Source organism: Notechis scutatus, chromosome 7, assembly GCF_049901735.1.
Source record: "Notechis scutatus isolate UNSWTSFEM ecotype Mainland chromosome 7, rNotScu1.2, whole genome shotgun sequence".
Classification (NCBI taxonomy): domain Eukaryota; kingdom Metazoa; phylum Chordata; class Lepidosauria; order Squamata; family Elapidae; genus Notechis; species Notechis scutatus.
In genome coordinates, this window is record NC_142015.1 from 12578337 (window position 1) to 12650425 (window position 72089).

Here is a 72089-nt window from a genome sequence, read left to right on the forward strand (position 1 = left end):
ATATATCAATCTTTGATTGGTAGCTTATCATATATAAGCAATTGGTCAAGGCCAGATATAGCTTATAGTATTAATCAGCTGGCACGATTTAATAATGATCCACATCAATGTCATTGGCAAGCATTAAAGAGAATTTTAAGATATCTTAAAGGAACAATGCACCATGCATTGTATCTAGAGCCAAAAGGTGATTTGAATCTTAGTGCCTATGCAGATGCAAGTTTTGCAACTGACATAAACACTAGAAAATCAACATCTGGGATGGTTATATTATTTGGTAAGACACTAATAGGGTGGAGGTCAATCAGGCAACAGCATATTAGCTTGTCAACGATGGAAGCAGAATTTTCATGTCTGTCATTACTATGCACTGACTTAATTCTGTACAAACAGTTATTATTAGACAGGGGTATAACTGTTAAAGATTCTATTATTGTATACGAGGACAACCAGGCAGCTATACAATTAGCTACTAATATTGCTGTAAAGACTAGATCAAAGCATACTGATTTAAGATACTTAAATGTAACAGAATCTGTGAAAAATGGTCTAATTAAACTTGAGTACTGCATGACGAAAGAAAATATTGCAGACCAGTTTACAAAAGCACAAGGTGTTGTAAAATTTAAAGAGAGTTGTGACAATTATGATTTGAAAGTGTAAATGGATATATTATTGTAATATTTATTATTATTACCCAAAAGGGGAGAATGTTAGGGATAACATTGTTTTACCCTAACTGTTTTGGGTAAAGATAATAAAATGATGAATCATGGTTTGTCAGATAAAGTGTATGTGACTTTAAGCTAAAGGAATGTAATTAAGGGTGCAGCTGTAAAAGTACTATATAAGCAGCAAGGCACTCTCTGGCTCTTACTGGCTGGCTTATTGAATACTGCATTCTTGCTGGATCGGGGAGGAGAAGAAGTGTTGGATTACTTTGAAGATATTTCTCAACGGAGAGAAGATAAGTTTTGGACAGATTTATTATATGTGTACTGACACTGGCTATTCGACACGGACTTTGCAATTAGAGTATCCTCGACAAGACTTGACTGAATTTGGTATATGACTAATGGACTGTTTATAATGACTATGCTATAATTCTTAAATGGAATAAACAATAATTTTGATAGCACAAGCGTATCTGTATTTTTACTGCGTGTTAACGAGAAGGCTTATCTCACACATTTACCTGTCTTCCTATCTGACTTCGCTGCACATTCTGTTTAGTTTGTTTTCCTTAACACCCGTTGGGGAATCCAGGCTTAACAGTAGTTATCTCTACTTCTGGTCTAATTCACCAAGGAACCTAGCTCCTTTTTCAAGGAACTTAATGCAACTTGAAAAACATAACATAATACTTAACAAATGAAGTAAATAGAAAGACATGACTATGTGGAGATAGTCTCATGGACTTTGTCTAAAATCAAAACAGTAGTTAGTTATTTCCTTCTTTTCAAGTTTCCCAGTTCACAACCCTAGGATTTTCTGAGAAAAATTCCTTCCAAATTAGCCATTTGCTTTGGAAACTAAATGTGGTTCAGCCTAAAAAGCCTAAGCATCAGATTCGTGTGGGTGCCAAAATTTCACATAGCTCATAGATTATATATGATCTGTTTGACTATATGACTATAACCTGATACATAAAAGATAGAGGTACTAATATAGTTGGAAATGGGATTAATAACATTGGAAGCCAACAGAAAGAAGAAATTGTTACCAGTATTTAAAATCAAGTATCCCATAGTAGGTCTGGAGATGTTCATGGTCATGCTGTATCAGAATCAGTTTTCCTATTTTTCCAGTTTTATTTCCCTAAAGAAAAGCTTCTGTTTTTCTATTGATGCTGTATGTTACAAATTCTTTTCAGATTACTTTATTATGGCGATATCACAGACTATACTGGCATTACTGTTTTGTTGGCCTGACATGTTTCACCATTTTTTATAGCCTCTTATTGTCCTTGTCTCCCAATCTGAAACTCAGAGGGGAGAACCATCTTAAATGAAGTGTTCCAGCCCTGGAAAATATTTGTAGTTTATTTGTTGTACTCTTTCACACTAACTGATTTGGTGGTTGGAAAGGAGTTCAAGTAGGTTAGATGACAAAGTATACGTTGTGTTCCCAGCTGCCCGTCCATCATGAGGGTTTCTTTATTTTCTTGAAATTGAGCTTGATAATTTTTGTGTAGGATCCTTGAACAAAAATGAAATGAATTTATTAAGAAATAGCAAAGCAATTCTTCCCATCTTCTCACTACATGTTTTTTGTGTGTGTTTTATCAACACACTGGAACTCTCAGAAAAACAGGTTGTAGCCTTCATAGCTTTTCCAATTTCTCAGGTTTTCTAAACACTTAATATGTGCTAAAGGTCAGGAACCATATTTATCACACCTATATATACTTCAATGATCGGAGGTTATCTTCTTTCTGACAACATAGTTTGGAAGGGAAAAGGGAATCTAATTACTTTAGATTTTCGATTACCAGATTTAAAGTGAGAACTGCTTTACTTAAAGTTGCTTTGCCACTTTTTGGGGAGAAACTTTGTGTTCTAATATTTATACATCTGGAGTTGTTTCTATCTAGTAAAGTTAAAATGTAAAATGTGTCAAGGCAGCGACCTTAGAAAGCGGATCCAAAATTATAGTGACTTCATTTATGATTATGGATTATTCATTTGTACTTTATCTTCACATAAAATAAATCAGTTGCAATCATCACAATTATATTTGTTATACAGTAAATCTTTCCCTTGTTAGTCTTAGGGCCAAAGGATATAGGTTTAAGCTCTTAAGGGCTGACATAGACATGGGAAAATTGTGGTTCCCAGAGGTGGGATTAAAATTTCTTAACAACCAGTTCTGTGGATGTGGCCTAATTTGTGGGTGTGGCTTGGTGGGCATGTGGCTGGCTGGGCATGGCTTGTATGTAAATACTATAAATATTTATGTAAATATTGAATTTTTTAATAAAAGAACAACTTTTACCCAAAATCAGGCAAAGCAGGCAGGCAAATTGAGTTGCTCACAGAATCACAGATTCATTCAGAGATCTATCTTTCTGCAATCGGCTACCTGAGTCTGTCACATAAAATTTGCTTGCAAGCAAACTCACAAAATTAACTCACTACATACCATGTATGTAAATATTAATTTTTTATTAAAAAAGAGCAACTTTTACTCAAAATCAGGCAGAGCAGGTAGGCAGATTGAGTTGCACACAGAATCACAGATTCACTTAGAGATCTGTGTTTCTGCCATCTGCTATCGGAGTCTGCACTGAATAATAGAAGCTTCAGGATCAGTTCTGCTTTTAGATTAGCTAGAAAGCAAGAAATCCAACAATTTTCTGTTTTCTAGCTAATCTAAATCTCCCGGCACAGCAGAACAGCTGATGGTTGGAAAAAGAAAAGAAAAAATAGCAACTTAGCAGGCAAGTTTGATGGTGCGCATGCCAGGTAAGGAGTGAGTGGGTGGGGTGGGGCCAGCCAGTGGCGCGATTTGCCAGTTCTCCAGGAGGTAGAATCCCACCCCTGGTAAGAGTGTGTTTTGCACTTGTATGTAAAAAAACCTCAGCTGTGCCTCCTGGACAGCTGACAAGCACTGCACGTGGGTGCACAGCATTTAAAAATCATCTTCTTTCTTGCTTTTTCAACCTTGGCTGTGCTGCACAACACAGCTGAGGTTGAAAAAGCAGGAAATAAAGGATAGCCAAGAGCCTGGGTGGGCAACTGGGCCAAACAGAGCAGCAGACACCGAACCAGTTCAGTGTCTGCTGCTCTTCAGAGCTACCAGTTCTGGAGAGACCTTCAGTTAGGCTCCCTCAGTGATGGACCGAATCCGTAACCATCCGTGGTTTTGGTTTGTGCTCGCTGCTGGAGGGCCCCAATCTACCTGATTTGGGGCTGAAGCCACCCCGTAGATGTGACGGAGAAAAGGGAGAATGCCAGCTGAGTTGTGGGGAGCTGCATTCCCCCTCCTTGGTGAGGCATAAAACTCCTTTCTGAAGGTGGATGCAGCAATGGCCAAAATGGCCATCCCAAAGAGGAAGATCTGACTGGACAAGATCATGCAGGAGTAGAGAGAAGAAGAGGACAGCTTGGGTGACTGGGCTAAGCAGGATTAACATCTGAATACAAGGTAACCTGGAGCTAAAATACTTAAGAACTCTTAGGAAAAGATTTTTAAAGCTGCGGCACAGAAGAGGGAGGAAAAAAGATCTGAAAAAAGGGGGTGGAACTTGGACATACTAAAGATTGCCACCTCATGCTGAAGGAAATTAATGTGAACTTTTAAAAGACTTTTAAAGAAAATACAAAGTAAATGAAATGTTGCTACAATCAAATAGAGCCCCTGGAAAGTCAAAATGGAGTTTGGAACTTTGTAACAAAGAAAGAAGCAAGAAGAAAGTGTTCTGGAATTGTTTGATGATTTTGGAAACTTTGGAAATTAATTCTGGGAAGCAATCTTATAGAATTTAGTTGTCTAAAAGTACTGGGAAGTGTAGAAAGATGACAGAACTTTATTTGGACCTGAAAATGGTACTAAAATATGAAGGATCAATTGCAAGTGAAAGGAGAATCATTTGGCTTTGTTCTGCAATCCCTGGAAATGGCTGTCTTGGACTATGAGGATCAGCAAAAAGCTTCAGAGGAAGAAGAAGACTTGAATAAAGGAGAGGCCATCTTTAATAAAAAAATTGGGACAACGAGGTTTGAAACTCAAAAAGGGGGGAAAGGGACTTAAAAACTGGAGATTAGAGGAGGTAATCAGAAAAGGGAACAGTGTGAGAAATAAACAAAATATAAGGAAAGAGCAGAAGGGAGGATTATAGAAGGAAGCATTAAAGAGGGAGGGGGACAAAAATTGGAGTGAGAAAAAGAGTGGGGAAATAAAGGGGAAAAGAAGTTATAAAAAACAGAATAAAGAAATAAAGAAATATGGGAAACAAACAAGAATTAACGGGAATAGTTTGATTAATAGACACAGAGATAATGGTTAAAACAACAACTAAAATAGAGGATTCTGCATGGTGATAAGGGATTGTATAAATATTTTAAAAATAAATTATGTAGAAAATGGGAAAATATATGTAATTAAAATGGAAAATGAAATGGGGATTGTTACTTAATGGAATGTACGATAATATATCAAATAAAAAATGAAAAATATGTAAAATACAATTGAACTATATTAATATATATTAAGGATTTATAAAATATGAAATGAATTATGAGAAGGATAGTAAGGGAATTAATACCATTTTTTTTCTTTAGGGTGAATTTGAATTGATTAATCATTTTTTTCCATTTTATTTATTTTTTATTTCTTTTAAACTTAAAATTGTTTAGAGGTAATTTAAAGGGGAAGTACCATGCGGAATCTGACTAAAAAACGGGATTTATGTTATAATATATTAGGTGATGGAAATTATAATTGTTTAATGGGATAATTTAGAAGTAGAATATTTAATGGGATGTGAAAGGGAATCAACTATAAAATACGAAGGTGACACACTTTAATTGGCAACTATAGGGGAAACCTTGTTTCGTAATGTTAGAAATGTGGATATGGATTGAAATTGTACACAGGACAGATAAAAGTATAAATATAATTATTTTGAAAATATGAAAACCTTGAAAAGGATATGCAATAGATTTAGAAATGAATGAGAGAGTTATAAAATAAGCCTGAGGGAAGTATTTGAGGGGAAACCTGGATTTGATCTGAAAACCTGGAACCAAGCTATTCCCTAAAAAAAAGTTGTTTCATTTTTCTGTGTTTTGTGAAAACCGAAATAAAATTGTTTTTTAAAAAAGAGCTATTGGTTCTGTAGAACCGGGTCAAACTGGTAGCATCCCACCCTGATGGTTCCCATACCACATCTGGCCCTTTGGCTGTCCCTGTGTGGATTGCTTTTATTTTGAAGGTAATTGCTATTCTTTTTTTAAAATTTACATTTGTGCATGCACGCATGCCAAGGTTTATATTTATATAAAAATAATAAAATGCACTCTGGATATTGTATAGAATTCTCCCAAGTGTGCCAATTGCTAAGAAATATTCTCCATACCATTCAAGTGCTCTACATAAGAAACATCATTAATGGAAAATATTCTCATTTAATTATTGAGGCTACCAGGCTGTTTTCATTTCTTTTTAATCAATTTTATGGGCATCATAAAAATCTATCAAAGAGAGGATGACAGAATGATGAATCTGAAATGTGTCTTCCTACCTTTTACCTAGTTATTTCAGGAAATTGGAAAATATTTTTTGTTGGTCTTCTTTTATCATCTCTATAGCAAACATAAAAAATCATGAGTTACAGTTTTGCAGTCAGAGAATTCTATTCTTTGTTCTCTGACAAAGATAAGGTTAAGGTGGGTTTTAAAAATAATTAAGTTAGATGTTCCACATTGCTAGAAAATTCTGATTGAAATACATATACTGATTCAGAGGATTTTAAAGATTTGATTACATTTGAGACCAGAGCTTTTAAGTCATGGAAATGTTTTGGCACATGACACCTGCAGTGAGATTATTGTATGCACAAAAATGGAAGGGTTTGGCATTCTTCACAATGAAAAAATGGTTCATGATGAAGATGAAAGTACTTGCTGAGAAGACTAAATTATAGAAAGATTATTATAAAAAGATTATAGAATTCTAACAAAAGGAAGAAAGATTATGTTGTAACTATAGAGTAAGAAATAAATTTATAACTATATTTATAACTGCTTTAAGAAAATTGAAAACTACCTTTTATATCTTTTTCCTATCTATTTTTCTTTTTTTTCTTGCATTCTTTTCTTTCCTTTGACATTCTTTTTCTTAATTTGTATTAATTTGTATTAGTTTTTTCCTTCCAGCTTGCAAATCCTTAATAAAAATGATATATGAAAAGAGAATTCAGGCTATAGAATGGCAGGGGAGAAGTGAAAGTGATGCATCATTTCATCCATTCATTAAACTGACAACAACAGGCCTATTCATAGAGAACAAAGACTTTGTTTTCAGTTTGTGATTTTTCTTCTTCCTAATCTTTAGGACATTTCATCAAACTGGCCAACCTTGAGCAAAAGAATGATGAAGACTTGGAAAAAGGTAAAATAGCAATCTGGATGGAAATGATGCAGTGGGAATCTCATTACTTATGGCAATTAGCACACAACCCAAGGATATGTCACCACCTCATCCCCTAATATTAATAATTGGGTCCTAATAAAGGTAGCTGACCAATTTGCATTGGCCCAATTTGGTTGTCATCTTTATAAATGGCAAAGGTCAGTTTTTGCATTTTGTGTTTTCTATTTCTTTTACTAACACCCAACATGTATCATGGATGTGTATAGGCTTCCCACCTAAACCAGCATGGTGAATGCTAGTAATCCATCAAGTGAATTTTTGTAGCCACCAACATAAAGTATATTTTATTACATATATATAACTTGTTGCAAAATGTTTGGTTGGTTTTAGAACATATAACATAAAATAACATAGTTGGAAGAAACCTTGGAAGTCATTTAATCCAACCTGCTTCTCAAACAGGAGACACTGTTCCATTTCAGACAAACAGCTGTCCTGTTTCCTCTTGAAAGTCTACAGTTATGGAGGACCCACAACTTCTGAAGGCAAGTTGTCCCACTGATTAATTGTTCTGTCAGGAAATTTCTCCTTAGTTCTATGTTGCTTCTGTTCTTGATTAGTTTCCATCCATTGTTTCTTGTCTTGCCTTCTGGTGCTTTAGAAAATAGTTTGACCTTCTCATCTTTCTGGCAGCTCCTCAAATATTGGAACTATCATCTCTCCCCTACTCCTTCTTTTCACTAGACTAGACATACCCAATTCCTGAAACAATTCTTCTTCTTGATATTTCATTATATAAATATATATTAAACCCTCCCTATGGAATACTAAACCATGTACTTATCAAAACTGAGTGTAAATCTCAGAGAAAGAAAAGTATAAGAAAAAAGAGAAGGGGGCAATTTGATTACTTAACAGAGATAAAAGGCAATCCACATCTTCATTCAAATGAGCATTTGTGGTGTAATGGACATATCCAATTTTTAGAAGAACAGCCATGTGATCCATGTTATCAAGATCATGTGAAATATTAGTACTGCTTTACAAAGCCTTAGAAAGACCACACTTGAAATACTGCATCCAGTCTTGCTTACCACAATATAAAAAAATGTTGAGATTCTTCTCTGCAGAGAATAGCAACAAAGTCAATTAGGAGGCTGGAGGCTAAAACATAAGAAGAATTGTTGCAGGAATTGGGTATGTCTAGTCTAGGGAGTAGGGGAGACATGATAGTTCCAATATTTGAGGAGCTGCCAGAAAGATGAGGAGGTCAAACTATTTTCTAAAGCATCAAATTGAAATATCAATTTACTTACAGCTCTAGCTTGGTTTAATCTACATTTTTTATTGCTTAAAAGCAATTATGTAAGGTTCCTCACTGCAGCATAGTTCTCTTCCTGAAGGCAAAATCTCAATCATTTGCATTACAATCAAGTGTGTTTAATTTTGTTCCATTCAAGTCCTATTTGTATTGAAAGTTATTTGTATATTTTTCAAGATTCATAAGTATACTCCTTCATTTTTAACTGTTTTTCTTTAGATTCACCTGTTAAATAATAATTGTATGAATATCACAGGGCTTTTGTGCGTACCTCATATGAAGATTTTAATTTAACATATAATTCTAATCTGGAATGTTACTATTGCATTTTATGCATCCATGGGAATTCCTGTTTGCTATGTTTGGAACAGAATGGTCTAATGGCATTTTTAATCATAGAACTCTGTGAGCTTGCTTTAAAAGGAAAAAAAAGAGATGGCAACAATGTATTTTCTGATTATGTTCCTGCAATTTGTGCAATTTTATTTCTGAATTAACTTTTTTTTGTTTCAGAATAATAGAGTTGGAAGGGACCTTGGAGATCTTCTAGTCCAACCCCCTACTCAAGCAGGACGTCCTATATCATTTCAGTTTCCATTTAACACACAGAAGAATTAATTAATCAAGGAGACTCAGTGTGGTATAGGTATTAAAAGTATTGGACTATGAGCAAAATGTCATAGATAATATTCACCTTCAGCTCACTGGATGACCTGGACTAGTTAGTCTCCTTGAGCTGCTCTCATCTCAAAAGGTTTTTGTTGAAGAACACTAAGAGAAAACTCTGTGTATACCTCCTTGTAGTCCAGTATATACAATATAGCAAAGTAGAAGAAACTATTCATCAAAGTGACCACTTTTTGATCAAGGGAAGCGCTCTATGTCTGGGAAATACAGAAAATGGATGATGAGCCAGCATTTATCAGCAACCATTGTCATCAACATGAGTTTATAACAATCTTGAGAGATTCTAAGATGTTTGTCCTTAAACTAACACTTTAGTTCCATTAAAATCCCCTGAGGGCTACCTCACTTCTGCTAATTACATTTTTTAAATTATTAAGTGTGTTGTAATGACGAGGCAGTCGAGTTGTTTGATCATGAACAACTGAATTATGACGATGATCTTTATTGGAGTATAGTCTTGCATTTATATACATTTTTAGTTATCCTCCATCATTGGTTAACTTTGGTTACTGCTTAACTTTCGTTACTATTTAGTACAGTAATCCATGAAATTAATTATCCCTAGTTAAAGTCTAACATATGTCTACTTCCCCTCTCTAATCCTCCTTTATCCATAGATTAGTGACTTTGTTTGCCTAAGTTGTATTTGCTTGGAAACATTCTTTATCTGAGGTTTGCCATCCAAGATTGGAACATTCCTACAATTACAACTCTACATATCCTTGTTTTTTATTTTAAATGGAGGATTCAAGGATTTATAAATGTATCACAATTGAAGAGGGTTAAGAGAGGGGGAAGCAGGATGAAACAATGCGAATAAATTTGGAATACATTGAATAAAACAACAGGTTGCAATTAGTACAATAATAATAATTATAGCATAAAAGAAAAACTGTCTGAGCCAAGACCAGTCAGGGAGCCAATTGGTTAGCCACTCAAAAGGTGAATAATGAGCATGGATATCATTTTGAATGTATGATTGTAAATTGGCAAGCTCATCCTCAATAGTTTTATTCAAAGAATGAAAATGCACAGCACATCCACGGCGTCCAACTAACGTACAGAACCCTCCCTGACAGGCTAAAAGATAGTCTATGGCAAAACGCTGCTGTAAGAAATCTTGATTTAAGTCTTCTATTTCATGCTGCAAATCACGAATAATAGCAGCGGTAGCATTGATGGATTTTTCAAGTCTGCAGGTAAGACCAAGAATAGATCGTCTGTTTTCTTGAGCAATTATGCCGGGATAAGAGCCTAGAGTAAGGACTCCTGTAATGGCCCCTGCCAATGCACGGCCAAATTTAGAACCAGAAGACAATTGTTTGTCAATAATGACTTCATCATTACATGTAGGCCCCAGAGAGGAACACCGCTGTCAAGTTGATGGGAGCGTACCTATTTGAACAGGTAGAGTAAAATAACCTATAGTTGCACATTGATAATTCTGAGGATGAACATTAGTAGTATATTTATCAAAAAAGAACCACATATTAGGATCCTTAAGCTACCAACCAGTGCATATCGATCCTATATTAGATTGATCAGAGGCATTAAAATAGGAAAATTGTCAGGATACATATCAGGAGCTATATTAATTCCATGCAAAGAAGAATTAAGGGTACCTGACAACCAATAGTAGTCAGAACAATAACTATAATTCCCTAGCTTTTTTAATATGTGCTGAGCAGCATCATAATCAAACCAATTATGAAGCCAAGTGTGTTTAGCGTGACAACAGAAACACAGACTCCTTGTAAATTGACTAACTTTCAAGTAACACCAACGGACAGAATTCAATTGCATAGGGGGTGTAGAAAATAGCCAGGAGTGTGAAATAGATTGTAGTTGTGAGACAATAAATGTAGAAGACATGATTAAGTTAGGGGTAAAAGAAATTTGACCAAATGCCATTGGGGGCTCATAGTATAAAGTAATATTTGTGCCATGGGTCATAAACATGTATTGGGCATGACGAACCCACAAATTAGGATTAAGACGAACCACAGAAGTGTCATTTTGAGCAGAAACACCATTAACCATAAACAAAAAAATACAAAGTAAAATGGTAACAGAGTTAGCAGTAATAATAGCAAAAACAGCAGCAACAAGATTTTCAGGAGTCTGAGGTAATGAGGCCTGTTGCAGTTGTTGTTGAGCTTGATATGTAGTAAATTTAACCTGGCCCCAAGTGATGGGTTGCGGGCGCGTCGACCTTGGAAGATGGACTTCCATGTTCAGATGAAGATTGAAATCCGGAATCGGGTTGTGAAGGCCCTGATGCCATGCCATGATACGGACAAACACAGCATGCTGGAGCCCACACTGCTTGTCAAGTAGAAGGATCTTCCACGGCGGTGTAACCGCGACCCCAGGTGATCAGTGGTGTAGGGCCTTTCCAGGTTGGATCTGGAGCTTGGCGATACTTTACCAAAGGCCTTGCTAAAGATTCAGTAGTTTGAAAATGCAAATTAACAGGTGAGTCTGCAAGAGAATCTAAAAAGGTTAAATAATTCCAATTATATAATGCTACAGCAATGAGATTTTGAATCTTTCGCAGATGGTAAGGGCCAGACTCAGTTTGTAATTGTTTCTGAAGCAATGCCTTAAAAGTATGATGAGCTCACTCAACCATAGCTTGACCCTGAGAGTTGTAAGGAATTCCGTGCACTAAAGTAATATTCCATTTCTGACAAAAGGTTTGAAATTCCTTACTAATATAAGCGAGGCAATTGTCAGTTTTAAACTGAGAAGGCTGACCCATTACAGCAAAAGAGGATAGGCAATGAGAAATAACATCTGAAGTACGTCATGTTTTGAAGCAGTAACCCAAAGGAAGTGTGAATGAGTGTCAATAGATGTATGAAGATAACAGTATGGCTTAAAGGTTGAAAATTGAGTTACATCCATTTGCCAAATTTGATTAGTTTGGGTTCCTCGTGGTTTGACACCCACTGGAAAGGGAACTGCCAGTTGCTGACAAGCTGAACAAGCACGGACAATGTCCCGGGCTTGAGATAATGAAATTTTAAATTGCTTTGCAAGCGATTTGGCATTTTGATGAAAATAAGAATGACTAGCAACAGGATAAGCAAACAAAGATGCAACATCCTTTAAGGATTCATCTGCCTTCCGATTTCCTTCAGTCAAGGCATTAGTAAAGGGAGTATGACTTCGAATGTGTTCTACATACAAAGAATACAAGCAAGTTTCCAAACTATTCTTTAAAGATAAAAACAAGGATAACAAATTCTTATCCAAAGAGAGAGCACAATAAGAAAAGAGAAGAGATTGCATAGCTAAATACACATATTGAGTATCAACGATCAAGTTAATAGGTTGGTCATTGAACAATCGTAAAGTCAAAATCACAGCAGCCAGCTCAGCATGTTGAGCTGAAGTCTGCGTGGCAGTAAATTTAGAATACCATTGTTGTTGAATCTGCCAGACAACCACACCCCTTGTAGGTGATCCATCCGTAAAGACTGTAAGAGCTTTAGAAATAGGATTTCGCACAAAAATGGAAGAAAAGGCCGGATTTAAAGTAGTAGTAACCACTATTCTAGGATCCTTGGGTAAAGAATACAACAAGTTTCCCACATATTGAGAAAAGGCTATCTGATATGATTCTGAAATCATCATCAAATGCTCATGTTCAACTTTTGTACGAGTGAAACCTATGCTAATGAGATCCTGTCCTGTAAGATGTAAGGCTCATTTATGACCTTTAATAATCAAATCCTCTAATGCTGATTGATAAGGATAAATGTTTCTAGGTGGAGTAGCTGACAAATTAATCCATTCATGAATGTTGACCACTTGCGGGGACGCATTAGAATAAAGACATCCTGTGGGTAAGGGTGTAGTGGGAAGAATAGCTAAGCAAAGTCCTATTGTTAAGGATGTTATCCTGTCCACATATCGATGCTTAAACTTATTCAATATTTCTTGAAGGCATGTTCTTTGAGGATCAGTTAATACAACTAGATCTCCTGGTGATTGTGCTCCCTTCAAAGACTGAAATAAGGGCAACATATCACCAATTGTAATGTAGAAGAATGGGCGTGCCCAATTAATAATGCCAAGTAATTTTTGCCATTGTACTAATGTATATGATTTTTGTACTTGTAATTCAGGAAGAATTGGAATGAAGAAATTGTGCAACATTCTATGTCCTAAGTAGGTATAAGGTTCTACCTTTTGAATTTTGTCCTTGTTGTGCCACAATATCCGTTAACTCTTTTAACAATTTAGATTCATCAAAATCCGGGGCTACTATCAATATATCATCCATATAATGATAGACTAAATAGGAAGGAAATTTATTCCGAAAGGGTTGAAGGGCATTATCCATGAAATATTGACAAAGTGTAGGGGAATTAAGCATTCCCTGAGGCAACACTCGCCAATGATATCATTTTGTGGGCATGCTATTATTAAAAACTGGGACAGTAAATGCAAATTTTTCTTTGTCTTGAGGCTGCAAAGGTATAGTAAAAAAGCAATCTTTAAGATCAACTACCAATAATTTATAAAAATTAGGAATTAAGTTAGGATTTGGTAGACCACTTTGTAAAGGACCCATTTTTCTTTTTTATAACAAAAACAGGAGTATTCCAAGGACTAGTAGAAGGTTCTATATGACCAGCAGCCAATTGTTCTTGAACCAATTGTTGTAAAGCAGTGAGTTTTTCCCTTGATAATGGCCATTGTTCCACCCAAACCAGCATAAAACAGAGCCATTTAAGAGGAAGAGCCATCATCAAGAATCAAATGGGCATTAAGAAGAGAAAGGATATCACAGCCCCAAATATTAGTATGAATATCTAGAATGTATGGTTGTAGGAAAAAGGACTTACCAGCAGATGTTGTAACATTAATTTCTTGAACACTCTGCCAAGCAGCTGTAGAACCTCCTATTCCCCACAATGAAGAAACTGTCATTTTTGGCCACTGTACTGGCCACTGTAAAGAGGAGATGACAGTAACATCGGCTCCAGTATCCAATAACACTTGAAATGGTTGTTTGTTAAGGAAGATCCCCATGATTACCTATACCAAGAGATGGAATTTCATATGGAAGAAGAAGCAATTGAGCAACAGAAGAATTACAAGGAAGAACTTGAGGAAGATTCACCCAAATCTGAATCATGAGGATACCAGTGTAATCTGAACCTATTACCCCAGGCACAACAAAATAGCCCTTTTTGTGTGCAGAAGAACGAGGCAAAATTAAGCCAACTAATCCCGAAGGAAGAGGACCTTGAAATTGAAATGGAACTATTTTAACTTCCATGGGAAATTTAAACTCAATTTCCTCTTGAGTGATTAAATTGATCCCAGCGCTACCGGCTGTGGCTGGGGAGGAGTGAGAGAGACTGCTGGAGGAGTCTGAGTGATGGGAAAGGCACGCTTTGGATTCTGGGTGGGTGCCACACCTATTGGCAAGTTTCCCGACCAAAACTGACATTGATTGGCCCAATGAAATCCCTTTTTGCAAATAGGGCACTTCTTAGAAGGACGATTCTGAGGCATAGAAGGTGTAGAACGACAGTCCTTTCTGAAAGTGGCCAGGCTTCTTACACTTAAAACAGTTACCAATTGGTCACTGTCCTTTCTGAATAGCAGCTGCTAACATATGCATTTTATAAGTTTGTGATCCAATATCCTGGCAGACTCGCAGCATATCTGCCAGAGTGTAATGAGCAGTAGCCTTTAACGGCTGTAAAGCTCTTTTACAATCTGCATTAGCATTTTCAATAGCTAACTGGCAAAGAAGTTCACCAGCAACTTCCTGATGATCAAACTGCTGTCTAATTGCTTTGGACAGAGGCTCAACAAAGTCAGCATAAGGCTCATTGGCATTCTGTCGAATGTTTGAAAAATTTGCTCAAGGTTCTGCAGCTTGGGGTACCTTAAGAAAAGCATGAAAGGCACATTCAGAAACAATAGTTAACGTAGCTGGAGGAAGAACAACTTGAGTAGGAATTGTACCAAACGGTCCAGAACCAAATAGCTGCTCAACTGTATATGCTCCTCCTCCTCCTAAAGCAGCAGCTTGAGCATGTCTCATATATTTACACTCCCAAACCACATATTGCATGGATGTTAAAATCATGCGAAATATTTGCTTCCAATCTTCAGGGATCATTGTATAACCATTTTTTATTCCTTCTACAAGTCCTCTTGTAAAATTACCACTAATCCCATAGTCTGTAACTGCCTTTTTAAATTCTCTTAAGATCTGATAAGGCAGACCCTCCCATTCTGCTACTTGCAGTCCAAGCTGTGGCCCCTGACCAGGACGATATTGTACTGGACAAACAGACAGTAATTCTTCAAGTTCTGTTCCTGAGACAGAGGCATCCCTTTTACAAGTCTCTACCATTTTCTGAAAAGAAGACTGAACAATAGAGTCAGGAGGCTTTTGCCCTGTATCTGCAGGAGCTGAGGGAATTGAAGACATATATTCAGGTGAAGAAGGGGGACAAATGACAGCATTAGTATAACGTGAAGGTGGAGGTGTTAAAAGAGAAAGTACATTGTGACCAAATGTTTCAATTGCATGCCTACATAAATGCCACACATGCACAACTTCTATTTTTGCTCGAGGTTCAGTATGCAATGTTTTCCCAATACGTTCCCAATCAGTTAATTTTAAAGACCCCTTTTCTGGGTACCATAGGCACTGAGCTGCAATCTCCTGGACCAGCCTTAAGAGATTTCTCTGTGGTACCTCAGTATTATTTTTCTTCAACAAATAGCCTAATTCATCTACATGCTTCCTTTGTTCCTCAGAAAGCGAAGACCCCATACTTACAGAAACCAAAAGGTTGAAGAAACCATGAAGGGTTGAAGGTGCACCAAATCCTTGCCGGACGAAGTAAGAGGGTCCCTGTTCAGTTGCCACTTGTTGTACAAATGATGAGGCAGTAGAGTTGTTTGATCATGAACAACTGAATTATGATGATGATCTTTATTGGAGTATAGTCTTGCAGGTTTATATACATTTTTAGTTATCCTCCATCATTGATTCAATGCAATGTTTTCCCAATACGTTCCCAATCAGTTAATTTTAAAGACCCCTTTTCTGGGTACCATAGGCACTGAGCTGCAATCTCCTGGACCAGCCTTAAGAGATTTCTCTGTGGTGCCTCAGTATTATTTTTCTTCAACAAATAGCCTAATTCATCTACATGCTTCCTTTGTTCCTCAGAAAGCGAAGACCCCATACTTACAGAAACCAAAAGGTTGAAGAAACCACGAAGGGTTGAAGGTGCACCAAATCCTTGCCGGACGAAGTAAGAGGGTCCCTGTTCAGGTGCCACTTGTTGTAATGATGAGGCAGTAGAGTTGTTTGATCATGAACAACTGAATTATGATGATGATCTTTATTGGAGTATAGTCTTGCATTTATATACATTTTTAGTTATCCTCCATCATTGATTAACTTTGGTTACTTCTTAACTTTCGTTACTGTTTAGTACAGTAATCCATACAATTAATTATCTCTAGTTAAAGTCTAACATATGTCTACTTCCCCTCTCTAATCCTCCTTTATCCATAGATTAGTGACTTTGTTTGCCTGAGTTGTATTTGCTTGGAAACATTCTTTATCTGAGGTTTGCCACCCGAGATTGGAACATTCCTGCAATTACAACTCCACATAAGTGCAATTGTATATATTTAAAAAACCAAGCAAAGACAGGTTATGTTCAGTCTACTAGGTCCTGATAGAAACTGTGGTGCTGCAGTGGTTAGAATGCAGTATTGCAGGCTACTTCTGCTGATTGCCAGGAGTTTGATTCTGACCGACTCAAGGTTGATTCAGCCTTCCATCCTTCTGAGGTTGGTAAATGAGGTCCCAGATTGTTAGGAACAATATGCTGACTCTGCAAACCACTTAGAGAGTGTTGTAAAGCACTAGGAAGCAGTTTATAAGTGCAATTGTCTTGCTATTTGTTTGGCCATGATGTATTGAATAAACACCATTCTCAGACATTCTAAAACAACTATAATTTCTGGGTGAGCTCAACACAGACAGCTAGAACCAAGTAACATTCTCAGCCTGTGTTAATCAGGAGTTGGTTGGACAACAAATGAATGGATCATCTTCCAAGGATGATTTTTCTTTGAATCTTTGCAGAAAATCCACTACATACAGAAAGTTTTTTCAAGGAACTGACTCCTGCAGATAAAGGGTCTTTGAGCTAAAGGGGATTTCCAATAATGTCCCTTAGATATTTAGTATATTAACAACAATACAGAGAAGCAGCAGCAATAAAATCTTATAGGATGTAATGAAAGTAACCTTCAAACACTGAACTAAACTTCAAATTAAGCTTAATACTTTGGTTCACTAGAGTCCCTGGAACATGTAAATTAAAAGCCCACTGATTAAAATCCATCTTCTCCAGTCTCACTGGAATTAACTGTACTTTCATTTTGCTTACCAGGATGTATTTATCTTTAAACACCGCATTCAAGTTTGAGCTAGATATTTGTTGTGTTCTGCTAACAACCTTTAGAAAGCAGACTGATTAAGCAAAGATGTTTTTGCTTGTTGGTTTAACAACACAAATTATGTTATCTGACTCAAAAGTGAAGTGTTATTTTGTTCCCAGTGTCAGTTTTCAAAGGGCTATTATCTCTACCATTTAACACTGATGACATTGCCACATTTTGTTTCTTCTGCACTCAGATCTAACTAAAATACCTATTGACAACCCTAGGGAATTGTCAACAAGATGAACCTTAGTGCATTCATTACTGGAAAGTTAAAGTTATAGTGCTGTAGGTTTTTTTTTATAAAGCCAAGCTTTATACATGATAAATTTTCAAGCAAAGATAAAACACAAACTGCTACTAATACCTGGACATCTTCATTGCACAGTTTGGCAAGTAGAAATCTATCAAGTTGATAAATGATTTTTTTTGTTAATTTGGAGACGAAAGGACTATTTCAAAGCATTTTGCTACCAAACACAAAGTACATGATGGTTTTCTCTCCCATCCCCTGCTCAGAAGAATTGATAGCTAAATTTTACTTTGAGACCAGATCTTGAAGCAATAAGATACACAACTGCCAGCACATGAATAGTGTTCAATCAGTCCATAAATACATATCTCAAAAGTAGAATACCAGGATGTGGAGAAGAAAGACAAAAGCTTGGTCCACAGAGATATGTAGAGGATTACAGTAGTATAATCAACAGATGATAAATAAGAGAAGTTCAAAGAAATGTTGTATCTAGTTCCAGTTTTGACTTCCTTTGTTGCCTTTTCAAGTCCCTGTAGCTTTTTGTCCATCTGGGGATTATTAATGTTTGCTTTCTTAGCTTTGAAGTTTGCTTTCAATCCAACCTTTCTTCTCCTATTTGAAAGAAGTGGTACTAGCTAGGTTTCAGTGACTGTGGTTCAGGACTGGAGTCAAACATGAAGCATACATATGGTATGGAGGGAACTGGACTGCATCAAATTCTAACAACTCCAGATGTAATACTACAGAGGAATCTGGGTTCAAAACAATCCTGACATTGAGTATGATGTTTTGATCTTAAAAAAAAGCAAACTGCCACTAGATGGGAGCAAAAAGATAGACAAAGGTATAACTGCTTGTAATATCGAATAGTCAGTGGTATTCTGCTGGTTTATGATTGTACTTTTCAGAGTTTCCCAAGATTCCTGTGTGCTGCTTTTTTCTTTGATTATTGTGTTTCCTTCTATGTGTGACATGCCTCCATTTGTCTTCCTCCAAGGTTTTATCAGCAGGGTCAAATCCTCTGGGAGTTATTTGTTCATTATTTGGTTCAATTTGGGCATGGCTTTCTTATGTAGGTTGAAGTTTGGCTAGAGTTGCCTGTAGATCCCTCACTTTTTCCTTTAGTAGTTCATTTAATACATGTGTAATTTGGGTGTTCTTTGGGCATAAGCACATACATGGAACATATATTGCATACCACAATAGTATCAGTTACCTGTTCCATGAGTTTGTTTCTTTTTTCTGATTCTTTTAAGGGTGTAGAGTTTTATATCTTTTTTTCTGCCTTTTTGTTTTTATACCTTGTTATTTATTTTACTTACTTACTATTATGTTAGTTTTTTTAATCCCTTTCTTCACTATATTTTTTAAAAAGTTTTTGAGCTCCAGTTCTCCCCATCTTATTATTTAAGATTTGGCTTATTTATTTGATTGATCTTTGTTAATCCTATTCTTCCTTGATTTCCAACTTTTCACTCTAGTCCTTATTATTTGCCTATTTGTCCTTTATTTTCTGTCCTGTATTTATTTTTATTCTCTACCGGGGTCTTCCCTTCCTGCCTATTGGAACCTCAGGCTTGGTTCATTGCCTTCACTTCCCTCGTTTGCTTCCTGCCACTTGTTGTTTTCTCTGACAGCTCCCTTCTGTCCTTTGGTGCTCCAATCTTTTCAGACTTGTCCCTGCTCTGGTCAGCTCTCTTGTGCAGCTTTCTGGTCAGTTCAGCTGTGCTATCCAGTCTGCTCCACTCAGTTCCACTATCTCTTTCCCAGTTGCTCTTTGTAGTGTACTTAGGCTCTAGCTCACATGCTGCCCTGGTCTGCTGCTGCTGGCTCTCTCTCTTCCCTTCTGCTTTTTGCTCTGGAGCCATGTGGCTCCCGTTTGCTGTCTGTCGCACTGGGAATGCCACTTTCACCAGCAAACAGGACTACCTGAATGGTCACCAGCAAGCTCGTCTCTCTTCTATTCCCTTCCTTCCTGCTGCATTCTCTCACTGGCTCAATGATCCACAGCAAGTTTGCCTCTTCTCCTTTCTCCTCTTCCCTGTTTTTCTCTCTCACCAGCTCACCTCTTTGTTCTCTGTCAGTCGCTCTGCTGCCCTCAGTCAGCTGGCCTCTCTGCTTCATGGCTGTTTTTCCTCCCTGCTTTGCAGCTGGCCCCACTCACTCACCACCTCACCTCGTTATTCTCCACCAGTTGGCTTTGCTTGCCTGCAGTTGGTTTGCCTCTCTGCTCACCTCACTTCGATGGGCAAATAATTTATTGTTCATCTCATTGAAATAGATGGCCAAAAGATATGACATCTCCTCTCCAACAGTTAGCCCAATGAAAGCATATATTATCTTTTTAATAAGAAGGTCTTGTCTACTTAAAGGTTGACTTCTTTCAATAGCCCTAAGGAGACCATTGATCAGAGCAATAAAAGCCAACACCAGAAAATAGCCTATTACAATTACAGTTATGAATATGAGGCACAAATTAGAATTTGTTTTGCAATTGCTGTTTCTGCTTTATTCAATGCATATTTATAAACCTAATAAATATAATTTCAAAACTTCTACATATTGCAATACCGAGTGGCTCTTGTTGAGGTAATTCCCTGTTAGGAGAATGAGCGCATACAGGGAGACGTATCTGAGAGTAGTGTTTGAATAATACACACAGCACACAGATACACTGTACAGTAAATGTAGGTTTTTACTTCCAGAAAGGTTTAAGCAAAGTTCAAAACAATCAGTCCAAAGTCATTCACAAGTAAATCAGTCAGTTTTCAATCCAGGGATAATCCAAATATCAAATTCCAGTATCATAAACAGTTCAGTATCAGACTTACATTAAATCCAGTAATATCAGTCCATTAGAAGAAATGGAGGAACGGCAATACTTCCAACAGAAGGAAACAGAGAGACTCACTCAGACACACTCTCTTCTGAGACTAAGACTAAACAACTCAGTTTTCTGGCTCCATCTTATGGCCATTTGAGAAACCACACCTAATTACAGTTTTGCATTTTCTTAAAGATACAGTTTTAAAATGTTTATCCTGGTTTATATATTTCTAACCCAAATACCTGTTAGGTGACTTTTTTCCTAACATTCTCCCCTTTTGGGTAAGACAATATATACAACCTTACATTCTAAGTCCATAATCTTCACAGTTAGCTTTATGCTTTATAGAGCCTTGGGCCTTTGTAAAATGATCTGCTATATAGTTTTCTGACTCACAGTATTCTAGCTTAATACTTAATACTTTGCGCACATTGTCTCACATTTAAATATCTTAAATCTCTGTGTTTAGTTCTTGTTTTAACAGCAATATTTGAAGCCATCTGTATTGCTGATTGGTTATCTTCATAAACAACAATAGGATCTTTTACATTAATTCCCATATCAATCAATAATTGTTTATACAAAACTAAATCTGTACATAATAAAGACAAACATGAGAATTCAGCCTCCATTGTTGACAAACTTAGATGTTTCTGTTTAATAGATCTCCATCCAATCAATGCTTTCCCCAATAATACTACAATACCCGATTGTTGTAATTCCGGCATCTGCTACAGGTTTTTTGAATGACAGCTCCAGCGAGGAGGACTTATATGAATCAGCAAGTTCTAACGATGAGGAGGAGATGAATGCATTTGATTTGCAAGATCGGCTTGAACCTTCAAACTCCTCCACCCTTCAATTAGGTGGTCAGCCGGGAACGGGTGATAATGAGGAACAAATGTTATCTTCAGGTGAAGAAGATGATAATTTGGATGATTGCTGGGTAGATGTCAGGACAAGACGTCTCCTGACAAGGAGGAACCAACGAGGTTACAGTAGGAGAGCAGACCAGCAATTAGACTAATTAGTTACTCTATAAAGGGAGAGATATGACTTTGCACTTTGTCCGGAACAAAGTGTCTATTTGCAAGAGAGAACTGAAGAGCACAGTTTGGAGGATTTTGATCTGAAATATCTTGTTGGGATTTGGATTTAATTCGTTGGAACTTCTACTTATTGGAATTATTTTGTGAAGGACTTTGATCTGAAGAATCTTGTTGAGTCTTGGATTTAGTTCGTTGGAACTTTTACTTATTGGAGCTATCTGTGAAAATTCCTGTTTGCTGCCTTTCTTTACAAGGACTGTTGCTTTCAGCCTTATCTGTTTACTTTAAAAGGTGGGACATAACATTTTCCTGTTTGCTGCCTTTCTTTACAAGGACTGCTGCTTTCAGCCTTAACTGTTTATTTTAGAAGGTGGGACATAACATTTTTGTTCCGGACCTAACAGACCATCTTTGCAACGATGGATTCAACTCAAATGCAACAATTAGTGGAGCAGCAACAGATGCAAATAAATCAATTACTCCAGAGCAACGTATCCCTTCAAAATCAGGTAACACAATTATTATCGTTCGTTGCCAATTCTCAAACTGTTTCAGCTGCAGCTGGAGTTCCCCCTGCACCCCCTGTGAGAAAAATTCCAATAGCTATGCCAGATAAATTTTCTGGGCAAACGGACATGTTTTCAACATTTTTGGGTCAGTGCCAATTGTATTTTTCTGTGAGGCCGGAGGATTTTCCAACCGATCGAGTTAAAATTGGCTTTATTATTAGTTTGTTAACCGGGCAGGCTGCCAAATGGGCTACTCCCTTATTAGTACAAGATAGTCCATTACTGGACGATTTCCAGGGTTTATTCAACAGATGAACGTTATGTTTGAGAATCCAATTAAATCTCAAACTGTGGACAGAAAATTGAGGGATATTATTCAAGGTAAACACTCATTGCAAGAATACGTTGCAGAATTTCGCTTGTTGTGTATGGACTCCACCTGGAATGAACCAGCTCACATGGCAGCATTCCAAGAGGGTTTGTCCGACATTATCAAGGATGAACTAATTCATGCAGAGCGTGCTTCAACTTTGGACACATTGATTACTCAATGCTTACGTATTGAAGCTCGCCTACAACATCGTGGGTGTAAACGGACCGTTGCAGAGCCACCTGTGTTTCCTCGTTCACGCACCCCGTCTATGAGGGTTTTCCAATCCAGAATTCCAGCAGAGGAGCCGATGGAGATAGGCGCACTCCGCCCTCGTTTAACAGTTCAGGAACGATCGAGAAGATTTCAGGAAGGTTTGTGCCTTTATTGCGGGGGTTCGGGACATTTTGCAAATTCCTGCACTCGGAAGGGGACTCGTGGACCTGTATCAAAACCCATTGCTGGTCCGTCGGGAAACGGGGTAGGCCCGACCTCAGGAAACCCTAGGTCGGGCACAGTATTCACTTTCATCTCAAATTGCTGAAGTTAATTCTGGCCCTCCTCGACATTTACTTTTGGACACTCGCATATTCTTGCAATCTCGGAAGGAGGGAATCCCTGCCGTGGCACTGGTGGATTCAGGGGCTACGACTAGCTTTATGGATTATGATTTCAGTAAAACATTTCAAAGTTCCTTTAGTGCCTGTGAATCCCCCATGCAGGTGGAAACCGTAGATGGGCGCGAACTCAAGTCGGGACCTATTCGCTTTGCCACCCAACCACTGCGTATGCGTATTGGGGATCACGAGGAGGCGATAAGTTTTATATCACTTCGAACCTCCATCTTCCTTTGGTGCTCGGAGTATCCTGGCTGCGTCTACACGATCCGTTGGTGGCTTGGGCGCAGAACGCTGTTTCTTTTCCAAGCTTGCAATGTGTGGACCACCTGAGACATGTCTGTGCAGGCCAACATATTGTCGCTTCTGCTGCCTCGATTCCTTCAGAGCTGTCGGATTTCCCGATGTTTTCAGTGAACAGGAGGCAGATCAATTACCACCACATCGTGTTTATGACTGTCCCGTGGATTTGATACCGGACGCTCCATTACCAAAGGGGAGGTTGTATTCTTTGTCTGAGCCTGAACTAGTTGCACTTCGAGAATTTTTGAATAAAAATCTAGCTCGGGATTTATTCGACCTTCGTCATCCCCTCTTTCAGCACCCGTTCTCTTTGTCAAGAAGAAGTCGGAGAACTTCGTCTTTGTTGTGACTATAGACGTTTAAATGCTATCACTGTGAGAAATAGCTATCCTTTACCGCTCATCTCCGAATTGTTGGAGCGGTTACGGGAAGCTACAATTTTCACGAAACTTGACTTACGTGGAGCTTACAATTTGGTTCGGATGCGTAAGGGAGACGAGTGGAAGACGGCTTTTGGCACTCGTTATGGTCATTTCAGTACACCGTTATGCCATTTGGTTTGACCAATGCTCCTGCTGTATTTCAACATTTAATGAACGATATCTTTCGAGACATGTTGGATAAGTTTGTTGTCATATATTTGGACGACATTTTGATTTATTCAAAATCTAAAGAGCAACATCTTCAGCAGGTGCGTCAAGTGCTTCAGCGTCTTCGGGAACATAAACTTTATGCTAAATTAGAAAAATGTTTCTTTTTCAGTCGTCTATCGAATTCTTGGGACACATTATTTCTCCTGTGGGCATTGCTATGGACCCCAAAAAGGTTGAGGCGTTGTGTAGTTGGGAAGCTCCTCGTCGGGTTAAAGATGTGCAACGACTTTTAGGATTTGCCAACTATTATCGGACTTTCATTCCAGGTTTTGCGAAGATAATGGATCCCATAACCCAGCTTCTTTGTAAGAAGGTTCCATTTGTGTGGGGGCCTCCACAACAACAGGCTTTTGACACTTTGAAAAAAGCATTTATAACTGAACCCATATTGAAGCATCCTGATCCGGATCGCCCATTTGTGGTCGAGACAGATGCTTCTAATGTCGCTATCGGAGCAGTGCTGTTACAAGCTTCGGAGGATGGGCGCTTTTTGTTTCCTTGCGCTTATTATTCTAGGAAGCTTACAGCTCGGAACGCAACTATACCATTTGGGAAAAAGAGTTGTTAGCTATTAAGGTTGCTTTTGAGACTTGGAGACATCATTTGGAGGAGCTCGACACAAGGTGGAGGTTCGGACAGATCATAGGAACCTGGAACATTTGACCACGGCTAGGAAATTGAATCAAAGGCAGATTCGTTGGTCGTTATTTTTTGCCAGATTTAATTTCTCGGTTACTTACGTTCCAAGTGGTCAGAACCGGAGGGCGGATGCATTATCTCGGAAACCGAGTATACTTATGCGAAGATCCTCTTCCTTTACGGACAGTGTTACCACCGGAATCTCTAGCCGTACTGCAGGAACCGGTAGATTTACGGGCCCAACTACGAGAGGCGCAACGTTTGGATGTGTGGACGCAGCAGAGACGGGAGGACATTGGCCCAACTTCTCCATGGTCTTTTGAAGACGATCTGCTTCGATATCGGGTTTATTATATGTGCCTACCAGACCGTTGAGGGCTCTCATCATGACACAATGTCATGATAACCCAGCCGCTGGTCATTTTGGATTACACAAGACCTTGCATTTGGTCACTCGGACTTTTTGGTGGCCTCGAGTTCGTCATGATGTGTCTTCTTACGTCGCTTCTTGCGTTCAATGTAGGCAAGCGAAAGCAGCATCCGGTGCACCTCCTGGACTTTTGCAACCCTTGCCGACTCCAAGTAGACCATGGGGAGCGATCTCTATGGACTTTCTGACACATTTACCGTCTTCATCGGGGTTCACAACAGTGCTTGTGGTAGTGGATATGTTGACTAAAATGGCCCATTTCATTCCCTGTCGGAAATTACCATCGTCCCGCACTCTACGGCTCAGTTATTTTTGCAACATATCTTCCGTCTACATGGACTGCCTGATAGAGTGGTTTCTGATCGTGGGGTCCAGTTTACGGCAGAATTTTGGAAACAGTTAATGGCGGCTTTGCAAGTGAAAGTATGTTTAGCGTCAGCGCACCATCCGGAAACTGATGGCGGGACGGAGAAGGTGATTGGGATTCTTACTCAATATTTGAGATGTTTTGTTAATTTGCGACAAAACGATTGGGTGAAATACCTCCCGTTAGCAGAATTCGCGTTTAACAACTCTCGCAGCATACCTCCACCCGTGTCACGCCATTTTTTGCAAATATGGGTTATCATCGCGTTTCTTCCCATTAACTATGATGGATTCCCCGGTTCCTGAGACCCGAGAGTTTTTGGAAGAACTACACGCAGTTCGCCGTCTACTGATACAACAATTGAACAAGGCAAAAGAAGATTATAAGCGGTTTGCAGATCGGTCCGTCGAGATACACCTCCGTTAGTTGTGGGTGATAAAGTGTGGCTATCTACAAAACATCTGAAGGTCGATCGCCCTATTAGAAAACTTGATCATCGGTTTATTGGTCCGTTCCCGATTGAGGCAGTTATTAATCCCGTGGCATACCGCCTCACTTTGCCACGATCCATGCGTATTCACCCGTCTTTCATCGATCTCTTTTGATTCCTGATTCTTCTGTTTGTCGATTACGTGATTCTGCTGAACCGGGTCCGTTATCATTGCCTTCTGAGGAGCCTGCTGTTGACGATACGGTGGTCGACGCCCTTGATTCCCGTTGGCTCAAAGGTCGCTTCCAGTATTTGGTCAGGAGGAGGGTAGATGACTCGGAGGTTTGTTCCTGGACGGATGCGTCTACACTTCATGCTTCGGATCTGCTTGAGACTTTCATGCACGCTTCCCTTGAAACCGCATCCGGATCGCCAGACCCGGGGAAGGGCCCTGCGGTGAGGGATAGTGTTGTGATTCCGGCATCTGCTACAGGTTTTTTGAATGACAGCTCCAGCGAGGAGGACTTATATGAATCAGCAAGTTCTAACGATGAGGAGGAGATGAATGCATTTGATTTGCAAGATCGGCTTGAACCTTCAAACTCCTCCACCCTTCAATTAGGTGGTCAGCCGGGAACGGGTGATAATGAGGAACAAATGTTATCTTCAGGTGAAGAAGATGATAATTTGGATGATTGCTGGGTAGATGTCAGGACAAGACGCCTCCTGACAAGGAGGAACCAACGAGGTTACAGTAGGAGAGCAGACCAGCAATTAGACTAATTAGTTACTCTATAAAGGGAGAGATATGACTTTGCACTTTGTCTGGAACAAAGTGTCTATTTGCAAGAGAGAACTGAAGAGCACAGTTTGGAGGATTTTGATCTGAAATATCTTGTTGGGATTTGGATTTAATTCGTTGGAACTTCTACTTATTGGAATTATTTTGTGAAGGACTTTGATCTGAAGAATCTTGTTGAGTCTTGGATTTAGTTCGTTGGAACTTTTACTTATTGGAGCTATCTGTGAAAATTCCTGTTTGCTGCCTTTCTTTACAAGGACTGTTGCTTTCAGCCTTATCTGTTTACTTTAAAAGGTGGGACATAACATTTTCCTGTTTGCTGCCTTTCTTTACAAGGACTGCTGCTTTCAGCCTTAACTGTTTATTTTAGAAGGTGGGACATAACACCCGATGTAGATTTTCGTGTATTTATGTCTGTAGCAAAACTTGCATCAGCATATGCAGTTAAACTCAGTTCATCTTTAGACTCCAAATACAATGCATAATGCATTGTTTGTTTCAGATATCTTAACACACGTTTGGCAGCTTGCCAGTGCCTTTCAGTTGGCTCAGCATTAAATCTTGCTATTTGACTAAAACTGTATGCAATATCTGGCCTTGACCAATTACTGAGATAAGATAAACTACCAATCAAAGACTGATAAATGTTCTTATCAAAAATAGGACTTTGAACATCACTATTGCTAAACTCCTGGCTCATTGGTGTTTTAGCCAGTTTACAAAGTTCCATTTTGAAACTTTTTAGTAAATGGTTAATTTTATCTGCCTGTGAGATCTTGTATCCTCCCCTAGTTCTATCTATCTTTAAACCAAGATAATGTTTGATTTCTCCTAACTGTTTTATTTTAAATTTCTTCTCTAACAGTGAGATTATTTCAGTAGCTTCTTGTTCCGTTTTGGTGATTAATGCTATGCCATCAGTAAACAATAACAATAATGAAATTATACCATTACTTTCTCTTTTAAACAAACATGGATCAGCCATGCCAGCTACAAAGCCTATCTTAGTTAATTCTTTAACTATACATTGGTTCCACTCATATCCTGATTGCTTCAAACCATAAAGACTCTTTTTCAATCTCCAGCAATCATTATTATCAGTATTATCATTTTTGGGACCTAAAGGTTTCTTTAAATATATAGTATGTTGCAATGGTGCATGCAGATATGCCATCTCTACATCCAAATGATTTACACTATATTTCTCTTTAGCTGCCCACACTAATGCCGCCCTTAATGTAGTAGCCTTCAGACTAGGTGCAAACACCTCATCATAGTCATTTGCTGTCTGATTGAACCCTTGTGCTACTAACCTGGCTTTATGGATAACAGTCCCATCTACACCTGTCTTTAGCTCATATATCCATTTACATCCTATGGCATGTTTACCTGGTGGTAATTTAACATTTTCGTATACCTCCAGTCTTTTTAATGATTCCAGTTCCTTATCCATTGCTTTCTGCCAAACAGCCTGATCCTTAGCAGCATACAGTTTTAATTCACTATAATTACTTGGAACTGTATTCACTTGGCATACAACACTAGCCTGATATCTATCAGGTGGTCGTGTTACTCAGGTTGAACGTCTTGGTAATACAGGGCTAACTGGTGGACTTTCCTGTGCCACCTGCTCCTGTTCTTCTATTTCTTCCTGTGCCTGTTCTACTACGTCCTCCTGTTCTTCCTCTTTAATGTCTATTTGTTGTTTACTGATATCATTTTTTGGGGACTATTTGGGTGTCAATAATAATATCATTGCTGGATTCCTGTTCCAGTTTATCCCACCCAACGTGCTCAAGAAATTTTGCATTAGCACTACAATAAACATGAGCTATGCCTTGATCCCAAAATCTAAATGATCTATGGTTGGCCTCGTAACCTACAAAAAATAACTTTCTTAGCTCTATGTTGCCCTTTCAGTCTTACTTGTGAGGGAATATGCACCCATGCTGGAACTCCAAATGTGTGTAGGTAACTTAAATTTGGCTTTCTGCCATGCCAATGAGTGAATGGCAATTCTCCAGTTGTTGTGTTAACTACATTGTTTAAAACATGGTTACTACACATTATGGCCTCACCCCACAGTGTTTCAGGTAAACCTGAATCAGATAACATAGTGCGAGCCATGGCTTGTAATGTTTGCCCTCTTCATTCTACAAACGAGTTATGTTGTGGTCTATAAGGTGCAGAACGTTTATGCTCCACACTGGCCAATTTCAACATAGTTTGGAATCTTTTGTTAACAAACTCAGTCCTATGATCAGTAACTAATGTAATTACTTTACTTTTCATTTTTCTCTCAGCAAACCTTAGCCAGTTAAAGAAATGTTGGAATGTTTCTGTTTTGTTTTTCATAAGATAGCAGGAACCGTATCATGAATAATGGTCCATAATACTCAAAATATAACAGGCACCTCCTAAACTTGGTTTCTTAGGACCAATTATGTCAGCAAACACAACCTCTAGAGGTTCTTTGGTCTTAAACCCATTTAGTCTGTTTGCTGGAGTAACCTTACTCTTTTCTTGACTACAAGGATTACAGTGTAAATACTTGCTACAGGGTTTCAATTTTACTCCCTCTGCCAATTCAACAGTTTGTTTGAGCATTTTGAAATTAATGTGCCCTAGACGTCTATGTAGTAAATGTATACATTCATCATGTGGCTTAACATTGTTATAAACTGAGTTAGCCATTCTCAACCAGTCATCATGTATTACATATAAATGATTCTTTAAAGTAGCAGTAACACTTTTACCCTCTTTCTCTATTATATATTTATCTCCCCTAAAGGTTACTACATAACCAATATTAACTAAAGCCCTTACTGATAACAAATTAAATTTCAGTTTAGGTACATATAACATAGTTAAATGTTCATTTATACAAGAACAATATGCAGTACCTTCACCTGGTGCTTTAATCTTCCATCCATTTGCCAATGATACATGTTGTTTACTTGTGGACATATTTACAAACCTTTGTTTATCTTTAGTAATGCACTGCAATGCTCCACTATCAACAACCCACAAAACATGGTTTACAGTTGAATTGCTAAACATAGCTAAACTACCATTATTCTTCGCCTTCTGGTGTTTGCCAGTATTCTGTTGTTTTCTTTTCTTACAAAATCTAGCTATATGTCCCTTAGCCCCACAAGAAAAACATTTCATAACAGTATAGGAAGTTGAAGACAAATTCTCTTCTTGTGGTTGTTCCTTTCTCAGTTGGTCCCTATCCAGCTGTCTTCTTGCTTCTTCTAACAACCTTCCGGTTATGTCAGTCAATGTCAGTTTATCTCTGGGCAGTACTTCCAGTGAAGATACATAGTCATCATAACTTTCATCCAGTGAGGAAAGAATGATATAAACTTGATGCAGCTCTGAAAATATCAGTTCTTTTTCATGTAGCTCTTGAAAAGTTCTTTTCATGAAGTTTAAATGAGCTAACATATCTCCACATTTCAGAAGACATGCTCTAAACAGTTTACATGTAAGATGTACGTGTGCACCTACACTGTCACAAACATAAATCTTCTTCAAATTCTCCCAACACCTAGCAGCAGACTCTTCTCCATGAATATGCACTAGCTGCTGGTCACTCAGTGTTAGTCCAATTATACAAAGAGCTCATTCGTTGTTCTGTTTAAAGTCAGCAAGCTTCTTGGAATCATCCTCATTAGCTGGATCCCAAGCATTTACATTCAGTGGGTCTTGAACTACATTCCATAAACCTTCTCTATGCAGAAGTAGACTGCATTTCATAGACCAGGAAACATGGTTTGTTCCATCCAACTGGGTTATCAGTGATAGACTTGTTGAAGTGACTTGTGACATCTTTACCAGGATAGTAACCCACAATTAAACAGTAAACAGCTGTCTGTATACAGTACTGTGCATTCACACTAACTCTCAGTTATCTGAGCCTGGTATGGCCTTGGCCCATAACCAGTGTTGAGGTAATTCCCCGTTAGGAGAATGAGCGCATACAGGGAGACATATTTGAGAGTAGAGTTTGAATAATACACACAGCACACAGATACACTATACAGTAAATGTAGGTTTTTACTTCCAGAAAGGTTTCAGCAAAGTTCAAAACAATCAGTCCAAAGTCATTCACAACTAAATCAGTCAGTTTTCAATCCAGGGATAATCCAAATATCAAATTCTAGTATCATAAACAGTTCAGTATCAGACTTACATTAAATCCAGTAATATCAGTCAATCAGAAGAAATGGAGGAACGGCAATACTTTCCAACAGAAGGAAACAGAGAGACTCACTCAGACACACTCTCTTCTGAGACTAAGACTAAACAACCCAGTTTTCTGGCTCCATCTTATGGCCGTTTGAGAAACCACACCTAATTACAGTTTTGCATTTTTTTAAAGATACAGTTTTAAAATGTTTGTCCTGGTTTATATATTTCTAACCCAAATACCTGTTAGGTGACTTATATTCCTAACAGCTATGGGTTTGGGGTTCATTGGCTCAGGGAGAATTGCCACCTTTGGTCTTAGATGGGGTGGCATTACCCCAAACAGACCTTGTGTGTAATCTATGGATTTTCCTGGACTCATGACTCCTGCTTGAAAAGCAGGTGGCAGTCGTGGCCAGGAGGACCTTTATGTAACTGCGGGTTATGCACCAGTTATGCCCCTTCCTGGACCAATGGTCCCTACTCATAGTCACTCATGCCCTAGTCACTTCTCATCTTGATTATTGTAATGCACTCTACATGGGGCTGCCCTTGAAGAATATCCGGTAGCTTCAATTAGTGCAAAATGCAGTGACCCACATGGTTTTGTGCAGACCCCGGTGTGCACATGTTTCACCTCTCCTGAGGAAGCTGCATTGGTTGCTGATTTGCTTCTAGGTACAATTCAAGGTGCTGATTGTCACCTTTACAGCCCTTCATGGCTTGGGACCAGGTTATCTGAGGGATCATCTCTTGCAGGTCACATCTACCTAACCCATCATAGAGGGAAGGCAGAAAATGTTGCGGGTCCCATCCCTGAGGGAGATACACCTGGTGGGACTCAGAAGAAAGGCCTTCTCCACGGTGACTCCCTCTCCCTGGAACATCATTCCCCTAGAGATTAGTCTAGCCCCCTCTAATATTCTTCTGGAAGGTACTGAAGACCTGGTTCTGCCAGTGGGCCTAGGGAACCCAGAGAGGGATGGAGCCCATCAAATGGCTCATGTCATGTGCTGTTGTCAGGGTAGGGGATGGGAGTTGGGGGTGATTTTTTTTTATTTTTTCCAGATTTTGTTCTATTGTACTTTATTAATTTATTTGATTCTTTTTGTTAGTTTTTATTTTTGTTGTTGTTTTGTTTTAAATATGGTTTTACATTCTGTAAGCCACCTCAAGTTGCCATGGGCGAAAAGGCAGCAATATAAATTCAATAAATAAGTAAATAAATAAATATTATGAACCAGATGCCTAGCCCCTCTCCCACGTAATCAGTGGAAGATTGGAAGACTAATGCCTGTTGGATATATCTGAGTAAGCTTTTTTCCCCCTGGCTATCATTTCTGTGGTTGTTTATACCATGATACTGGAAACAAAATCTCAATGAAAAAGGGGCCCTTTTTCCCTTTGTCATATCTGCCATATTTTAGAAGTCACTTCTTCATATATTATATATTTCTTTTCTCTTTCTTAATTATATTCTTACTTTTTTCTTTTTTTATTGCACTTTGTACTCCTCCCTATTCTGTTTTCTTTCTTTAAATTTAAGTTCTGTCACTCTGTGTCTCTCTTTGGCTCTCTTTGTCACTCTGTGTCTCTCTTTGTCTCTTTGTCTCTCTGTTTCTCTCTCTCTGTTTCTCTCTCTCTCTCTCATTCACACACACACACACACACACACACACTATAGACACACACACGCTATAGATCAAATATGCTACAATGATAGTGGAGAAAAACAAGTTTAACTATTAGTGTTATGCTCTAGAACTTCAGTACTTTGGGCTGTAGAACATTGTTACAAAATATGCTTCTACTTGCTCTATTTTTAAATAGTGTATACACCTCTGAAACAGACATGTGATCATGAACTGTTTTCATTTCTTTTTCTATCTTGAATGTAGCTTGAATTCCTATATCAACTCTATTAACATGAAAAATTAATAACAAATCTCAAATTCTGTCAACAGACTATGGTAAATGATGGAATAAGGAACATGCCTCTGGACTATGAGTCATATTCAGAGGAGGAAGAGGGATAAGGCAACCATTCCATCAATCGCTCATGGGAAACTCAAACTCAGAAGCATGGAAAAGTCAGCTGTCCCTGTTGGCTCAAGTTATGAATTAGTATTTTCCGCTCATACCACTGGGGGGTGGAATCACATATGGCTAGATGCTTGAGGACAAAAAGACAAAGTGTATATTTAGATGATGAGAAAGAATTTGGGAAATTCAAGGCTACATTTAGGAATCAGGAATGGACAGTTCCTGATGGATTTGCAAATCCAAATTGGAGAGGATCAATTTTCCAGCCTTCAGAGTTCAAAGTCTGAATTCAATCGACTTTGGTTTTTGAATTGAGTTGATAACTTGAATTAGTTCAGATCTGAGTTGCACATCTTTTATAGTTCATCTCTAATTGAAATTAAGCAGTAAAACTGCAACGGGATTTGAGGACAACAAAAAATAATAATAAAAAGTTTGGGTTCACAAGTGATTTTGAAGTTGTGCTTGGAATTATAAAAAATATGTAGCCACAATGTGGAGGAAATCCAAACAATGATCCTTTTTCTAAAAAAATATATGTAATGCACTACATTCTCATTATATTTTCATTGGGAACACGTGTATTCACATATGAATGCATGCATGCACACGCATGCATGCGCATGCACACACACACACACATACATAGAATAGAATAGAATACTTTTATTGGCCAAGTGTGACTGGACACACAAGGAATTTGTCTTGGTGTAAATACTCTCAGTATACATAAAGAAAAGATACATTCATTAAGAATCAAGAATCATAATGTACAACACTTAATGATAGTCATAGGGAACAGAACAGAACAGAACAGAATAGAATAGAATAGAATAGAATAGAATAGAATAGAATAGAATAGAATAGAATAGAATAGAATATTTTATTGGCCAAGTGTGATTGGACACACAAGGAATTTGTCTTGGTGTAAATACTCTCAGTATACATAAAGAAAAGGTACATTCATTAAGAATCAAGAATCATAACAACACTTAATAATAGTCATAGGGTACAATCAATAAATCATACTAGGAAACAGTCAATATAAATCGTAAGGATACAAGCAACAAAGTTACAGTCCTACAATCACAAGTGGGAGGGGATGGGTGATAAGGAGTGATGAGAAGATTAACAGTAATAGTAGTGTACACTGTTCTTGTGTCTAGTTGTTCTGGTGTGCAGTGCTCTATAGCATCATTTTGAGGGAAGGAGTTGAAACAGTTTATGTCCAGGATGTGAGGGGTCTGTAAATATTTTCATAGCCCTCTTTTTGACTCGTGCAGTATACAGGTCCTCAACTGAATTTAAATGAAGGTAAAAACAAATACCATCTTCACTGCAACATCTTTCCTTCAATACATTTTTTAATTTCTGCCTTTTAATTAAGCTTTGTAATAGAACTATCTGAGTTCTCCCCAGACTGATTAATCAAGAGCCTTATCAAGAAGCTGAAACACCACTGCAAAATAGTTGTAATGCCCCAAGGCAGGAGAATTATTAAATTGTGCTGCTGTATTGTAAAGGATTGACAAAAGATCAGAGTGGGACAGATACTCTTTAGAAGAGACTTCGACAAAACATATGTCTTATTAATAAAGTGACAGTATTATGCTACAGTTAGAAACAAGCCTTGACAAAACTTGACAAAATTAAAAACATGAGTAATCTTTCCCACTATTCTACTAGATTTTTTCATAGTATAGTTTTCCTCTTCACAATCAATTGGTCTTAGATCTAGAAAATAAAACTTTCTAATGTGCTGAATGCAGATTATAGTTGATTGATAGTTAATTCAATTTATTAGATTATCTCAGAGGTGGGATTCAAATTTCTTAACAACCGGTTCTGTGGGCATGGCCTAATTTGTGGGTGTGGCTACGTGGTCATGTGACTGACTGAGCGTGGCTGGGTGATCATGTGACTAGGGTGGGCATAGCTAGATGGCCATGTGACTAGGGTGGACGTAGCTAGATGGCCATGTGACTGGCAAACCAAATATAAGTGGTCCTCGCTTAAAGGCCACTTGCTTTGCAAGTGTTCTAATTTATGACTGACCTCCCCAGAGCTACTTGACCTGTTTTTGGTGTTTTGACAGACACACACACACACACACACACACACACACACACACACACACACACACACTTATGACCAGTTACAACAACCCACACAGTCTTGTGACTGAGGTTTTTGATGTTTTTTGTCAGTTTCCAACAATTCCTTCTGGTTTCCAGTTAAAAATGCCCAATGGGGAAAATGGACTTGTTCAACAACTAGTGTCTGCTTAAACAAGCTTCACTTAATGACCATGGTGTTTGCCTAACCCAGGGTCTGCAACCTTAAACATTCAAAGAGCCATTTTTCTATTTTCTTTTAAACAGGTATCTCTGTCTCTGTCTTTCTTTCTTTCTCCCTCTTTCTCATCTCTCTCTCTCATCTCCTTCTCTTTCTTCCTCATCTCTCTTTCTCTTTCTTCCTCTCTCTATTTCTCATTTCTCTTTTTCTCTCTCACCTACAACTACTAAGATTGGAAACTCTTTTTTTTAATCCTATTTCTTTGCAGTTTTTTTCACACACATTTGTGTCTATGTATCCAATATTCTTTCTTCTTTTCCGCTATGTATTCAAAATGGGCAATGATTTTATGTGTGTTTGTGTAGCATGTGTATATGTGTGTTATGTATGTGTATGGATATGGATATATATTTTACTTTTAATGTGTGCCAGTGTACTTACAGTAAAAAAATGACAATAAAAGTTATCTTATCCTATCTTCCTTCTTTCCTTCCCAACCCCATTCCTCCCCACACCCTATTTTGTGTTGGCTTCCCAGCCAAGTACTTACTAGGTCTGATCCTGTTTACCTTTCTAAAATCAGCCTACTGAAATAAATACCAAACTAAACTGCCCAATAATTTACCTACCATCACTATCTTGCACCTGATTTCAATGTAAACAGCCAATCTGCAGTATTACTAAATTTTGCTAGGCTGCATGTTACTCTCTTCCTTGATAATCTAGTCCAGAGGTCCCCAAACTTGGCAACTTTAAGACTTGTGGACTTCAACTCCCAGAATTCTCCAGCCAGCAAGTTTGGGGATCCCTGATCTAGTCTTAGCTGGACAAAAGTCTGGAGTCACTGGCAAGAGAAGCTCAGTGCAAAGAAAAGTCCTTTCTCTGAAAGTAGCTTCATTCCCTCCTCCTCATTTGTGAAGCGCACTAAGTTTAAAGGTGCTGCTCACAGCGAGAGGAATATGGGGAGATGCATGACTTTTCTCTGTACCAAGAGAGCTGCTCGCTCTCTCTCTCTCTCCACTCTTGGCATGGAAAAGAGTCAGTGGGAGCAGCAGTTGAGGTGGTTGGTCACCCGTCCTGAGGCTCACACTCACCATACTTGCAGGGGGTGGGAGATGCAGCAGCAGCAAGGTGGCAATGGTGATTCTGGCACATCGGGGCTTCCAGGATCAGTCCCCCTGCCATCCATGCAGCCACACATGTGGTGCATTGGGGCTTCCAGGCTCTGCTCTCCACAGCCACCATCAGCTGTCTTGGATTCAATCAAGGGACACCTTGCTGACACGAGCCTCTCCACATGTTCTTTGCTGCTGCTGTTTTTGAGAGAGCAAGAGTTTCCCAAAACAACAGAAACAGCTCCCAGGCAAGCAGAGGGAAGCAGGATTCAACCTGGCTTGCTTCTCTGCTTGCCCGGGAGCTGTTTCTATTGGAAGGGGGACTTGGAAGCTTTCCGCTGTGCAGTAGCAGATGAGAGGAGCAGCCGCTGACCTGGCTGGATCCTATATGAGCCTCTCCACGTGCTCCTTGGTGGAAGGCAAACGGTGGGGAAGGCGACCGGTGGTGGCAGCAAAAGGTGAGTGGGGGGGAAGTGACTGGTGGTGGCAGCAAAAGGCAAATGGGGGGGGGAGGCGAGTGGCAAAAGGCAAGTGGGGGGGAGGTAGAGCCTCACTCACCCAGGGAGATCAGTAAAGGCAGGGCCGCAGTGGAAGGCAGACAGTAATGGCTGGCCCTGGCAGGCATGCAAGAGCAGGCAGCAGGCAGCAGTGTTGCACATGTGTGTAATGTTCTGCATGCATGATAAGGACTGACGGGCAGGCAGTGGAGAAGTGGACAGAGAGGGGCCGGGCCAGCCAGAGGCCCAATTTAACGGTTCTCCAAACTACCAGGAATGGTAGCAACTGGTTCTATAGAACCAGGCTGAACTGGTAGAATCCCACCCCTGGATTATCTCCTTCCTTCCTTCCTTCCTTCCTTCCTTCCTTCCTTCCTTCATTCATTCATTCATTCATTCATTCATTCATTCATTCACAGCTACTAAAATTGGTATTTGGAATGGTTTGCTTAGTAAGATTTCATGCTAATTATTTTCATTTGTATACAAAACTTTTCCAGTCAAAAATGCAGCCAGCAAGACTGATGGTGAATTTGGAGAAGCCCATGCTCTTGAAATATGAAGATATGATGAAAGAGAAAAAATTGTTTGAAATATTACATATTTTACCTTAACTTCAAGGTTTCCCTTAAGATGCTGGAACCAGCAGAACCGGGCTATTAAATTACTGAAAAAGCAGCCAAATTCATTTGCATCATTTATATTATCCTGGTAAGGTACTGCAAAGGTACTTATTTACATCATCTTGGTAAGGTACTGCAAAACAAATCAACAATGTAGTGGTTTCGACTCGATTGTTGTTGTAAGTTGAGTGGTGAAGGCAGTGGCAAGCAAAGAAAGTGGCTGAGGAGCAGTGATCCATAATATTCAGTTAATTTTAAGAGTCTCTGACACTATAGCCAGTTAGTGTTTAAAAGATGTTATGGAAGATGAACAAGTTTCACCAGACAAGTCTGAGACGGAGCAGAAAGTGGATTTGAAAATGACAGTCTATAAAAAAGATGTTACACTGTGAATATCAAAGAATGCCTTGTATTTTCATCACTACAATTAATTAATTGAAAAATAAACACTTAAAATGGAAATACAATTAACAAACTAAGGGGGTTTGTTATTTTGTGCCAGTAGTGGCACAAAAATCTTTCCTAACCAAGACTACTTACCTGGACCAACAGTCCCTAATGGAATGCTCTCTCTATAGCAGAGAGAGAGAAGCCAGGGGAAGCCGTGTTTAATCACCTAAGCTTTTTAGACTTTGCATCTTAAAAAAAATATTGAAGCTTTTTACAGCCTTATGCAGATCTATATAGTACACAAAAAAGATATAGTACAAAATCATCTAAGAAATTAGATTAAGAATGAAATTCATAGGCACATTTACAGAGCAATACTGAATTCTTTTTCTGAAATTTATTCCTCAATTTTAAAAAACTGGAATATATGAATTAGGTTCAGTATTGGGCTCTGCTAGTATTCAACTCAAGTAGCTATTCAAGAGTATGTAGTGTCAAGGTTAGAAAAAATGGTAAAGCAACATGTACATTTAAATTTTAAAACCAGAAATATTTTTGTAGGTACCCATATAAATAAAGGGAATACAATACATATTTAATTTTACATGTGTTAACAGTAGCTAGAATTATGTTTGCACAACAGTAGAAAAACGAAGAGATCCCTATAGATGAAAATGAAAATTTAAAAATATTACAATGTGCAGAAATGGATAGATAGAGATAAGAGGTAGAAATTAGGTGAAGACAATCATTGCTATGTATGAATTAAATACAAAGAAGGTTGATAACTATAACAACATGTTGATATAATTAACAGAATTATAAATAAGCCAAATAACAAAAAGAAATTTAGTTAAAATTATTTTGTTACACTACTATTATTGTTACATGTTGATACTTGTTTGTTTTTTCTTTGCTTTTTCCTAAATGGTATATGCCCTGCCTGACAATAAAATGCTATTTATTCATAAAAACAAAACAAATACTAAAATAAATAAATACATACATAAATAAATAAAATTAAGTTTACTATTATTGTTACACGTTAATACTTCTGTTTACAACAGACATGTCAACATGTAACAATAACAGTAGTGTAACAAAAAATTATGTTTTTATTTATATTTTAGTATCTGTTTTGTTTTTATGATTAGTAAAAACAAGACAGATACTAAAAATTATTAAAATTATTTTTAATATTTTAATTATTTTTAACCCTAACCATTTCTTTAGATTCTTAACATCTTGCATACAGGTAGTCCTCGACTTATGACCAGAATTGAGCCTAAAATTTATGTTGTTAAGTGAGACATTTTAAGTGAGTTTTGCCTCATTTTATGACTTTTCTTGCCATAGTTGTTAAGTGAATCACTTCAGTTGATAAGTTAGCAACCTGGTTGTTAAGTGAATCTGGATTCCACATTGACTTTGCTTGTCAAAAGGTTGCAAAAATTGACAAGTGGACACAGCAATGGTCATAAGTATGAACTGGGTTCATAAACGTATTCAGAGCCAGCACCATATGATTATAAATCCCAATCGCAAATTAATTATCTTTCCACTGCTTCATGAATGAAAAAAAAATTTCCAAATCTTTTTTAAGGCCCAACATAAGATATTTTTCACATTTATTTTCTATGATGCATAGTTGATCGTTTCATAGCTGCAATCAATGCAGACCTCTCTTATCATGATACATCAATACCATGTATTTTTTAAAAAGCAAGATGTTAATGTTTTGTCAGAGGTTTTAAAGATTTTGTTTTTCAAAGAATTCTTGGTTATGTTTTAAATACAGGTAGTCCTTGACTTACAACAGTTCATTTAGTGACCATTCGAAGTTACAGCAACACTTAAAAAGGTGACTTATGACCATTTTTCACACTTATAACTGTTGCAGCCCCATGGTCATGTGATTTACATTTGGATGCTTGACAACTGTTTCATATTTATTATGGTTGCAGTATCCCAGGGTCATGTTACCACCTTTTGCAACCTTCTGACAAGCAAAGTCAATGGGGAAGCCAGATTCACTTAACAACCATGTTACTAATTTAACAACTACACTTAACAAATATAACGAGAAAAGTTGTAAAATGGGGCAAAACTTACTTAACAAATTTGTCACTTAGCAACTTAAATTCTGGGCTCAATTGTGGTTGTAAGTTATGGTTTACCTGTATGTTCAATGTAATTATAGATTTCTACAAATCTACGGGAAAGGTGATAATAGACACAGAATATTGTTAAAGATAGAGAGAGAGATACAAGGAAGTCAATAACATCAAACAATAGGCAACTGAAGCTCTTTACATACCCATTTTCATAAAAACAAATAAAGCTTTAGTTGTCCCACTTGATGCTGTTGCCCCCAGCCTCAACAGATAACCATTCCATTCAGCACATAGCCAATTGTGAAAATGCACGTTCTCGTGTTTGAAATCGAAGGGGAAGGCAGATAAAGATTAGTAAAGCAGCCAACTTAGTTCCCCCTCCCAATTCTCAATTATGTGAGTTTTCTAGGTCTTGATGACACATTTAATTATAAATCCACTATATAAATCATAGACAATAGCAAACAGCTTCCAGCATAAATGCTGAGCTGCTTTAAATATTCACAGCACAGGTTTGATACCGTGGAGAATTAATCAAACTGTCAGGTCCTTAGACCAAGCACTGCTGCAAATACTAGCTACTGTGCTATTGTTACTTAGCAACCATAACAGGTTAAGGCAGAAAATGCTGTTATTTTCTTATTTGTGCAAGGAAAAAAATATCTCCAATGTTGTGCATGTATGTGTGAGAGAGTAGAAGGAGAAGGGAGGAAGAGTTTCATTTTTAAAAAATGGTATCTTTTGTAGGTTGCAATGCTTCAGCTTTGTGCCATACAAAATGACTTTTCTATGGGCCTATTTGAGTAAAAATGCCAAATATGAAAGCTTAACAATATGTATGGCACAAACAGCAGCAATTAACCTGGAGCAGGTTGAAAGGTTTTCGGTCTGGAGTGTGAGACAGATTTTGTTCCTTTTATTAAAAAGAAAAAGCTCAGACGAATCCCACTGAGTAAAAATGATTAATAGTAAAGAAGGCAGGATGGTGGTTTCTGAGTTTATAGCATTTTAGCAATAAAACAGTTCCTGGGATTGGTACTATGCATCCCTTCATCCAGTTTGCTAATGAGATGATGACAATGAAAGATATCAAAGTTACATACAAAGCTGTCTTATGTCACATTCAGTTGTTGATCTTTCTAGACATCCTAAACTAGCCAGATAACAGATTCCCATAGAGAGAGGCAGAAGACTTTCTCAGGCCTCATAGTTTGTAGATATAAGAAATAGGAGCTGACAACAAAATTAATACGTGACTAATGAAGGCTGCCCAGGGTCACTTATGAGATGGATTTGACTGATTGATTGATTGATTGAGATAGATGATAGATAGATAGATGATAGATAGATAGACAGAGATAGATAGACAGATGTAGGTAGATAAGTAGGCAAGTAAGTAGATAAATAGGTAGATAGATAGGAAAATAGGTAGGTAGGTAGGTAGGTAGGTAGGTAGGTAGGTAGATAGATAGATAGATAGATAGATAGATAGATAGATAGATAGATAGATAGATAGATAGATAGATAGATAGATAGATACTCAGATTCACATTAGCTTTTCCAGAAAGATATACTCTTTCTGAGAGAATACCAGCATTTTCAGATATGGCTTCTGGCTGTCATATCAAAGGATTAATCAACTGTCAAATACCGGAAGGACACTAGATTATGGAACATCCACCTGTTCTTCAGAATTGCTTCCAGGATGAACAGAACACCCTAGATTGTTTTCTGCTGCCAGTGTGTTGGGATCAAGCCATTACATCCTTGGATTTATGACTAAGTAGTTACACCCGGCAGAATCTGGTCTAACATTAGCATGAAGAAAACATCAGAGATTTCTTGACAATAAGTTGATCACCAATTGTATCTATCAACCTTGGTTAATGTCATGTGCATCTAAAGTCACTTAGATTGGGAAAACCTATGAATATTGTTAAATAAAAAAATATGTAGCTATAGGTCAGGAGGCTGTATGGTAGAGATGATTTAATAAAGAGTAAAACTCACCCATATATTTCAATGTCTCTCTCTGTTCTCTAGTGTCTTATTTCAAATACAACTCTTTGTAAATGTCAACATAGACCAAATATCAGTTTGTGGTATAACTAAGTAAATGGCAAAGTCCTATTGCTGTGATCCCAGGTAGTGTGCTCCCTTTCATTTATTTTGTTTTAGCACTGCCATGAATTTCAAGGCAAGATTTGACAGTACACTTTTTTTTATTTCTTCACCTGCCATGTCATATAAATACCTTATTATTTATGGAGAAATAAAAAATATAATGCTTTTGGGTCCAGCCATTCTGAACTGGCCTACTTGTTACAAAGTCCAGGCAATGCTTAAACCTGAATTTAAATCATATGCTTTTTAGTGAGGGCCAACTTTATATAACCTTTTTCATGAAAATATCACCAGATTAGTGTTAGGTATTTATTAAGGCAAATTAAATGTAGATGTCAATCAAGTAAAATAAGGAAATAGATTCTATATGACACCCTGAATCACAAAGGAGGAAAAAGATAGTTACATTGACTTAAATTAATTGTCAGCAATCCAAGTAATGCACCCACTGAAAGCAGAACTCCGAGTCAGGTATATTCCTCAAAGAACAATTTATTGGATACATCATATTGGCACAACTAGTGAAAGCTGACTCTGAAGGTTCCCAAATAAGGTTTTCACCTAATTAAAAAGTTCCCCCTTCCCTCCCAGTTCACTGATCACAATGTCCAATAGTGATGCTAGCAGGTTTCCTGGTTACTTCACTCCTTCTCTTCTCAGCAATCTGTTGGAATGTCCTTGGTTCCCACAAAAAAAAACTTATCTAAAGCCAAGTTGTCTAAATTCCACCCCCCAGGGGCCCCTACGACAACTACTCACAGAAATAAAAATGTAAATGGTTGATAAAATTAAACATATATTTGTGTCAGCCTTCAAGATCTTCTACTATTGCTTTGCATCTTTTGGCTGCCATAAGTAACGGGGGAAGGAGGGGATAAAGTCTGGGAAGCGAGCTGGAGGTGTTACATTCTAGTGTTGTATAAACTGAGGAGGGGGGAGTATAAATTCTTGCTCAGGTTTCTATTTCTTGCTTAGCTTTCTTTTCTCTGCGCAGCTGCAAACCTTTATCAAAATATGCCAAGGTCAATGGACAGAGGCCTCATCACCACCTGAAGATGTCCACATGATCATATTCACAACTTTTAATTGGAAGAATCATTTGAACTATTGGGGGTGGGAACATTTCCATCACTTTGTATATGTGATTTGCACGCCTAATTCCTCAGATTGAGAATTCTATGGTTACTACCACTTCATTTTCAGTAAAAGATATCTTTTCTCTAATTTAAGGAGTCTAAGTATTTCTTTCTGGAATTTTGAATGGAGCACTACCTGACATTATTCTGAATCTCCCTCTACCAGCCCACCTGGAGAAAATATCCAGTTTCTTCCGAGGGGGTCTGAACATCATGTCATCTCCAACTAGTGACCAGGAAGACCTGGGCGCCATTGGAGGGCAAGATTCCTTACTGTTACCGGAGGTACGGGAAGCTGAATTGTTAGCAGAGCTCAATCTGGAAGAAATCCCAGCTGTGAAGCCCAGATGGTTGTTGGGAGTTGGCTGGAAGAATCCGGAGGAGGCTCCCCCCGGAGTCACCACCACCCAACGGCGTGGAAAAGAGGAGCCATGGCAAGAGAGGGAAAAGAGAGATCTTTTACTGGACCAAGCCAGGCAACTCCTCAATAAGGCGTTTGGACAACCTCACACTGCACAAAGGTATGAGGGAGAAGGGGGAGCAGCCCCAGGAAGAAGAAGCCGAGCAGCCCCCACCCCCATAAATCAACCTGAGCCAGCGCAACAGCCAGCCGCAGCCCCGGGGCCCCAGTGGGAGGTGAAATTCCTAGAAGGCGTAGAGCTCCCAAGTTGCCTCCGTTAGAAGTGAAATATGGGGGAAATCCCAAAGACCTGGGGTTTTTCCTAGCACAAGTTTGGAGCTACATGGAAGAATATGGGGAGGAATTCTCCTCAGAAGCAGCCAAAGTGAGATGTGTTACCAGGGCTCTGGAAGGAATAGCTGCAGAGTGAATGGTGACTTTGCATAATGATAACGCCCCCCAGCTGCTGAATTATAACCTGTTCATGACTGCACTGCGGGCAAGATTTGAGGACCCACTGGCGGAGCAGAAAGCCAGGATCAGGATGAAGACCATAAATCAGGGGCGGAGATCAGTGGCCGATTACACCCAAGAGTTTAGACAGCTGGCGTGTCATATCCAAGGCTGGTCCCAGGGAGCCCTGATAGAAGCGTTTAAAGATGGATTAAATGAAGACGTATACCAGAGATGCATTGCTAGAAGGGACCCCAATGACTTGCAGTTGTGGTACTTGCTGGCAGAAGAGGTGGAAATTGATCTAACCCGAAGCAGGCACCGGGGAGGCTCTGGGTGGAACAAGCCACGTCTTCAAGAGGCCTCCAAGCCCCAGAAGGGAGGGGTGGCAGCAAGACCCAAACCCACTGCTTGCTTCTGTTGTGGGAAGGAAGGTCACCGGGCTGCGGACTGCAGGGCCAAGTTGGATCCAAAGGGGGTGCCAAAAGGAGGGAGGAAGCCTGAAAACCCCCCAGCGAAGCCTTGCGAAACCGTGCTAAAGATGAGGGAGGTTGTAGAGGTCCCCCCTCCAGAAGGAGAGGAGCTGGGACCTCTGACCTCCTCTGAAGAGAGTGAATCTGACTCAGAAGACGACTTCCTGGTAAATCCAAACAAGGGCCCTATGACCATTCCAGTGAAATTGAGGGTACCCACATCTGGGGCCGAAGGGGAGATGCTAGCCTAGCTAGACTCTGGGTGCACGAGGTGTGTAATCAACACGAGAGTAGTAGAGGAAATGTGCTTAAGACTAAAACCTTTAAAAATGCCCATAGCCTTTGCCAATTGGATGGATCAGTGACGGGGGGCTGCCCTGCACGCTTCATAACAGAACCCATAGAAATGACCATGGGAGAGCATAAAGAAACCCTGTGTTTTATTGTGGGCCCTGGGATGGAGCAACCGCTAATACTGAGATTACCATCGCTCCAGAAGTGGAACCCTCATGTTAATTGGAGGAAGGGGTCGTTGTGCATACGTACCAACCAGTGACCAGAAAGGGAGGGGCGATCTCAGCCGAAGCTTCAGAATCCGGTTGAGTTAGCCTCCACAGGTACTGAGAACTTGAAGGGGGAGGAGAAAATTCCGAAGGAATATTGGGATTTAAAGGAAGTGTTCAGTGAAAAGGCCTCAGATGAGCTCCCCCCTCATCGGTCAACAGACTGTAGTATTGAAATCTTACCTGGGGTGAAGCTCCTGAAACCGAAGTTATATTCGATGACACCACGAGAATTAGAAGAGCTGAGATCGTTTATCGATAAAAATTTGGAACGTGGTTTCATCCAACCCACTAGACCCTGGGTAGCGGCCCCAGTGCTGTTCCGTGAAAAGAAAGATGGCTCCAAGCGCTTGGTGGTGGACTATAGAGATTTGAACGCGATTTCCGTGGAAAACGTGTACCCCCTTCCCCTGACGAAGGACATGCTGGCCCACCTGGCCAAGGGGAAAATTTTCAGGAAGCTGGACTTGAGAGAAGCGTACTACCGAGTTCAAATCAAGGAAGGGGATGAGTGGAAAACCGCTTTTAACTGCCCGATGGGTTGTTTCCAATTCAACGTTCTCCCATTTGGCCGACAGGGGGCCCCAGCCGTATTCATGCAGATGATCAATCAGGTGTTACATGAACATTTATACAAGGGGGGTTTGGTTTACCTTGATGACATCCTTATCTACACGGAAACTTGGGATGAACATGTGAAACTGTTGGGATGAACATGTGAAACTAGAAACTGCAAGCCGCTAAGTTGTAGGTAAACTGTCCAAATGTGAGTTCCATCAAGAGAAAATCGACTATTTGGGGTATCGCATCTCACATGAGGGCATAGAAATGGATCCAGGGAAGGTGTGTGCCGTGTTGGAATGGGGCCCCCCACGCACCAGAAAACAACTTCAAAGTTTCTTGGGATTCACCAATTTTTACCCGCAATTTATCCCAGCTTTTGCTAAGATAGCAATGCCTATCACAAATCTCTTAAAAACTAAAGGGGAGGCAAAGCCAAGGCCTAGCAAGCCGTTGGAGTGGTCCATGGAGTGCCAAGCAGCCTTTGAAAAGCTGAAATGACTGTTTGCTGCAGAACCAGTGCTAAAGCACCCAGACATGGATGCTCCTTTCGTGATCCAAGCCGATGCGAGTGATGTGGCTGTTGGAGTGGCATTACTTCAAATCAATGAGAAAGGAACTTTACAACCCTGTGCCTATACCTCCCGTAAACTATCTGAAACCGAAAGAAGGTGGGCCATCTGGGAAAAAGAAGCTTTTGCAGTTTGCTGGGCTCTATTGACTTGGAGACATTTCTTGGAAGGAGCGAAACACCCGTTTGAGGTATGGACTGATCATAAGAATTTGGAGGCCTTAAAAACGCCTCGGAAGCTGTCTCCTAAACAAGTTCGCCCAGTACTTTAAGCAATTTAACTTCTCATTGAAGTACATTCCAGGTGGGAGGAATTTCATGGTGGATGCTTTATCTAGACTGCCTCAATATAATAGTGTTTGCCAGGAAGTGATACGGCCGATTGTCTCAACCAAACAGCTAGCCGCCCCAGTAATCACTAGAGCTCAAAAGAAGAAACAAGAAGTGGATTTATCGAATGATTTCACTGCACAATTAAAAGAAGCCCTAAAACTTGATGATTGGTTTCTGGCTCATTCGAATAACTATACAGTTAGAGATGGTTTGGCCTGGATGGGAACAAAGTTGTATGTTACAGAGACACTGAGAAGCCAAATATTACAGCGAGCTCATGATTCTAAAGCAGCTGGCCATTTTGGATCCATGAAAACGTTACACCTGGTTAAGCGGCAATTCTGGTGGCCTACGTTGAAGAAGGACATTGAAACTTATGTGGCTAGCTGCTCAATTTACGCATCAGTAAAGAGACCTCCTGGTAAGCCAGCAGGGCTGTTACAAAATGTAGCTAAACCAACGGCTCCATGGAAGGAAATCTCTATGGACTTTATAGTGGAATTGCCCAAAAGCGCCGGAAACACGGTTATTTGGGTGGTAACCGATTTGTTTTCCAAGCAAGTACACTTCATACCTTGTTCCAAAATTCCATCTGCAAAAATGTTGGCCAAACTATTTATACTACATATCTATAGATTACATGGCATTCCTGAACGTATAATTTCTGACAGAGGGGTTCAATTTACCTCGAACTTTTGGAGGGAGTTCCTGAAGTTGATAGGCTCCGCCCAAGGCTTAAGCTCCGCCCACTCCCCCCAAACCAATGGGGCCTGTGAGAGGACTAACGCAGTGTTAGAACAATACCTTAGATGTTACATAAATTATCAGCAGGATAATTGGACTGACCTATTGCCATTTGCCGAAGTGGCATATAACAATTCTGTACATAGTAGTACTGGGTTTACCCCATTTAAAGTGGCGTCAGGATAAGATTTTGTACCCATACCTGAGCTTCCTCATGAAAGGCCTAACATCCAGTCATTAGACAAATGGATATCTCAACTCCAACTTAATTGGCCAGTCACTCATAAAGATTTAGATGACGCACATCAATCTCATAAGTAGTTTGCAGACAAAAAGAGAACTCCCCAGAAACCGTATCAAGTGGGCGACAAAGTTTTCTTGTCCACCAGATATCTACAAACCACTCAAAAGTCGAAGAAACTTGGTCCTAAATATGTGGGTCCTTTCACGATTGAATGAATCGTAAATCCTGTGACAGTCCAACTGAAATTACCGAAAACTCTTTGACGAATCCACCCGATCTTCCATGTTAGTTTGTTAAAACCTGAACATACTTCTGGTTTAAGACCGACCCAGACTGATCCTCCTATACCATTGCTGATCGAAGGTGAACAACATTTTGAAGTTAAAGAAATTCTGGACTCTCGCAAATGGAGAGGTCGGCTCCAATATCTTGTGGCTTGGAAACACTTCCCTTCTTCCCAAGCTGAGTAGGTCAATGAAAAAGATGTTAGACCCCCTAAGCTGATCAAAGCCTTTCGTACAAAGTATCCTGATAAACCCTAGAAATGTATCCATTTTATTTACCTGATTATTAATTAGTATCTTTTATGTTTCTTTTTCTCTTGTAGGACTAACGTTTTTTTTCTAGAAGGGCCGAATGTCAGCCTTCAAGATCTTCTACTATTGCTTTGCATCTTTTGGCTGCCATAAGTAACGGGGGGAGGAGGGGGTAAAGTCTGGGAAGTGAGCTGGAGGTGTTACATTCTAGTGTTGTATAAACTGAGGAGGGGGGAGTATAAATTCTTGCTTAGGTTTCTATTTCTCGCTTAGCTTTCTTTTCTCTGTGCAGCTGCAAACCTTTATCAAAATATGCCAAGGTCAATGGACAGAGGCCTCATCACCACCTGAAGATGTCCACATGATCATATTCACAACTTTTAATTGGAAGAATAATTTGAACTATTGGGGGTGGGAACATTTCCATCACTTTGTATATGTGGTTTGCACGCCTAATTCCTCAGATTCAGAATTCTATGGTTGCTACCACTTCATTTTCAGTAAAAGATATCTTTTCTCTAATTTAAAGAGTCTAAGTATTTCTTTCTTGAATTTTGAATGGAGCACTACCTGACATATTTGCATGTTAGTATTAATTTTAAAAAATGCAGTAAAATGTAATAAATATGTTGCTGTATTTATATGATACATGTTGAAGGGTCAGCATGTACACATTAGTATGGGGCCCCTGTGCTCGTGTCCATCAGACCCATGCATTAAGACAGCCCTGTTCCGCTCTTCGCTTTGTGGCAACCAAGAAGCCTCAAAGATGGCCTCAGCCAGGCTCACTTCAGGGTTTTCTTCAAATAAACAATTTTATGTTCATTGGCTCCAAGACCAAGGAAAATTAAATAATCCTGTCATTCACATTTAATCTTGCTTGAGCTGTGGGAAACTATTGATTCTGATTCCTGATTTAGTTTCTTCCCTTGTCAAGAGATTCCTACATTTCTACAGTATGCTAAGATGGTTAAAAGTCAACAGTCAACAATCAGTGTAATCATTAATCAGAGATGCAGAGCAACAGCAACAAAAAAGATGTACAATTTATAGATACATATTTTTGTAACATGTTCCCTACATTTACTTTAATTAAAATAATCAAGCTAAGATATATCAGCATCATAATTATTTGTTGAATTTGATAGACCCTTATGTAAAACTGTGACCTAGTTGAAATTTTATCTGAGATCAAATAAAAAAGATTAAGATCTTCACTTTTTCCTGGAATATTCACTAAAAATATTTAGCATTTCTTGCTAAATAAATAAATAAAACAACATGTAGCCCATTGTCCAAGCCAACAAGGAGATGCACCCAAAATCTATTTTCAAACAAACCTAATGGAAGAACATTAAAACAATGAAGACCTCTCTCTGGTTAAGGGTGATGAGATTTAAAATGCAATTTTTACTGTACAATTTCTCAATGACTTCAAGATTAGGATAATTAGAAATTAGATTTAAATTCTTCTGTAAATTTATTTTCTTAACCTGTTGCCTAATCATTGCTTGGTTTTATAAAAAGCAAAGATGACTTCAAATTCTGGAACACATCTAAATTAACTTATATCACTTAAGAATTATGATTAACTAATACAGGAGGACACCTCCCCCCCTCAAATCCTATATTTATTTTTCAATTGTCCTCTACCTTGCCTCTTTAAAAAAATTATAAGCTTCTCTCAATGTTGGCTAAAGTTTGATTGTTTTAGAATTATTTAAAACTTCACTTAACATTGTTTTTGAAGTATGGTTATTATTATAAAGGTGTACAGGTTACTGATTTTCTTTTTAATCTGCACAGATCATTTAATGATTCAGAAGCTCTTTGACTGTCCATCTTTTCTGTCAGTGAATGAAGCAGTTCCTCCTGAGCTCTTTTGTTAAAATTTAATTGATGTTTAGAAAGCCTAGGACAGACACCTGGAGAGATGGTGATAGAATGAGAGGCAACATAATCTGACACATCCTTCTCTCACACAAACATATTTTTGCCAAGGAAGTATCCTCCTTTAGGGGAAAAAGGGCAGAGTAATCTATTTTCTATCAGACTACATAAGAGAGCACAATAATGTTATTTGGCATAGCACTAATATAGTTCATTCATGTTCTAATCTTTCTTATTCCATAATTCTTACAAGTATTTCTCTTTATGGTCCTTTATGCCTGCTCCATTTATCCTAAAAGTCTTTGTCTCATCAAGCTCTTCAGAATCTCCTTAGGTCTGGGAACTTCCGGTTGATGTCAGAGCGGGACAACTGTGGCAAACGGGTCTCCGCAAAGCCCAGCTGATTTCTATCTGCCTGGAGGTTCTTCAGAGCCAAACATCACCCTGTAGGGGTGACAGAAGAGGAAGGGCACTCATAAATCACAAGTGGACAGTGGTCCACTTTACTTGATCCAGAATAATCTTCCTGACAGGGGGAAAAGAAGATGGCTGTTAATGACTGAACCAGAGCTCTGACAACTGGAACAAGGCAAGCACAAAAAAGTGGAAAGAAACAATGTATTGGACTGGGATAAGGATTTTCTAATTTCTACCCTGATTTTAAACTGTTTTAAGTTTATCAAAGAAGGAGACTCCAGAGAAGGAGGGAGGGAATTGTCACCTCTTTTCCCCTCTGGAAAGCGGGAAGTGAAAGTTAAGCAAAGAATTATTTATCACAATTGGAAAGAGAAGAACTGGACTGAGTATTTTAACAAGACAATTTAAGATTTAGACAGGCTGTATTTATACTGAGCTATTTTCCTTTCTAAACCTTTTGGCTATATCAAGTGAAAGTTCTGCCTTTTTACTTTTTTTCTGGATTCCAAACTTATAGTGGAAAGGAAAAAGAAAGCAAGGCTGCCATCTACTGGCTAAAGTTGGAATATACAAGAAGATATATTTTGAGTTGGTTAGCTTCAACTAAGAGGCTGATAAGACTTTGTTTTAAGAACTGCTACAGCTGCTGCTAGAAAGCAGATTAAACACTAAGCCCTGTTTTGGAATTTACTGTGGAAAAAGTAAGATTGGATAGCCACAGGGAAGAATTATTTCTGGACTTCTGTGGATTACAAACACTTTTAGCAGACGGATAGAAAAAATGAAAAGACAAATACCTATTTTGCAGATGTGAGAAGAACATTTTGGTTTAGCTTGCTACTTTTTGCCTTTTTTTCTTGTTTTTTAGGATTGACCATGTAAACTATTGGAACAATAAAAAGCAAAGACTGGGGTTACAGCGGGCCTTGTGGATTATCAATTTAATTGACTTGGACTTTGGCATTGTCATTTCTTCTTTTTTTTCCCCTTTCTCTTTGTTGAATATTGAACTATTAAAGACTGGGGATACAATGGTCCCTGTGGATTATAAATATTAAAAATATCAACTGACAGAATGTAACAAACACTTTTAAGGACAAACAACTCTCCTCTTCCCTCTTCCCTTTTCCCTTTTTTTGCTTTTTACTTTTTTCTGTTCTCCTTTTTTGTTGTTTCTTTTTCTGTTCATGGACTGATCCTGTAAACTATTGAAATAGCAAAGAGCCAAGACTGGAGTTACACTTGGCCTTATGGATTACAAATTGAATTGATTTTGATTTTGGCATTGAAATATTGAAACATTGGGACATTGAGATACTGAGATATTGAAGATTGATTATATCTGAACTGGAGGAAGCTGAAGTTGTATATGATCTTCTTTTGGTTATTTCTATTGGATGCAATGGGGTATTGAAGCATTGGAGTACCATAGGGGACAAGCTTCTGGTTAGTTGATCTTTGGTTGTTAGTAGGAATAGGGGAAATAACCATTGTTAGCCTAACATTAGTTGTTGAGATGTCAACTTTAAACCATAACTAGAATAGGGAAGAAGGCATCATCAGCTTCTCCAAGTCTATCCAATCAGAGGTCAATTGAGAGCATGTTGCAGTTGGAGAAAGCAAATACTTTTCAAAAAGAGGTATTGGTGATGTTCCAAGCATTACAGGAGTATGTGACAAAAAACCACAGTGAGATAAGAAAAGATATAGGAAAAGTGAGAAATGATATGGGGGAGATGTAGGAAAAAATTCAAAAGATAGATGAGAAACTTGATAATTTCCAGCAAATGATAACTAAAAATGAGCAAAGGATCCAGAAAATGGAGGAAAAATCAGAACAAGTAGAGAAAAAAGTTGATGACATAAGTTATACAAGCAAATAAAGAGCTAGAAAACACTGTGATAATGTTGGACATAGAAAAAGCTGCTCACTATTTGAGATTCCAGAATATAGAAGAGGAGAAGTAGGAGGACCTGCCAGAGAAAATGAAAGAACTGCAGGTGAAGATGTTAGGAATAGACAAACAGGAAATGGAAATTGATGAAATTTTTAGAATACATACAAACAATGCAAGAAGGAATAAGCTTCCAAGAGAGGTGCATGTATGATTCATTAAAAAATTGATGAGAGACAAGATACTCAACAAAGCAAGAGATGAACCACTGCAATACAAGGGGAAGCAATTGGTGATCTTGAAACAAGTTCTAAAGAGAGTAAGAGACCTTCAAAAGCAATACCACTTTCTGACTACAGTGTTGATCAAATACAATGTAAATTTCAGGTGGTTGATACCTGAAGGGATCTGGATTCTCTGGAAAAAGCAATGGAATTTTATGACTGACACTTTAATATGGAAGAGGAACAAAAATGAGAGGAGAAATAGTGCATAAAGGCCAAGAAGTCCAATGATGAAAGAGAAACAGTTACAACAAGATGAGAATGAAAAGGAGAAAATAGAGTGGGCAGAGTGAGAAGAAGCAATAGCAAACGAACCCAGAGAAATAAGAGCAACCTGGAGTATAAGACCTATATATAAGTAAAACAATGCAAGAATAAACAAAGATGCTATCAGTCAATGTAAATGGACTGAACTCCTGTATGAAAAGGAAGAAAATATTTTTAAAATTACAAAGATTAAAATTGGACATAATATCACTTCAAGAAGTACATATCAAAAAAACCATCAGTATAAACTATTGGAGAATTCTAAATTGGGGAAACTATTTTACTCGCTATCACAACAAAAGAGAGGAGGGGTTGTATTATACATTAAAGAAATAACAAATGCTAAGCCAATCTTCAAAGATGAAGAAGGGAGAATTCTGATGGTGGAAGTGACTTTAAATCAAAAACAGGTACTTTTGGTTGCCATATATGCACCAAATAATGGATAAGACGAATTCTACAAAAAACTCCACAAGAAGATACTTGAAACAGAATATGAATATATTTGTCTTATAGGAGATTTCAATGCAATAGTTGATACAAACCTGAACTATAAAATTAGCAAAATAAATAAATAACAAAAAACATTTTTAAATGACAGAAGAACTATCGATATGAGACTTGTGGAGAGAAATGAATCTAGGGAAAAATCAGTATATATTTTGTTCTAATATGCACCAATCTTGGTCCAGAAGAGATATGATATGGATGACTCCAGAACTGAGTGTAAATGTGCAAGAGATAGAAATAGAAACAAACCTATGGGCTGACCATAACCCAATCAAAATTAGCTGGAAAGGACAAAAAGAAGAGATTGAAATCAATCTGTAATAAAAGACAAAGAATTTATACAGATGATGGAAAAAGAAATGGGATTCTTTTTTTTAAAGAAAATAGAAAGAAGAGACTTCATTACAAAATGTGTGGGACACAGCAAAAATATATATTAGAGGACTAGCTGTAACTTACATAGTGAAGAAAAATAAGAAAAAGAAACAATACTAAAAACACTTTGGAAGAACATAAAAGATGAAAGAGCTATAAAAAGAACCACAAAAGGTATGCTTAAAACATCAAATGGAGATGATTAAGCATAAACTAAGCATAATAGAAAAAGATGAACTGGCACAACAAATAAAAAGAGCAAAACAAAACTTTTTTAAAAATGCTAATAAACCTGGAAGATGGCTAGCATATAAATTGAAAAAGGAGAAAAAGAAGAAATGGATAAGTAAATTAAAAGATGAGGAAGGCATACTACACTATCAAATGGAAAAGAAAAAAGACATGATACAGGAGTTTTATAAGAAGCTATACGACCATGAAAAAGTACCAGAAGAAAAAAATAATACAATACTTGGAAAAAGCTAATTTACCCAAAGTTCTGGAAATGATGAAAAATATGTTGAATGAAAGAATAACAATGGCAGAATTAGTAGAAGCAATTAAAAGACAGAAAAACAATAAAACACCAGACCCAGATGGTTTACCAGCAGAAATTCATAAAGACTTAAAAGATACACTGAGCTTGTTAATGTTAGAGATATATAATGAGGTCTTATTAGAAGCTAAGATACCAGACACATGGACAGAAGACAATGTTACTTTGATTCTAAAAGAAGACTCAGATTTAATACAAATAAAGAATTAATGGCCAATATCTGTGTTAAATACAGACTATAAAATATTTACATCAATAATTGCTGAAAGATTAAAAAGATTTTTGAATGAGTTTATACACCCTGACCAAAACGGGCTTTTACCCAAGAGGCAAATTAGAAACAATGTTAGAATAATTCTAGATACATTGGATTATTATGAAGTACATAGTGAAAAACAATTCACATTAATCTTCTTGGATGCCCAGAAAGCGTTTGATAACGTAAATTGGCAATTTATGTTGCAGCAATTAAAAGTTATGGACTTTGGTGAAAAGAGAGCTAAAATGATGGTGAATGGAGATGTGACAGAAAACTTCTATATAAAAAAGGCATGAGACAAGGCTGTCCACTATCCCCATTATTATTTATATTAACACTAGAAGTTCTGATTAGAAATATTTGGCAAGACCAAGAAATAAAAGGAATGGAGATTTTTAAAAAATACAAATTACAAGCATTTGAAGATCATTTAGCTTTTATGTTAGAAGAACCATTAGATACTGGTCCTAAACTGATAGGGAAAATTGAAGAATAGCAAGAAGTGGCAGGGTTGAAAATAAATCAAGAAAAAACCAAAATGATAGTTAAAAATTTCACAAATAAACAGAAAAAAAGAATTGACAGAGAAAATAGACCTGCAGAGAGAGTAAAGAGAGTTAAATGTCTAGGCATTCGGATAACAGCAAGATGTGCAACAATTAAAAAGGATAACTATACAAAACTAATGCAACAAATTAAGCTGGATCTAGAGAAATGGAAGAACTTACAACTATTGTTGATAGGGAGGATTGCTACTATAAAAATGAATATATTACCAAAGCTACTTTTTTATTCCAAATGATACCAATAAGAATAGAGAAAAAATATTTTGAGGAACTAAATAAAACAATTTTGAAGTATATTTAACAAGGGAAAAAAGCAAGAATAAAAGTGAAATTGTTACAGGACTCCAAAAGCAACGGGGTTTTTGGATTACCAGATTGGGAATTATACTATCAGGCATCTGTATTTACGTGAGTAAAGGAATGGATGAACTTGAAACATAGAAGATTATTACTATTGGAAGGACATAATCTTCAATTAGGATGGCACACTTTCTTATGGTATGGAAGGAGTACGATACATAGTGATTTTCTTTCTTTTCTTTTAAAAAATATTTTATTGATTACATCATTAAAATATTGGATATGGTGTGGTTGTCCTGACATCATTTTTGCCATACATACTAAAGTATATGATACATATCTTATATACATTTATACAATTAACTTATATCCATTGTATTATCCATCATATTCCATTATAATTATTTACATAATCTCAATTATCCAATCTACAAATCCTGGTTATTTTTATTCTGGGTCCCTTCTGGGTCCTTTCTGCTCCCACCTTGATAAAATTTATTCCATATCTTGTAACATTCTGTCTCACCTTTATTTTTCAATTCCAAAGTCAGTCTATCCATTTCAACACAAATCAGTATTTTCTTTATCACCTCACCTTCTTTGGGAATTTCTCTATTTGTCCATTGTGCAAAAACCATTCTTGCTGTCGTGATAATATGCACTATTAAATAGATCACCTCTTTACTATATCTCTCTTTCGTGATTCCCAATAAGAATAGTTCCAGTTTGTATTCTATTCTTTGTCCAAACATCTCATCCAACCATTGTCATATGCTCTCTTCTTTGGTGTGATACATAGTTATTTTCAAACACATTATGTGAGAAATGCTTTACTTCAGGGAAAAAATTAAATTATAAAACTACATGAAAATACCAGTCTGGCTTTCCACGATGGAAGCATTGATACATCGAAATCTTATTGCTTAGAAAAAACTGTATTTTATAAAGACATTTTAAACAAGAATGGTGAACTTAAAATTAGACAACAATTACAAAACCAAGGGGTGGATTTAGCATGGTGGGCGCACTTGCAAATACAAACAAGATATGAGAAAGATGCGAAAACATGGGGTTTCTATAAAGAACTAACAATAGTTGATAAGATATTATTACAGATGGATGAAAAACTGATTAAAATGTATATAATTATTTATTAAGTTATAAAATGGAAGAGGAACAAGTCAAAGAAACAATGATTGTATGGGCAAATTTTTTTTGGTTATACTATAGACAAATGTTGGTAGTGTAATCAAATCCCAGGTACTTATTATCATTTGTGGTGGACCTGTAGGAAAGCAAGAAAATATTGGACGAAAATACACACATGGTTGGAAAAGATGATTAAGGAACACATAGATTTGAAACCAAAAATATTTTTGTTGGGTATAATGCCAGAAGGATATGATAAAGGGACTGTATATCTAATTTTTCATGTATTGACAGCTGCAAGGATTGTATTTGCACAATATTGGAAAAATGAGAACTGTTAGGGATAACATTGTTTTACCCTAACTGTTTTGGGTAAAGATAATAAAATGATGAATCATGGTTTGTCAGATAAAGTGTATGTGACTTTAAGCTAAAGGAATGTAATTAAGGGTGCAGCTGTAAAAGTACTATATAAGCAGCAAGGCACTCTCTGGCTCTTACTGGCTGGCTTATTGAAGACTGTGTTCTTGCTGGATCGGGGAGGAGAAGAAGTGTTGAATTACTTTGAAGATATTTCTCAACGGAGAGAAGATAAGTTTTGGACAGATTTATTATATGTGTACTGACACTGGCTATTCGACACGGACTTTGCAATTAGAGTATCCTCGACAAGACTTGACTGAAATTGATATATGACTAATGGACCGTTACATTTGACTATGCTATAATTCTTAAATGGAATAAATTATAATTTTGATAGCACAAGCGTATCTGTATTTTTACTGCGTGTTAACGAGAAAACTTATCTCACACATTTACCTGTCTTCCTATCTGACTTCGCTGCACGTTCTGTTTAGTTTGTTTTCCTTAACACCCATTGGGGAATCCAGGCTTAACAAGAACACCCTATCAGATGAGAATATAATTCAGAAAATACTAGACTGTACAGAGATGGATAGATTGACATTAAAAATAAAGGACAAAGAAGACACAGAATATTACTTAACATGGAACAGATTTTATGAATGATTAGAGGTAGAAATTAGGTGAAGAAAGATTATTGTTATGTAAGAACTAAATATAAAGAGGGTTGATAATTATAAATATGTTGATATAACTAACAACTATAAAGAAGCTAATACAAAGAAATTTAGTTAAATTATTTTGTTACACTATCAGTATTGTTACTAATATAAACATTGATATTTCTATTTTTTTCCTTTCCTTTTTTGTTTATGATATGCCCTGACAATACATTGTATTCAAAATGTTTATGAATAAAAATAGAACATATACTAGAAAGAATCATTTCAGGTCTGCAGGAGAAATAAAGTAGACTTTCAGATCTCAAGATGGATGTGACTTATATATCTGAGCAATTATGTATCTGAGTGATTCATTCAAGCAAACACATTTTGCCTGCTTTTCCCTCTGCTGGTATTTTATCATTTTTCCAATTCTGCACAAATACAATCCTAGCTGCTGTTAATATATGTATAATTAAATATGTTTCTTCTTTGCTATAACATTCAGGTACCATCCCTAATAAGAATATTTCAGGTTTCAAATCTATATGTTTCTTTATCATTTTTTCCAACCATGTCTGTATTTTTGTCCAATATCTTTTAGCTTCTATGCATGTCCACCACATATGGCAATATGTTCCAGGTTCATGATGACACTTCCAGCATTTGGCTGATTTATCTTTAAACATCTTTGCCAGTTTTTGCTGGTGCAAAGTCCCATCTATAAAACATCTTATACAAATTTTCTTTATATGCTGCTATTGTTAATTTATAATTTCTTTCCCATAATTTCTGCCTTTTATCTAATTCTATAGTGTACCCCCAAAAATTTGCCCATGCTATCATTGTTTCCTTTACTTGTTCTTCTTCTAGTTTAACACCTAGCAAGTAGCAATACCATTTTTAATCAATTTATCTTCTGTTCCTGTTAGTATTTTATCCAGCTCTGTCGATTCCTTCCTCTTTGGCATCTTTTTCATATCTTAATTGCATTTGCATGTACCAATCCATATAATTCCTTGTTCGTTCAGTTCTTGTTTGTTTTTGAGCTCAACCTTTTCATTTAATATATCCTTATATCTAACAATAGTTCCCATTTTACTGATATTTGGGTGTACAAGTGCTTCCATTGTTGATAACCAGACTGGGATTTTCAGATAATGTTGTTCTCTAGTTTTTTTCCCGTGTTAACAACAAAGCATTCCTAACAAAATGTCTTCGAAAACAACCATGTATCTCACTTTCCCCATACCATAAAAATGCATACCAACCCAATTGTAAGTCATGTCCTTCCAGTGTCAACAACCTTGTATTTCTTAACAAAATCCATTCCTTCATCCAAGCTAATACCATAGCCTGGTAATATATTTCCCAATTAGGTAATCCAAACCCTCCTCTGATTCTTGCATCCTGTAACATTTTATAGTTAATTCTTGCTTTTTTCCCTTGCCTTATATATTTATTATATTTTCTCTAGTTTTATTGGAATTGTCTGAAACAGATATAACATTTTTGGTAATATATTCATCTTAATCGTTGCTATTCTTCCTATTAAGGATAATTGCATATTTGTCCATTTTTCCAACTCTGTCTTAATCTGTTGTTTTAATTTATAATAATTATCTTCCTTCATCGTTCCACATCTAGCCATCAATTGAATCCCTAGATATTTTCTTTTCTTTACTATCTGCATATCTAATCTCTCCATTAATTTTTTTCCTGTTTCTCTATCATGTTTTTTAACAATATCTTAGTTTTCCCTTTATTTATTTTCAATCCTGCTATATATTCCTGCCATATATTGATCTTATTGATCAATTTAGGTCCTGTTCTTAATGGTTCTTCTATTATAAAACCAAATCATCTGAAAATGCCTGTAATTTGAATTCTTCTTTTTTTATTTCCATTCCTTTTATTTCCCTATCTTTCCTAATTTTTCTATTCAGTACTTCCAAGAGTCATTAAGGGAGGGAGGGCTAGGTCTCTTTCAGGGGCATAGAGACTCTGGTCTCATGATGTGTTTGACCTCACCCTCGGGCTTAGATTAATTACCTCCTACATTCTCCTGGAGAAGAAGACCAAAGGGGAGGCAGAATCAGAGGAAATGAAAAATGCAGCAGCAAAAGCAATGGAGGAGAAACGCAGCAGCAACAGAATCATTGGAGGGGCGACTGTAGCAGCAGAGTCAGACAGCACAGCAGCTAAAGCACATGGAGTTGGAGAGATCTTATCTCTAAAGCTGAGTGGCGGGCTGAGTAGAGAAGACCAGACAGCCAACCAGATAACAAAATAGCATGCGGAGAGAGCTAACTAGAGGAGAAGAGAGGCTGAAAAGACCCAAGCACCAAAGGACAGAAGAGGGATGACAGAGAAAACAACAAGAGACCAGAGCAATGAACGATGCAAATGAAGACAGTTATTAAGCTTGAGGTCCCAATAGGAAGGGAGGGAAGATTCCAGCAGAGAATAAAAATAAACACAGTGTTAAATTGTGGGCGAGAGATAACGCGGGAGGCTCCAACTGCTTAGCTTCTTTATTGCATTGTTCAGAACCAAGCCGCAGCCACGGCAGCTCCTTTTACCGTGGAGTTGCTCATGGCTACAACCAGTGATGACTCTTTAAATTCCCACTCATGGTTGGGTGCCATGGGGGTGCTGGCCGGTTTTCCTGGCAACCCTTGCAGGTGGATAGCCATGCCTCTATTTCTTTATCCATCCCTGGCCACCACACATAGCTCCTTGCTAGGGATTTCATTTTAACTATCCCCGGATGCCCTACATGCAACATTTCCATGATATCATCCCTTAAACTTTTGGAAATTATTACCCGATTCCCCCACAGTATGCACCCTTTCAGTATTGATAGTTGTCTGTTCCTGAACGGTTTAGTTTCATCAGCTTTTTCCTTCTTGGGCCACCCTCTCCCTACCCAGTTCAAAACACGCGCCAGAGGCTTCCGGTTTGCAGGGCTTTGGCAGCAGGCAGGAATCCGCGATCATGCGCGGTTTCTGCCTGGGCTCGCCGCTGGAGCATCCCAAGCCAGCTGGCTTTGGGGCTAAGCCACCCCATAGAGGTGGTGAAGAGGGGGGAGATTCCAGCAGGGTCGAGGAAAGCCGCATCTTTCCTCCTCAGCTGGCTAAACTCCCTTTCCCGAAGGCGGTAAGAGCGGTGGTCAGAAATGGCCGCCTCAAAGAAGCACTCATCCGGAAAAGAAAGTGCAGGAGGAAGTTAAAGAAGTGAAAGTTTTGGCTGACTGGGATAAGAAGCAACAACTAAGGTATCCTGGAATTTAAAATTTAAAAAAGATACATCGCTCCCAAAGAAGATTTGGAAGCAGCAAATGAAAGTGAAAAGGGAAAGCTTTTTTTTCACTCTCCTTCCTTACGTTGACAGCGAACAGAGATGAACGAGAAATAGGAAAAAACCACTTTGGCATCAATAGGTAATTAAACTGGATAATTAAATGTCAAGGGGACAATAAGGATTTCTGAACACTAAAAAAAAAATTTGTTTTTGCTGTAAGTGGGAAGGGAGAGGAAAAGAATAAGAGGAGGATTTGGAAGGAGGAGGCTGCCTGGAATTCAAAAGAACCTAAAGTTAAATCTTAACAAGACCTCTAAAAGATACATTTTAACTGGAACTTTGTAATTAAATAAATAGTAACCCCAGGAAGAGAAAGTGAAAAAAGAAGAAAGTGTTAAAAGAAACAGCTTGTGTGTATTTGGATTGCTTGGTGACTTTGGGACTTTTGGAAATTATATTTGAATGATTAAAAACACTTGGGTGGTTGTTTAATTTTTTTTTACAATGGCATCACTTGTGGATGAACTGAAAATGGAATTTAAAAAATACAAAGAAGAGGAACAAGAAGGGAAGGGCTCTCTTGGCTCCGTTTTTCAATTCTTAGAAATGACGATCTGTACCTACGAGAAACTACAATAAAAGACTGCGCAACAAGAAGATTGGGACAAAGAAGAAGCCATCTTTAATGAACAAGTAACTTTACTTGGGGAAGAAAGGGGAAAGGGGGAAAAGAAAATGGAGAATTTAAGACCTAAAAAAACAACCAAAAAAGGGGAAAATAAGGTGAAAAGTGGATATAATGTTAGAAAGCAACAGAAAAGGGGAACACAGAAGAGGGAAATGGAGGTGGAGAGACAAGGGGGTAAAAAGGGCAGAGAGAAGAAGCAAGGGAGGAAGGAAGGGAAGAGAAGCTACAAAGGTGTGGAGCAAGATGTAAAGAAACAGGACTTATTCAGAGATAATGGGTAAAAATTTAATTGACAAAGTGATTCTGCAAAGATACATAAGATTGTATTAGATTATAAGATTGTATACATATTTGTATTAGAAATAATGTTAGAAAATTGGAAACAACATATGATTAAAAAGTGGGATAAAATACTCAGTGTAATTCAGTGAAACTTTTGTGAACAAAATAAATGAAATGAAATAAATGAGAGAATTGAATTAGGAAGGAATGGGAACATTTTAATGACACAATGTTTTAAAATATAAGTGAAGTGGGGGGGAAGTAACTATAGAAAGTTTATAAGTGTTCCCATAGAAGCATGATACCTATTTGAAAAGTAATGTGTAAAATGTTTAAGATTTAAATGAATATTAATATTAACAATAGAATTGAATTGGTATGGATTGTTGTTTTAATTATATTATATATTTATAATTTTTTCTCTTTTTAAAATATAGTATGTAACTTGTACTAAGCAGAATCCGAATGGAAGTTATGTATTATATTAAGTGTTATAAATTTAGGGGAAAGATATAAAGGCGTCATACTCCAATCAGTGATTACAGGAGAAATTTTGTTTAATGAGAAAAGATAATAGACAGCTGGAAACAGGACAGACAAAGAATATAAGTATAATGATCTGAATTGAGATGAAATAAATAAAATAAAATAAAGAAAGTTAAAAGAGGGGAGAAGCTATATAGAAAATGCAGAATGGTAATAAGATATGGAATGATATATAAAAATGAGCATGAATTTGAATTTGTGTCTGTACGAAGAGATGTAACCCGGGATCAAGCTGCTTTCAAAAAAGATGTTTTATGTTTTTATGTTTTATGTTTTGTTTGTCTATGTTTGTTTTTAAAAATCAATAACATTTATTTAAAAAAAAAACACGCGCCAGAGTTCTGTCTTTAGCTGTTGCTTCGCGATATCGGTTGCTGTTACCGGTGTTCATTGAAATGTCTCTATCAGGAGTGTGGTTGTCACTGGTGCCGGATCTTTGTCCTGGATGGGTAGGGGGCATCGACTCAGTGCATCGGCATGGTCAATGTCTCTTCCTGGCCTGTAGATTAATTTGTAGTCGTAGGCAGTCAGGAATTCTATCCAACATGTCATTCTGGGGGACAAGATGTTCGGTGTGACTCTGTCCCCCGCAATGATGCCCAAGAGTGGTTTGTGGTCGGTGACTAGTGTAAATTTTCTTCCGTATATGTATTCGTGGAATCGCTTGATTCTGGTGACTGTAGCTAACACTTCTTTGTCTAGTTGGCTATAATTCCGTTTCGGTTTGGATAATATCTTTGAGTAGAAGGCTATTGGGGCTTCTTTTCCATTCAGTAAGATGTGGCTGATGATCGCACCGACCCCGAATGGTGATACATCGCAAGTTAATGGTAAAGTCTCATTGTACTGGATTAGTATGTTGTCTGATGTAATTATGCTCTTTATCTCTTGGAACGCTGCTTCTTCTTTTTGCCCCCAAACCCAGGCTGCTTTCTTGTCAAGCAGTCTATGGAGTGGCTCTGCCACTGTTGCCTTCTGTGGTAAGAATATATGGTAAAAGTTAATGAGACCAAGGAAGGCTTTCAAGTCTGTTTTGCTTGTTGGCCTTGGGGGCTTCTTTGATTTTTTTAATTTTACTGTCCATGGGATGGATCCCTTCACTGTCTATTAGATAGCCCAGGAATTCTACCTTGTCGGCTGCTAGCTGGCATTTTTCCTTTTTTTTTACTTTTAGCCCCACCTCTTTGAACTGGCTTAGGACTTCCCTTAAGCATTCTTGTAATTGTTCTTTGTTCTTGGATGATATGAGGACATCGTCGAAGTAAGGCACCACCCCCTTTATCCCTTGCAATAATTGTTCCATGAGGTTCTGGAATAGCCCCAGGGCAACGCTGACCCCAAATTGTAGTTGATTACATTTGAAAGCTCCTGAATGTGATTGTCTGTGCTTCTGCTGTCTCAGGGTCTATCATTAATTGCTGGTAGGCTTGCGCGAGAACAAACTTTCTGAAGATCTTCCCCCGCCCCAGGGAGTGTAAAAGGTGTTGCACCACTGGGATAGGGTGTGTACTCTCTTGTAGGGCATGGTTAAGGGTGGCCCGATAGTCAGGACAGATGCGCCAAGATCCATCTAGCTTTATAGGTGTGACAATAGGGGTTTCCCATTTTGCATGGTCTATGGGTTCTAGGATTCCTTGGGAAATGAGCTTGTCTAACTGCTTGTCTATTTTTGGTTTAAGTGCAAATGGGACTCACTTCACTTTTAGTCTGATTGGGGCTATGTTTGGGTCTAGGTTAAAAGAAATAGGAAACCCCGAGTACTTGCCCAATTTTCCATCAAACACGTTCCAGAATTCCTCTATCAGGTTGTCTTCCCAATCGCTTTCTGTGATGCTATGGATTCCAGTGAAATCGATCCCCAATGGCTTGAACCACTTGAGTCCCAGCAGACTTGGCCGGTCCTGGTCAACCACAGTTAAAGGCAGGATTCCGGAATATTTTGGAAGGTCACCTGGAATTCACCTATGCCAATGATGGGAATCTTGTTCCCTTGATAGTCCTTTAGGATTAGTCTCTGTTTGCTCAGCTGGCCTTTTGTCAGGTTGGGAATTAGACTTTTGATGATGTCCCATGACACCATCGACAGAAGAGATCCAGAATCCACTTCCATCCAACATTGTTTACCTTCTATCGTGACTTGAACATGGACTTTTCTGGTGTTTGCCATGCTGGAGTGGCCCACTGTCATGGTCTCGTGCGTTTCGCTCCTCGCTGTGGTCGACTCGTTGCTCCATCGGTTCCAGCTGAATTGGCTCCGGTGGTTCTTGGGTTGATTTTCTTGGTTCCTTGGAGGTGTGCCTTGCCTTGGCCTTCTGCTGTTTGGCTTGAATGCTCAGCATGCCCTCACGATGTGTCCTCTCCGCTCGCATTGTTGGCAGACGACGTCACGGGAACGGCATTTCAATTGGAGGTGATTTCCCTCACAACCTGCACACCAAAATTCCTTCCACTTCCCCTCTTGGCTTTTTTGGCACCTTTCCAAACGTAGTTGGTTCACTTCCTCATTGTTGCCTGATCCTGACTCAGACTCGAGGTCCTCATGGTGAATGGCAGTGGCGTCTTTTTGAGGGGGTTGAGGTGTCTTATTTATCTTCCTCATGGCAGCAGCAGATTTTTGGGATGCTTCTATGACCAATGCTTCTTTGATGGCCTCCTTTAGTGTTATTTTAGGTTTTGTAAGGAGGCGGCTTTGTAATGTCAGGTCCCTGAGTCCCAGGACTACGCGATCTCTCATCACCTCATTTACATTCAGGAACTCGCATGCTCCGGCACTGTCCCTCAGGCTCACAACAAAGTCATTGATGATCTCTCCTTCCTTCTGGTCTCTTTGGTAGAATTCATGCTTCTTAATTAGGCTGGATACCGGTGGGGTATAATGGGCCCTCAGAATTTTTTTTAAATCGACCCAGACCATCATTTTTACATCTCTTGGGGCTGCGACAACTTTAGCCATTTTGAAAACAGCAGGGCCACAATGTGTGAGGAAGACGTTTCCTCTATTCCGTAATGTCCATCAGGTCACTGCTTTCCAGGAACATCTGGAATCAGTCGACATAGGATTCCCAGTCCTCAGTCGTTGGGTGGAATGGTGTGGGTGGCGTATTGTTTCCGGCCATATTGAGTTCTTTGTCCAGTTAGTTAGCCACATGCTTGCAATCTGGCTTCTCTCAGAATCCCACCCTCATCGCCAGTGTTAAATTGTGGGTGAGAGATAATGCAGGAGGCTCTGATTGCTTAGCTTCTTTATTGGATTGTTCAGAACCAAGCCACAGCCACGACAGCTCCTTTTACTGCGGAGCTGCTCACAGCTACAACCAGTGATGGCTCTATCTTCCAGCCACCGCAGACCAACCAATCAGAGGTGCGTGTGTAAATATCTAACACACAGGACAGAAAATAAATGACAAATAAATATGCAAATAATAAGGACAAGAGTGGAACATTAGAAATCAAGGAAAAATAGGATTAATAAAGTTCAATCAAATAAATAAGGCAAATCTTAAATAATAAGGTAGGGAGGAATTGGATGTCAAAAACTTTTTTAAAAATAGAGAGAAGAAAGGGATAAATAAAACTAACATAACAGTAAGCAAGTTAAAGGAATAACAAGGTAGAAAAACAAGTACAAAAAGGCAAAAATAAGGATGGGGGGGCAGAAAGATACCCTATCTTTTTACCCTAAATTTTTTTACTCTAAAAAAAAATCAGCAAAAAGAAACAAAATCATGGAACAGGTGACTGATAATATTGTGTTTTGCAACATATGTTCCATGTATGTGCTTATGCCCAATGAACACCCAAATTATGCATGTTTTAAATGTAAACTATGTGAACTGCTAGAGGAAAAAATAGGGGATCTAGAGGCAGCTCTTGCCAAACTTCAATCTATGCAAGAAAGCTATGCCCAAATTGAACCATATAATAAATAAAAAACTTCCAGAGGATTAGACCCTGCTGATAAACCATTGGAGGAAGACAAATGGAGGTATGTCACATGTAGAAAGAAACACAATAATCAAAGAAGGAAGCAGCACACATCTAACAAACCCCTACTGCCCAATCTAACCCAATTAGAAGCAGCCCCATTAAAACTGAGCAACCGATTTCTCCTCCTAGTTGAAAATACTAGACCCACAACCTCCCCCTCAAGGAAAACATGCAAACTCTTAGAAAAGAAACAGCAACCAATATCCCCCCAAAAGTCACATCAACAAACTTACCTGGGATAAACAGAAAAGCAACCAAGACTGCAGCCCCTAAAAAAGGAAGGCGAGTGTTGGTGATAGGAAATTCTATTTTCAAAGGAACAGAACCATCCATCTGCAGACCAGGCATACAATCTATGGAGGTATGGTGTCTCTCTAGACCAAAAATCAAGGATGTGGCTAATTAGGCCCATAGATTACTACTCCTTTCTACTGCACATAGGGACAAAATACACAAAAAAGGACATGAAAACAATATTGAGTGATTACAAGCAGAAACTCAAAGATTTAGTACACAAGTAGTTTTTCATCTGTACTGCCAATGAAAGGATAACATCCGGTAAGAGAACAACGAATTCTAGAAGTGAACCACTGGCTAAAGGGTTGGTGTCACCAAAAAAAACTTTGGATTCCTGGACCATGATCTGTACTATCTCCATGATGGGATTTTGGCAAGGGATGGGCTGCATTTCACAAAGACTGGGAAGAATGTTTTCAGAAAACTGGCTCAACTTATCAGGAGGACTTTAAACTAAAATTGAGGTAACCAATCTTTAGGATCTCCAGGACCTAATTCCTAGCAAAAACCTCTAGAAAGCAAGTCAAATAATGAAGTAAGGAGGGATGGGAAGGAAGACAAACTCAAATACCAAATAGGAGACATAGGAAACATATCAAGAGTCAGACATAAAGATCTCAAGTGCCTATATACAGATGCATTAAAATCTAGGGAACAAACAGGGTGAACTTGAACTATTAATACATGAAAATAGATGATATTGCTGTAATAACAGAAACATGGTGGGATGTAACCCATGACTGGAACATATTGATAGAAGAATACAAACTCTTCAAAAAAAACCAGACCCTATAAAAGAGGAGGTGGAGTTGCACTGTATGTAAAGGACCATGTTGCTACAGAAATACACGAAACCAAAGAAAAAACCTTCTACAATGCCTATAAAAGAAAAAAAGAATGACATGGCCATAGGTGTATACTATAAGTCAGCCAAATGAGCAGAAAAAATAGATGTCTTTTTTTGTTAACCAACTAACAAATATATGTCGGAAACACACTACAATAGTAATGGAGGACTTCAATTACCCTGACATCAATTAGAAGACTAATTCCAAACCAAGTGAGAAATCAAATAAGTTCCTAACCAACCTAGCTGACAACTTTGTTGTCCAAAAGGTAGAGGAGGGAATTAGAGGGACAGCCATACTGGACTTAATTCTTACAAACAGAGAAGAATTGATAGAGGGAGTTGAAATTGCAGGAACCTTGGATGAGAGTGACCATGTCATACTAAAATTCAACATAGTGCAAACACAAGCAATAGAACACAATGATATCAGAGTCTTAGAGATTTTAAAAGAGCTTATTTTAACAAGCTCAGAGAAAACTTGGGAAAGATTCCTTGGATGAAAATCCTAAAGAGGAAAACAACTCAAGAATATTAGGAAACTCTGAAAAATATGATCATAAAAACCCAGACCAGCATAATACCACTGAATAGCACAACAGCACAGAAAGGACAAGTACAAAAAAATGGAAAGAGGGGCACACAACTAAGGCAGAATATCAGCAGGTAGCCAGAATCTGCAAAGGCAAAGTCAGGAGAGCAAAGGCTCAGAATGAACAAAGACTTGCAACAAAAGTCAAAGACAATAAAATAAATTTCTTCCAGCATATAAATAACAAAAAGAATCAAGGAAACAATTGGTCCACTAAAGAGAGAAGACGCCAAGGAAGTAACAGGCAACAGAGAGAAAGCAGAGCTGCTTAACTCATTCTTTGCATCGGTCTTCATACAAAAAGAAACCATAGCCCAACCTACCAAAAACATAACTGTAAAAGACAGACTAGAAATAAAAGTTAAAATAAGCAAAAAAAAAAAAAAAATAGGAAGAGAACACCTGTCTGATCTTGATGAATACCAATCACTGGGACCTGATGGATTACATCCCAGAGTTCTAAAGGAGCTGGCAGATGTTATCTCAGAACCACTATACCACATCTTTCAGAAATCCTGGAGCACCAGGAATTTACCAGAGGACTGGAAAAGAGCTGATGTGGTTCCCATCTTCAAAAAAGGGAAAAAGACAGACCCAGGAAACTACGGACCAATTAGCCTAACATCAATACCCAGGAAGCTACTAGAAAAGATAATAAAAAAAAAAACAGATCTGCCAACATCTAGAAACAAGTAAAGCAATAACTAGCAGTCAGCATGGATTTGTTAAAAACAGATCATGCCAGACCAATCTTATTTCATTCTTCAACATAGTGACTAAATTAGTAGACCAGCAAAATATTATGGACCACACCTAGAACACTGCAACCAGTTTCGGTAATCACACTATAAAAAAGATGTTCAGACTCTAGAAAAAGTGCAGAGAAGAGCAACCAGGATGATTAAGGGACTGGAGACTAATGGTTACAGGAACTGAGCATGACTAGTCTAGTAAAGAGAAGGACCAGGGGAGACATGATACTATTTGAGGGGCTGCTACAGAGAGGAAGAAATCAAGCTATTTTTCAAGGCATCTGAAGACCAGACAAGGAATTATTGATGGAAACTGATCTACGAGAGATTCAACCTAAAAATAAGGAGAAATTTTCTGACAGTGAGAACAATCAACCAATGGAACAGTTTGTCTTCGGAAATTGTGGGAGCTTTGTTAGGAATGTAAGTCACCTAACAGCTATTTGGGTTGGAAATATATCAACCAGGATAGACATTTTAAAAGTGTATCTTTAAGAAAATGCAAAAATATAATTGGGTGTGGTTTCTCAAACGGCCATAAGATGGATCCAGAAACCTGGGTCGTCTTAGTCTTAGTCTCAGAAGAGAGTGTGAGTCTCCGTTTTCCTCCTGTTGGAGAGTATTGCCATTTTTCCTAATTGACTGCTATTCCTGGATTTGATATAAGTCTGATACTGAACTGTTTTTGACACTGGACTTTGTTATTGGATTATCCCTGGATTGAAAACTGACTGATTTAACCTGTGAATGACTTTGGACTGCTTATTTTGAACTTTCCTTAAACCTTTATTGAAAGTAAAGCCCTACATTTACTGTACAGTGTATCTGTGTGCTGTGTGTGTATTATTCAAACACTACTCTCTATACGTCTCCCTGTTTGCGCTCATTCTCCTAACGGGGAATTACCTCAACAAGCTTCATCACTGGAAGCTTTCAAGAAGAGTTTGGACTGCCATTTGTCAGAAATGGTGTATTGTCTCCTGCTTGGGCAAGGGCTGGATTAGATGACCTACAAGGTCTTTCCAACTCTGTTAATCTAAATCTAAAATGTCTCATCAATGAAGGTGAATATATGTGTCCCAGGATAATGTTGCAGGATCCAGTCTGGGTCCATGACTAGTCTTTTGAGCTTTCAGACTAGTGCTGGACTCCATTCTCAGGAAACTTTTCTCCAGCAGAATGTGTGTTTTAGACCAGGGGTCGCCAACCTTTTGGACCTCAGGGACCACCAAACTCATAATTTTAGATCCCAGGGACCACTAACCGGTTCTGTGGGCATGGCCTAATTTGTGGGTGTGGCTTGGTGGTCACGTGACTGGCTGGGCATGGTTTGCATGTAAATATTATAAATATTTATATAAATATTGAATTTTTTTATTAAAAAGAGCAACTTTTACCCAAAATCAGGCAAAGCAGGCAGATTGAGTTGCTCACAGAATCACAGATTCATTCAGAGATCTATCTATCTGTCATTGGCTAGCTCAGTCTGTCACATAAAATTTGCTTGCAAGCAAACTCACAAAATTAACTCACAACACACCATGCATATAAATATTGAATTTTTTTTATAAAAAAAGAGCAACTTTTACCCAAAATCAGGCAAAGCAGGCAGATTGAGTTGCTCACAGAATCATTCAATGATCTATCTATCTGCTAGCTCAGTCTCTCAAATTTGCTTGCTGTGAGTCTGCACTGAATTTCCTTGCAAGCAAACCTTCAGTCCTAAGGGAGGTTTGGCTGTGCTGAGCCAAAGATCCAACAATTTCCTGCTTCCTAGCTAATCTAAATCTCCCAGCACAGCATAACAGATGATGGTCAGAAAAAGGAAAAATAGCAATTTAGCAGGCAAGTTTACCTGGTAAGGAGTGAGTGAGCGGGGAGGGTTGCCGTGGGCCATGTGGGCCGTGCAGCCTTGTGTTTCTGCACAGCCCAGATTAATTGATTTGTGGGGGTGCTCTGGGGATGAGATTTCTCTGTGGCCCACCAAAATTTTCTCACGGCCCACCGGTGGGCCATGGCCCACCAATTGGCGACCGCTGTTTTAGACTATTCTCTGTGTGGTATTTATATGGTACCTGTTGTGTGTGGCTTTTTATATGTTGATTGGGGTGTTAGCAACTTAATAGCCAGTCATCAACACCCCAATCGGCATCTTAAAAGTCCCACTGTCAGCCTTCAAGATTTCTTTCCTTTGCTTTGCATCTTTCAGCTGCCATAGTAACTGGGGGGAGGGGTGAAATAAGGGCTTTGAGGGTGTGGGTAATGGGCTGGAGGCTTTGAGAATAAACTGTATAAGTTGGGAGAAAAGTTTCTTGTTTATGTTTCTTCTATGCGCAGGCACAACTCTTTATCAAAATAGGCCAAGGTCAACAGACAGATGCCTGCACATGACATTATATACAACTTTAATCGGATGGACAGTTTGAAGTATTGTGGGTGGGAACATTGTTATCACTTTGTATATGTGGTTTTCGCATGCAATTCCTCAGATTCAGAATTCCTTTGATGCTACCACTTGATTTCCAGTAAAAGATATCTTTTCTCTAATTAATGGAGTCTAAGTGTTTCTTTCTTGGATTTTGAATAGAGCACCACCTGACACCCACACAACAAGCACCATATAACTACCACACACAGAATAGCCTAAAGCACTAGAGAAATTTTCCTGAGGATGGCCTCCAGCATAAGTCTGAAAACTTGGAAGACTAAATTCTAGTCCTGATGACTGACCCAGACTAGATCCTACAAGACCAAATGTGGTATTCAGATCATGACTAATCCTTCTTTACTTCTTTAAAGTAGTAAAGAGTTAGGAAGCAATACAACTCTCTCTCTCTCTCTCTCTCTCTCTCTCTCTCTCTCTCTCTCCTCTCTCCTCTCTCCTCTCTCCTCTCTCATAAATTAAAACTTTAAATAAAAAATCTATGCAACATTAATATTTAATTAACATATTGTTAAATGTAGACCATAAAGAAAAATAACATTTCATCTTCTCAGTTCAACAATATAATGTCATCTCAGAAATGGAAAAAAAAT

General features: G+C 38.2%; 1 long non-coding RNA gene across 2 annotated transcripts; it reads left to right on the forward strand.

Annotated features, from left to right (window-relative positions):
• Nucleotides 1-4005: 4005 nt before the first annotated feature.
• Nucleotides 4006-9613, forward strand: LOC148130032 (uncharacterized). Of its 2 annotated transcripts, none has more exons than XR_015750321.1 (4): nt 4006-4718; nt 5826-5935; nt 7486-7640; nt 8930-9613. It is a non-coding gene; the product is annotated as an uncharacterized LOC148130032 (long non-coding RNA). The 2 variants fall into 2 exon arrangements; XR_015750322.1 differs by having other exon boundaries at nt 7558-7640.
• Nucleotides 9614-72089: the final 62476 nt, after the last annotated feature.